At 35.1% G+C, this 72089-nt stretch overlaps 1 protein-coding gene and 2 long non-coding RNA genes across 4 annotated transcripts; 2 read left to right on the top strand and 1 right to left on the bottom strand.

The window, feature by feature from the left end:
- Positions 1-5396: 5396 nt before the first annotated feature.
- On the top strand, positions 5397-6909 carry LOC125653559 (uncharacterized). The gene is made up of 2 exons (XR_007361956.2): positions 5397-5731; positions 6389-6909. It is a non-coding gene; the product is annotated as an uncharacterized LOC125653559 (long non-coding RNA).
- Positions 6910-26015: 19106 nt separating this feature from the next.
- LOC125653570 (uncharacterized) lies at positions 26016-46092 on the bottom strand. Of its 2 annotated transcripts, none has more exons than XR_008797042.1 (3): positions 46027-46092; positions 27527-27636; positions 26016-27369 (listed from the first exon to the last, which is right to left on the bottom strand). It is a non-coding gene; the product is annotated as an uncharacterized LOC125653570 (long non-coding RNA). The 2 variants fall into 2 exon arrangements; XR_007361974.2 differs by lacking the exon at positions 46027-46092 and adding an exon at positions 43254-43452.
- A 7887-nt stretch (positions 46093-53979) lies between these two features.
- Positions 53980-66633, top strand: LOC125653554 (uncharacterized). Its single transcript, XM_056144586.1, has 5 exons — positions 53980-54143; positions 54287-54427; positions 61739-61850; positions 62980-63037; positions 65508-66633. Exons 1-5 carry the CDS (start codon positions 54033-54035, stop codon positions 65626-65628), a joined length of 543 nt encoding a protein of 180 aa, XP_056000561.1. The 5' UTR covers positions 53980-54032; the 3' UTR covers positions 65629-66633.
- Positions 66634-72089: the final 5456 nt, after the last annotated feature.

The raw sequence follows: 72089 nt of genomic DNA, 5'->3' as shown, positions 1-72089 counted from the left end.
TTCCGCAGGAGACGGAAGACCTTAATGAAGAAGAAGAACGCGAACAATAATAGTAAGGTCTTCCGCAGGAGACGGAAGACCTTAATAAGAAACAGTAGAATAACAGAAGGGTCTTCCGAAGGAAGCTTGGAAGACCCTAATAAGAAACGGAGCAAAAACAATATGTCTCCGACACTTTGTGTTCGGAGACATAATAATAAACAGTAGAATCACTATAAGGTCTTCCGTCTGGAACAGAAGACCTTAATAATAATAAGAAGAAGAAGAAGAAACAGTAGAATCACTATAAGGTCTTCCGTGAAAAACGGAAGACCTTAATAATAAGAAACAGAATAAAAACAATATGTCCCCAAACTTTGTTTGGGGAACATAATAAGAATAATCTTAACCAGCACAATCAGTAGAAGGTCTTCCGTTGTTACGGAAGACCTTAATAAAGAACTACATTGTGGTGGCTTATGAGCCAGGTAAACAGTGCAAGTGAAGTAAACAAATAGGCGTACGTACACACACAGAACTTACGTGTCGTCAAGAAGTGGTACGTTGTTTCACTTGACGTGTGTTGTAGGCGCACATGTGTAAACAAAGCAATATATGTAAATGGAAAATGCATGTATGCATGATTGCATGATGTATATTACTTCCAAAATACATTCATTTGCCGAAAATATCCGATATATTCAATTTTCAGTTTGATATTTTTATCACTTGAGATTTGATTTAAAAAGAAAAAAGAGATTATCAAACAAATATAACAAGTCAAGAAAATTTGTATTGGCTTTGAAAAGTGTTTTATATCAACTATAACTACAAATAAGATATCTAAAATCATTCCTGTGAAATTTATGTTCAACATGTTAAATTTTAAAATTCTTATGTACCACCATAATGTGAAACACCAGTATATAGCGTAACTTGACAAAATGAACTTTATAAAACCTGTCCTTGAAAGTTATGCAGGTGTACGCAATTTTTTGTTTAGTAGTGCAGTATACCTTAGATATTATCATTATGAATCAGTGTTGTGCTGGTGTGAGTGGGATCTGAATGTTTTATCTTTTGGCATATCCAAATATTTTTCTTTTTTTTTCTTTTGGTCAAACTGCAACATACCATCTAATAAACAGTCAATGGAATTAAAAAAATATATAGCCAATTAGTCTTGTTTTAAATACATTAGAATTCACATGCACTATTGTAAAAAAAAAAAAAAAAAAAAAACCCAGATAAATAAATAAAAACCTACATGTAGTATAATTATATTTTGACATGTACCTGTGCATTTGACTGTATTTTAGAGAATTCAGTTTTATGGTATAACAAAACAAATTATACAAACACAGTGTGATTGATCCCGGTGCCTCAGCGTACATGTTTACAGTCAAGCTATCTAAATATTTTTGTCAACACAGTGTGTGCTAGTTTGGTGGGTCTGAATGACAAAATTTTGTTCATGTGAAACATGTCATTTATTAATGTAAATGACAGATAATATGCAATGGTAAATACAACTAATACTAAACAAGATATACATGATGAAACATCACAATCAACATACGTTCAATATCCACAATTATATGGCCCACCAAAGATGAGGAACTTAACACCCCCTATATAAAATATTAACTAACTTCAACATCATCAAGTTTCATCGATCAACTGTCAACTAAACTATTCGCATATCTAACACCAACACCCCCCCCCCACCCCCCCATCCTTTTGCCCCCCCCCCCCCCCCCCCCTTATAATTCAACAAATTATGCATCAGGGTGGGAGGTGGGGAAATTTTGTTTACTCTGGACTTGTCCCGCCATTAATTTTAGAAATTTCTAGAATGCGCCAATATGTGCCCTCTATATGTAAAGTTGCGTAACACAACAATCAACATCACCCCCCTTGCGCTAAACATGAACGGTACAAGAGAGATAACTCTAATAAGATACACAAGCCTACAGTTTGCCAAAAATTAGTTTATTTCATAAACTCTATTTTTTGTCAACACAGTGTGTGCTAGTTTGGTTGGTCTGAATGACAAAATCTTGTTGGTGTAAAAATGTCATTTATTAATGTAAATGACAGATAATATGCAATGGTAAATACAACCAACACACATTAAAGATGGTGAACTTAACACCCCCTAAATTGTGACACTCCTTGGCACAATACCCCCATCCACACCTCACCTGTGTTAACATAGACTTGATTTTTTTTTTACCAAACTTGATCACATAGGCATATATACATGTATGTACATTCATTAACCATATTCTGTAACCCATCTGATGTGTAGTATATCTCTTGACTGTACCCATAACCGTACACTTTTTCAAAAATAAATTATTTTACTACAATATATTGGTAATACTTTTACAAACATGCTCAACACAATTCAAATTCTAGAATGGTATAAAGTATATACACATATCTTATTCATTAACCTCTGTCTCAACCAACATTCTTTAAACGATATACCTGGCACCATGCAGACATTCAACAATCCTGTCAAAACCGTACTTGACTAATTGAGGCAAAAGGGGCCCTTGTCCCCATGATGCCCCAAAATTCAAGCTTCACTTGTAACCCCTGATCACAAAGTTCTTAAGTACCTAACACAATACCCAGTGTTTGACTTATCGAGGCAACAGAAGCCCCTGTCTCCATGATGCCCCAGAAATCAAGCAGCACCTATGACCCATTATCACACGGTGTTAACTACATTTTTAATAGAGGGATCCTGATATATTTTTAAAAGAATCTGATTGCCACTTACCCATGATTTGGATTTTGTCATCTGAGATGCCCATGTTTGCTGCCGACCTAGCTGCACCTATCCTAAAGCTATGGGTTTTATATAAACTGATATCATATCTAGCCCATAACAAAGAAAGCTGCAACTGCTGTGTAAAATATTGTCTTGTAACAGGTCCCCCCCCCCCCCCCCAAGTTCACAATACCTAGTTAATGCTTGAACTGGACACATTTTCTCATCCTGATTACTTTCAATATACAATACTTTACATGACTTTCCTTTATAATGCTTAAAGTGTTCCATACTTATTTCAGCTGCATGAATTTTACTTTGAGCATTTACCACAAACTGAATGGACTGCCTGGAAATTGTAGTTAAACTAGTTCCTGTAATTTCCCCTACTCGCAAGAAGGCGTGAAATGCTAAGAGGTGCATCGCCTTGAGTAAAACTTGTACAAATTATGCAAAACCCAAAGGTCTCATCGACTGTACTAATTTTTTCAGTATTTATGGTGTTATTGGTAACCTTGTATCATCCCTAGACTTTTGCTTTCTATACTCCTCTAAAGATTTCTTAACAACAAAGTTCTGAGGGATATCTTGAAAACCAGCCATACAATGCACATAATTTAGCATGGACAAATATGAGGCTACAGTATTATAAGCCCTGTTCTTGTGCATGCAGAAGGCCGTGAAAAGTGTTATCTTATCTACCGCTAATGGTAAAACTGTACCTTGTGGAAAATAGATTGCTAAGAAATTCATATAGCACTGAACAGCCCGACCATAATTATCAAATGATTTTTTTGACAAAGAACTTCTAATAATAGCCGTGGACAGCTGAGTTAGTGAGGCTCGACCAATATTGATATATCTGCCGGATGCTGATCCATATCTAGAGCAAGCCTTTTGAACTCCTCTATCTGAAAATGAGAAAGCATATCACCTAACACATTATTCAACGCTGGGATATGCACTGCCTCAAACTGAATATTAAACCTTAATGCCTGCACAACTAGTCTTCTAATAAGTATCACTAATTCTGAGTTCTTAGCCGTCTTTTTGTTGATGCAATGTACTACAGCAGTATTATCACAATAGAATTGAACCCATTTATTAGATAACTGGGTAGCCCAAAGCTCTAATGCTATAATGCTATAACAATTGGATAAAGTTCCCTAACAGATATATGTTTTGTTAACCATTCTGATGACCATTTCCCTGCGAACCAATGGGTTCTAAATAAATCTCCAAACCCCGCATCACTTGCATCTGTATACATCTGAGACAGATTTTTTTAGCTTGGGCTCTTGAGTCAAGCCTTTTCCATTAAAACTATCCAAGAACAATTACCAGGCCCTTAAGTCTAGCTTTGCCTCCTTATTTAGCCCCCTATTTTCGTTTGGTTGTTGTATCCCTCATGAAAATTTTAGTCTGAAATTTTCCTGAAACATTTCTGAAATTTTCCTGAAACATTCCAGAATTGTCTATCTGAATCAAGTCTGAAACAAATGTCTGAAACATGCCTGTAATTGGAACATTCCAGGCATGTTTCAGATTTGGTGTTTCAGCCAATTGCGAGTGATGTTTCAGCCAAAATTTCAGCAATGTTTCATACAGTTTTCAAACTATAAGTAAGCAAGGTTTCAGAAATATTCAGCAATTATTCAGTGCCGTTTCAGCAATTATTCAACACTGTTTCAGAAATTATTCAGCACTGTTTCAGAAATTATTCAGCACTGTTTCAGCAAATATTAAGTACTGTTTCAGCAATTATTCAGCACTGTTTCAGCAATTATTCAGTGCTGTTTCAGCAAATATTAAGTACTGTTTCAGCAATTATTCAGTGCTGTTTCAGCAAATATTCAGTGCCGTTTCAGCAATAATACCCCACCTATTCAGCAATGTTACAGCACTTATTCAGCAAGGATATGCTAGCTTTTCATCCTGCAATATACTTTAAAAAATAATCGAGACAAATATATTTCAATTTTTATTTTTCATTCAAAATATCAAGTCTTAAATTGTCTTTTTCAGGCACTACCTTTTTTATAATTTAAATTTCCATTTACTGTTTACTTGGTATTACATCCTACCGGGTCTTCCCACCTCTCTGATTAGAAATAGCTAGCTGTTGTAGGCCTTATAGTCCACTATGAGGTAATCATTCGGATTGTCATATAGATCTATATGCCTTGTCTGTATCCAACGAATTTTTAGGATAATCCACTTCTTAATTTGCTTGAATCCATCTGAAATTATACTAGCATACATGTACATTGTAAACTTAACAATGTGTTTAATCTTATAAATAATGATCGAAGTTCATATAAATTCATGATCTTAATTAATTCAACATGGAATGCTTCAAATTTATGTGATCGAAAGTTCTGATTTTTACATAGTACAGGCACTTAATTAATAGGACTATTAGGTTAACATTAACACAAAAATTCATACCTCGAACTGCTAACAAAATGACGTCGAAGATTCAGGCCAGGGAAACCAAGATCTGGAGGTTTTCATGCTTATGCATTCTCCCTCAAGGTATTTACTAAAATCTTTTCTTGGATCCTTTATACAGGAGAGTGGAATCGCATTAAATTCACCTTCACCCACTCATACAACGATGGCGTTATGATTTCAATACATGGCTGTTGATCAAACGAAATTTTTCCCGCGTTCAATACTTCCGTCTGCGATGAATATTAAACTGGTACCCTTATCGACCTCGCCTATTTCGTATGTAGGTAGCATCGATCAGCGGGGAACCAGTTTACAAATATTTAAAAAAAAATATTGTCAAAAGTATTATAGCTCTTAAAATAAAGGATATATTCCAATATTTCTCCTATAAATTTTTTTTATCGATTATTTTAATACTTTGTAATTGATTGACAACTTCCGTCAACATCAGAAGAAAACACAGAAGATGGAGGCCGGAGGGGCAGTGCAGTGAGAAGATTCTGCCTTACTTAACATGTAAGTTTCAAAACCAAAATAATATAGGCTTAAATTATGATTGAAAATGACAGTCATATAAATAAATGGCACTGGGTTTCAATTTTGAAGTAGAGGTGACTGTTTAATGAAAGTCGCCGATTTTTTTTTGATTTATTTTTTTAAACTTACGATTTTTGTTAGACCTAGGACACCCATGTTTTCTTATGTAACAGTGTGTAAAGATTTCAAGCTAAATGCACAATTGAATTTCACTGCCCACAGTTATAACAAGTAGGGATTACACACGTTGTAATTGTAAAACGACAAAGTTACGACGACCCGAATTTTCTCAACACAATTTCGCAATCTCTTGCTAGTGCCATTCTTCCATACTTTCACAATGTCTCGTAGGTTGAAAAATTCAAAAAATGCTTAATGCAGTTTTGTATTTGATTCCAATTGCAAAAATATACTATGGTAAAGCAGTTTAAGTATATCTATGACACAAAATGCTCTTGAATTCATACATTGAAATATTACGTCATTAGACCTGAATTACGATTATAAATCAAATATACAGCATGAGTAATACAGCAATAGATACTCAAGAATTTGCTTGAAATGTAGGACTGTGTGATTGTATTGTTATGGAGCCTCTAATTAATATATTCATATATTGTTATTATATTTTTTCAGTAAGTCATTCTTAGGAGAACTTCTTAGTAGATAATAAGCAGGCTGACTCTTTATAAATTGGGAAGAGGAAGGAGTCGGAACTGTACATTCTGGAGGGAGTGGCTTGTGCTGAGTTTTATTTTTTAAGGAAACTTCCATTCAACATGTTCAACAACAGAAAATTTGTGAATTAACCCACTGTAGAGTGCCAAAATCTGTTGCAACAGAATTATAGTTGCAGATTAATCTAATAGATCTGCCTGTGATGACCATGATTGGAACTATATCTTGTTTAGTAAATGGACTTAAATAATGATCAACTCCAAAAAGTACCAAAAACTGTTACAACAGAATTGCTACAGTATAGATGCCTGTGATGACCATGATGATCGAGACTAATATTTTTGATGAAGTGTTAAAGTGTATACACAGACACAAACATGGGCATAGTTAATTTGTTTTGTATTATATAATGTCCATTATGGGTTGATTTCATTGTCATGTCATATATTATGATTATAGTTTAAATAATTTATCTCCAAGGAATTTGTCTTTTCTCAGCATGATAAGTTGTCGCAATATTGCAGAGTTTCAGACAGTTTCAGCAATTTGAATGTTTCAGATGGAACTCAGCAATTTTAATTGATGTTTCAGACTGTCTCAGCAACTTGTCTGAATGTTTCAGTAATTAAGAAATGTTTCAGCAATGCTCAAGGTGTTTCAGCATATGTACTGAAACATTTTCAGCATTGATTCAGCAAGAAACATTTTAGTAAGCAATGTTTCAGTAATTAAGAAATGTTTCAGCAATGCTCAAGGTGTTTCAGCATATATGCTGAAACATGTTCAGCATTGATTCAGCAAGAAAAATTTCAGTAAGCAACGTTTCAGATTTGTTTCAGATATCTTTCAGCAAATTTTCAGCAAAATATTTTCATGAGGGATGTCTCTTGTCAGATCAATTATCCTACGCAAAAATGTGAGACCTGGCAATACAACTGCACAAGCATAATTCAACAAACCTATCAGAGACTGTAATTCTCTAAGTGTCGCCCAATTTCTTACCATGAACTTTTTCACCATTTTCAGACATTTTTCTAGTGACAATCTAATTTCCATTGACACTGTATCCAACTCTAACCTCATACATACTAAGCAAGTTGTAGGTAAAACAGTCTTCTCCTGCTTAATTGGGAGACCTATCAGCTCTGCCATTGTCATAAACCCATCTAATCCAACCTGACACAGCCTAGCAGGGGCAGGGGAAACAAATAGAAAATCGTCAAGAATATATACACAACCTTGTATACCCAATTTATTCTTTGCTATCCAATGCAATGATGTGCTGAACACTTCAAACAACTGACTGGAGTAGCTCCAGCCCATAGGCAAACTTTTATCAAAATAAAAACCATCATCTAAAGCAAACCCGAACAATTTAAAATTGTCTGGGTGTACTGGAATTAACTTATAGGCATGCTCCAAATCAACTTTAGCTAGCTGACATCCTCTACCAAACTGCAAAATAAGATGACAAGCATCATCTATTGATTGATATGTTACAGATTTACAATCAGAGCAAATTCCATCATTCACTGAATTACCCTCAGGTGACGAAAAATCATGAATAATCCTGAATTCTCCTATCTGAGCTTTTGGAACGAATCAAAGGGAGGTTCCTGGAAAGGACCTTTAACTCGACCTGCCCCAGTTTCTTTCCCAATTTTTCTTTCAATACATCCATTCTAGCTACAGCTGATGGCAATTTTTTATTCAACCGAAACTTTTCTTTACCTTGAAAAGGAATATTAAAGCCCTCTGTAAAACATTAACCAAAAACTTCACCTTATGCTTAACATACCTTGCAAGTAAACACCGTCATTCATCTGACTCCATCGGGGTCACTATCTCATGTGTCTTATTTTGGAAAGGGTTATGAGGCACGAAAAGTGGACTGCTTAGTTTGGGGTTTACCCTTTTTCCCTTCTGTTGTGGATATGTTCCCTGTTTGTTTCTTTGGACAGTGTAATCTACTGCGAGTGCCCTTACAAACCTGACAGAAGTTACCATATTTGCACACTTTGTCTGAACAGCTCCCTTCATTGTTGAAGGTGAAACAATGTTTTGTTCGCACTGAGTTTCAGGGAAGACTTTTTGCTGGGGACGAAAAGGACCCTTGTTCTGAAAGTTCGACAACGACATAGCCATTGCTTCTGTGTGCAATTCCCCGTTTACCCCCTCCCATGACAAATGATATGGATCTTGTTCCCTCCACCTACGAAAAGTTTCATCATAACTTAATGCCCCCTCCATATTTCACTTCTGAGCCAACTGAGAAATAATCTGTCCATATTTCATTAAATTAGGGGCCTTGTGAGGATGTCTTTGACCATAAATACCAGCATATATATAGAAGGCATCCTGCCACTGTGTTAAATTATCTGTTTTCCTGTTTTCTTTCTAACAACTTGCAAATTGCCATCTTTCTCTTCTGCAAAGCAATTAGATTTCTCTTCAGATTTCTTGTGCTTTAACAATTCGCTAAAATTGACATACTTATTCGACACAATATCTGCACGCAACTTAGGATCTACTCCCAATGAATTTGGGCACGCTAGCCCATAATTTACTGTTAACGCCCTACTTTCTGTGGTTTGACTAGTGACAGGTGCAATATTACCAAACAGTTCTTGTGCAATACTAAGATTTGGGGACTCATTCGCTCTTTCATTGGCACCATTTCCAACACCCACATTCTGCGAGGCAGCCTCATCAGGGGTACTTCCAGTGGCAGGACTGCTCTCCAATAGGCTATGCTGGGTACTTGAGTTGTTCTGTTGTAGTATTCCACCAGACAACATACTACTGCTCTGTAGGACTGAAACAACAGTTTGTGTAATGACCGGGATGACTGCTGTTAACATCTGTGTCATCGACTCAGTAGTCAGGTTCTGGTTGCCCACAGAAATAGGAACAGGTGTGTCTCCGTGTTCATTGGCCACTTCTGTAGCTGTATTTATCGATTCAGGCCCTGTACCTTGCCCTACGCCTAGAGTCGGTCTACTGTGAGTGTCTGAGGCAACTCGCGTCCGACTTCTTGCTTTGCCACGTGGGGTTCTTCCTACGGACATTGACTGTGTTGCGCTCCTCCTAGGTGTTGCGCTTCTCTCACGAGACTCCCCCACCTTCCTCCGCTTTGGACGTGAAGTGGCCTGTTCCATAACCTGTGTTCAACTGAAAAATTCAATTCATTATTCCTTTGCCTCAGAGAGTTTATAATTGTTTACATAACAACAATTTGTTAACAGACTCTCATACATAGTTCTACTGATTTAATAAAATACATAAAATATGAAATATCAGCTGTTATCTGGTAATTATATTTCACTCTGACTTAATATATACCATGATAAACAGATACACGCGGTGTTCCTTATAAACACATCAGTTCCATTTGAACTGAGTATCGGTTACCCTATTCCAGTTCCATATCCACTGAAATATGTTGAATACTCAGTTCCATATGAACTGTTCAACTGTTCCATTTGAACATATACTTATCAAATTCAGGGTTCCAATAAACCACAAGTTTTATATGAACATCTTTCTAATATATGCATAAAACCAAATTCCATTTAAACTGGCAAATCAATTCCATTTGTAAATTGGCTAAATTGTCATACATTCTATAAGTAATTCCCATACAGCATTATAAGAGCAATTCCATATGAACTGGTTATTACAAAAATTACTGATTTAATGTAGTATTATCTATCCAGTAATGAGCCATTTGTGAAGTATAACATTGTGTTATCTAGTATATATATATATATTTTAAAAGCCCATCATTCTCAAAATCCCATCATGTTATACTTAACTTAATCGTGTCGTATAGCTGTCAGGATGGCCCCTCTAATGTTCCTTTAGTAACGTGTTTGCCTCTCTCACGTTCTCATTGTATTGCGAAGGTTGTACCACACGAGTTACTTTCCTTGGCAACAGTTTACACACAAACATTTGTTTGAAGTTATATCGTACTTTCCACACCTGTGCCATCGCAATGATTTTAAAAAGCACTTCCTGGGACATACATGTAATATCTAGGGAGTCCATACCATTCCTTCCAATCTGAATCATCAGTCATTTGGGTGACGCTCCCACGGTGTTGATGAATGAAGTCAATTTCTTCACATCCCTTGAATTTGTAGTGTTTCCCTCGCTTATCCCATACAAGTGTGTTTTAACATTTACATTATTCAGGTTAAAGTTTGTGAGATCAGGTTTCCTCTGCATATAGGATTGTAAACGTTCCACATGGGACCTTCCAATGACAACAACATCCATGCCGATTCCCTCGGTAATATCGAATTAATGATTACTTATATCAGGCTCAGGTTAACACTGGTTAGCATCCGATGGCACTCAAACAGGTACACTCCAATATATGCAACACAAATTGACTTACATGTGCTTTGGCTATAGGCCCTAATGATCTTCAGAAATTTTGTTTACTTTAGACATGTCCCGCCATTACTTTTAGAAATTTCTAGAATGCCCCAATATGCGCCCTTTATATGCAAAGTTGCGTAACTCAACAATCAAAATTACCCCCTCCCCCTTGCGTTAAACATGAATAGTACAAGAGAGATAACTCTAATAAGATATACAAACCTACAGTTTGCCAAAAATTAGTTTATTTCATAAACTCTATTTTAAATATTCAAAAAAAAAAAAAAAAAATACGAAGGCAGATATTAGTCATATTCTGATACTGAAAGTTACTTTAAATTGTCTATTTATATTTTCCTTCCAGATTAGAAACTTATGCCGGCAATAAAACCGTTGGTGCCTGTACCGATGATTTTACAGAGTACAATATGCAGATATCTGACCCACTGAAATACAAGGATTTAAACAGTGATTACGAGACCGTGTCAGTGGAGCTTAAACATGTGCATTCTTATTGATCTGGCTTTCACAAAGTGTTCGACAAGGTTCCCATTGAACTGTACAATGGACAATATCTATGCTACATTATAATGCTTTTAGATGAGGAAATGGAGTGTTTTACTTTCGGTCGGCGTGTAGGGCTGCAATGAAGAAGAGTGTGATCTACAATATAGATGTATGCATATCACGTGAAAGTGATATTTTCGAATGCCACTGTGAGTGTGGTGCCGGAATGGGACATCGGGCGTATTGCAAGCATGTGTGTCCGGTACTGTATGCACTTGTTATGTTTTCTAAAAACAAATTTGTCAATTATGAAAACACATGCACAGAAAAACTTCAGTCATTTCACAAAGTAAAGAAACACACAGGTTCGTCAGTAAAAATGGAAATTGTCAGCATGAGATCCTTCCATAGGAATTCTGTTCACTTTGATCCACGCCCAGTTTGAGCTCCAGGAGCTGACTCTGATGAATATCAGCAATATTCCATCGTCATCGAAAGCAAGTTTTAGTGACTTGCCTAGATGGTCAAGCGGTCTACCGCGCTGGTTACATGCTGCTAGGAGATTTGGTTCCGCGGGTCGTGAGTTCAACCCCAGGTAAAGGCAAAAATGGGTATCCAAAAAGAGTGAAATTTTCTGTGCTTTATATTAAAATATTTCTTCACTTAGGGCAGTTATGTTCATTTAAGAGTTCATTGCTATGTCCGTGCTTTATATAAAATATTTCGAATGCAATGTGTATCATGTATGCTCCTATTAAATGTACGTTAAATAACTGTATCCCATTTCCATTCTCAATGATCATGTAGCGTGTGACAGCGTGGCGAGAATTCCATCGTCATCGAAATCAAGTTTTAGTGAGTTGCCTAGATGGTCGAACAGTCTAGCGCTCTGGTTACATGCTGCTAGGATATTTGGTTCTGCAGGTTGTGAGTTCAAACCCGGGTAGGGGTGGGAGTGGGTATCCAAACAGAGTGAAATTTTCTGTGCTTATATATATATGAGCGCATCATGTAGATAACAATGTCATACATATACAAAAATATATAACTACAGGTATTTTGAATAATACAACCTATCCTCTGCATGTGGGAAAACTTGAGATATACAAGTACCTTTACAAGTATGTGCCTCTTGGATGAAATTGACAGGCATAACCAAATATTGGTCCAACTGAAATTTGAAAGACAATGATGTACATTACGTCATATTTCTACTAAAGAAGTAAACATGAGCTCTAAAACAATCTAGGTCTCAGGTGAAAGGTGAAGATAACGAACAGTCTCATAACTCCCACAAGCAACACAAAACAGAAAGCTGGGGAAACATGGACCCCTGGACACACCAGAGGTGGTACCAGGTGCCTAGGAGGAGCAAGCATCCCTCGTCGTCCGGTCACACCCGCCATGAGCCCTATATCGAGATCAGGCAAACGGAGGCATCCGCAGCCAAAACCATCGCGCCAAGAACGGCCCAACAATTGACACGAAATACGCCAGACAGCACCTGATCCAATGATCGGTTGTATGGACGAACCAGACCGCTACAACGATCACAGAATCCGCGAAACGTCAACTTCAATCGAATCCGCCGAAACCCCCGAACCACCAACCTACCTGCCAGCAGCCCGCCCCGATCCATAAATCGACCATACGCAGAACAAGCTCTTGCGTATCGAATCAGTTGAGCGATATAAACACCATATGTATGTGATAATGGAATATTGCTACATACATATGGGAAGTTGACGATCGAGAGACTGATATCATCCCGGTTGTCTTACAATTGAGTTGTCAGTTTGTCGATGTCAGTCGAATGCAAGTAATACACAACAAGAAGTAAACATTCAACTCTAGAACAATATAGGTCAGAGGTGTCAATTTCATGCAAGTAGTGCACAGCAATAGTTTGAAAATCAACCACAAGGAAGTGTGAACTCTTCATTGTTTTTACCAAGCAGTGTGTCAAAAACCGGATCATTGTCATGATCAACGTAATTTGTTAAAATAATCACGATAAGAATCGTTTGTCCTAGACCTTCAATTCACTTTAAAGAAGATACTTATACTCTAGAACCTTACATTTGACAAAATGATTTCTATAGATCATACAGTAAGTCATGATTCTGAAGGTCATTCAATCAAGATCAAGTTAACTGATAAACAATGCTGCGTATGCTTCCACGGTCCAATGATTATGATATATTATTCATCAGTGAAGTCCTTTGATCATTATCAAATTATCATGGTTCAGTGGCATCACATTGTTTGGATATTTGCAGTCTTCGAGTTCAAATTGTTCTATTGTTTCTCTTAGGGTCTCAAAGTAATATTTCTAGCCTTATTTTACTATGGTGAATAGTCCAAATTTAGACAAATGGTCTTGATATAGTTGATATTTGTGTTGGGTATAAACTTTGACTACATTGTAGCTCTTCGAAAATAAAATGAATGACCCATAGAAACATTTGGAATATTCGACCACTATTCCTTACAAATATGTCCTTAAGAACATTTTTGCAGAGGCATCAAACAATACATTTTGACAGACTAGCAGAAATATACATTCCTATATAGCAATCAAACTTTGTGTTCGGGGATTATGACTATCACCGCTTTTAGTCAAGTGCAAAACGTATTAACATATTTTCACTATGTGATCGGTATAGCTCCGTCATGATATCTGAAGGTTTAAAAAAGAAGTTATGAAATTCAAATACTTCATACAGACATTCTTGTTCATGACTATTCATTCATATTGTGTTGTGGAAAATAGATCTTTTGTGGGTCATCCGCCCGTTTCTCAAATACCAGGGTAAACAGGAAACACAAAATACACACCGCTGTACCCAACATGATGCTAGAAGCACATCTGGGTGAAAATCGTTCTTGCATTTATACAAGAAGCTCAATATGTCCAACGATTGAACAAACGTCGTTCAACGATGGTAAAACAGATCGTTATGGTCGACTGACTGATATAAGTGACCAAAATATGATAATGTTGTAATTGAAAAGAAATTACAATGCCAATAATGATTATTCATTGGTCAAGTTGAAAGTACACAACATGTGACAAAACATGTAATGGTAACACATCTTATTTGGTTTCTATTGTATGACACTCAGGTGGCAGTTAAAATCTTTGGGTTTCTTCTTTAGCAATTGATGACATTTTAACGGAGTATGTTCATTGTGTTTTGAATGGAGGGTGAAGATAACGAACAGTGATGAATCTCATAACTCTTGTAAGCAATACAGAATAAAGAGCTGGACACACACAGACCCCTGGACACACCCGCGGTGGGATTAGGTGTCTAGGAGGAGAATCGTCAATTGAATATCTTCAATTATCATACCACAGTGCATTTTTCTCTATTTTAAAAGATGACGATAAGTTGGTTATTTCCATCAAAACAGTTCTACTATAGGGTAGTTTCTGTGCTATCTGACCTAGGAATGATATTCTGCATTGTATAAGCCGACAGTATATGATTTCACGCATAAGTCGGCATGGTGATGTTATGAAATAAAAATATGTATTCTGCTGTGGTATAATAAACACCTATACAATGGCCAGCGTTGCTATAGCGTCATAATATCTATTGTATAAGAGATGGTATAATTATGTTGGAATGAATGGTGTCAGGTGGCGTCGGTGGCCGAGTGATTAGGCCGTCAGACTCTCGACCGAAAGGTCGTGGGTTCGAGTCTTGGTCGCGGCAGGGCCGACGTTATGTCCATGGGAAAGGCACTTTACATGAATTTCCTCACTCCACCCAAGTGTAAAAGGGGTACCTGGCTATAGACAGTGAAATATATTGTTAGAATGTTATGCTCTAGCGCTTGTAATGACAGCTTGCACTGTATGCTTCCTAGGAGGCTGAGAAAGTTCCAGATTGATATAAGGTCTGCCGGGGTAATAATGCATTGTAAAGCGCTTTGAGCAGAATACGTTGGAAAATCGCTATATAAAACCTATTATTATTATTATTATTATACCAAATAAAACAATATCATCAGTCTTCAATAGGCGCAATTATGATGTCCGGATAAGGCCATTTGCAAAAGCGTGACTGCGCGTTAGTCACAACACGCAGTCACGCCAACAAGCAACGCGCCTTCGCGCTCTCACGCCAACAAGCAACGCGCCTTCGCGCTCTCACGCCAATAATCAACGCGCCTTCGCGCAGACAAGCAACACGCCATCGCGCTCTCACGACAACAATCAACGCGCCTTCGCGCTCTCATGACAACAACCAACGCGCCTTCGCACTCTCACGCCAACAAGAAACACACCTTCGCGCCGTCACCCCAACAAGCAATACGCCTTCGCGCCGCGTTGCTTGTCTGCGCGAAGGCGCGTTGCTTATTGTCGTGAGATCGCGAAGACGCGTTGCTTGTTATCGTGAGAGCGCGAAGGCGTGTTGCTTGTTGTCATGAGAGGGCGAAGGCGTGTTGCTTGTCTGCGAGTTGTTTGTTGTCGTGAGAGCGCGAAGGCGCGTTGCTTGTCTGCGCGAAGGTGCGTTGCTTGTTAGCGTGAAGGTGTGTTGCTTGTTGGCGTGACGCCATGTTGTGACTAACGCGCAGTCACGCTTTTGCAAATGACCCTATCCGGACACCATACGTAATAGTTACAAACTACTTTCAAAGTTTTACTCAAATACACATAGCATAATATATATTTCATATCTTAAACAATGATTTCCCATGAATAACATCGTGACATTTTTTTAATCATTGTAGTGCACAAAATCGAGATATTTCACCTCGATGCAACCCAGGAAGGTAAGACTTAATTAATAAAATTTAGATAGATACGAGATGACCACAGGTGATAACTTTTATGAATGAGTATCTTCCGACAAAGTGAAGAAAACATACACTGATCGATCTCGTGAATCTCATAAATAAAGAAACTAAGAGTAGTGAAAATACGGATCGCGGGACATACCAGAGTTAGGAAGAGATATCTAGGATTACAGGTGAGAAGTTCTTTATTCCAAAGTGCACTATACTAGACTATATTTTGTTTAGCAAATGCTTAATAGACAAGCTTCTGTTCTACAAAATATATGAAGAGGACTTATTGCCTATTACTTCAGATCACTTGCCGTACTAGCAGATTTAAATGTTCACAACATTCTTTGCATTTGTGTAATACACAATTACCAGCATGGTATAAGGCAACTTCTGATGTTATTGCGAATTACAAGGTTCGCCTGGACCAAGTCACCGAAAACTTAATATAGCGTTATCTTCAGTCTCTGTCTGATAGCAATGTATTCTCCAATGATTAAGTATGTATTCTTCTAGACTTTGCCAAAAATGCAATACCATATTCAGGCTTCAATCCTCATACACGTCCAGTCTTGACCAAAGAGGTAAACCTCTTCACTACAATAAGTGCAGATTACGCCGAATATAGATTGCAGAAAGGAGACCAAGGGAGGGGGTTGATCCACGAGTTGCAGCGTAATTATAAGCGAACAAAACGACAATTCCTTGATGTCCTTAATATGGAATATGAGTGACACATGAAAGACGTCTACCATGATCTTGATTATGCAGCTGAATGTGACATTTGTCCATTCTGGAAGCTCATAAAAAAGCAGAAAAAAGAAGCTTATCCCGAAATCCACGAGAAGAACGGCAATGTCCATAACGATCTAGAGGGTGTAGCAGAAGCTTTTGCAAGGTACTACGAACATATCCATACTCCTTCGTAAGACGATGTATTTGATAAGAAATGTCATCAGTATATTGAAAACAGCTACCAGCGCATACAAGAAGAATATTCACACATGTCTGGGATTTTCCTGTAGGCCCTATAACATTCCAAGAAATATCACTATGTGTCAACAAATTCGAAAGAAGAAAAGCTGCAAACTGGATAAGATAAGTTACGAATATATCATTTTTGGCTATTTAATGGAGTTATACTACATGGAAAAACACAATGACTTAGCCCTCCCCCCCCCCCCCCCCCCCCTGTACAAAGGAAGAGATAAACAAAAATATCTACCAATACCTACAGACCAGTTGCCATCCTGCGATGCTTTCTTAAGAATTTTATACGCCCGTCATTAGACGGGACATATTATGGTATGGCACTGTCCGTGCGTCTGACTGGCTGACTGACTGGCCGTCCGTCCGGGTTGATGATATCCGGATTTTTTCCCATAACGAATGCATGTACAACTTTAAAATTTGGTCACAATTTCTCCCTCAAAAATTTTAAAAGTGATTTTGCATTTCAAATTAATTGGTCCATCCTTGACCTACTTTATGGCTATAAGTAGGTCAAACAGTTTTCCGGACTTTTTTTCGTTACGGATACAGATATTGCCCTGCAATTTTCACAACAGCTTCCTTTCAGAGTAATACAAGTTCAGTTTGTATTTCAGCTGGATTGGTCCGTCCGTGACCTACATTAGGACTAATTGTAGGTCAAATAGTTTTCATGGCTTTTTCTCATTATGGGTACAGATATTGCCCTGAAATCTAGTCACTGGTTTTCTCCTGGAGGAAGTTTGCATTTCAGCTTGATTTGCCCATCATTGACGTACTTTTCGGCAAAATATATGTCAAAATATTTCCGTGCTTTTTTCATTATGGATACAGATATTGCCCTGAAATTTAATCACAGGCTTCCTCTTGGAAGATTACGAGTTAAGTTTGCATATTAGCTGAATTGGTTTGTCCTTCTGTGACCTACATTAGGACTAAAAGATGGTCAAACAGTTTTCATGGCTTTTTCTCATTATCGGTACAGATATTGCCCTGAAATCTAGTCACAGGCTTTGTCTTGAAGAATTACAAGTTCAGGTTGCATTTCAGCTTGATTTTCGCATCATTTCAGTTAGATTGGTCCATCTTTGATCTACTTTTTGGAAAAAATAGGTCAAACAGTTTTCCATGCTTTTTTTTATCATGAATACAGATATTGTGCTGAAATTTAGTAACTGGCTTCCTCTTGGTGGAATATAAGTTCAGTTTGTATTTCAGCTGGATTGGTCCATCCTTGACCTATTTTTGGCTTTAAATAGGTCAAACAGTTTTCCGGGCTTTTTCCATTACGGACACCGATATTGCCCTGATATTTAGTCAAAGGCTTCCTCTCGGGAAATACGAGTTCAATTTGCATTTCAGCTTGATTGGTCCATCCTTGACCTACTTTTGGGCTAAAAATACGTCAAACAGTTTTCTGGACTTTTTCCATTACGATGCAGAAATCGCCATGATATTTAGTCAAAGGGTTCCTATCAGAGGTAGACAAGTGCATTTAGCATTTCAGATGTATTGGCACTGTGTGACCGACAGTACTTTAGGGGTAGAAGTAGGTCAAACACTTTTCAATTTTATTTGGTATGGTCACAGGTATTGTTCTGAAATTAAGTCACAACCTCTTTGTCAGAGAAATACAAAATAAGTTCACATTTCAAACATTTCAACTTAATTGGTGCACCATGACTTACTTTAGGGCTAAATGTAGATCAGTTGGTTTCCTGAACGTTTATCATCATAGATAGATATTACACCAACATTTTGTCAGAATCTCACTCTCAGAGAAATAATCAGTTCACATGTCAAATAGATTGGTGCAACATGACACACCTTAAGGCTTTCCCATTCAGAATGTGTATTGTATCAATTAAGAGTGCACAATATGCCTCCAGATTGAATTTCACTTATACGTATACCGTACCGTTGTTGAAGGTGTTTTAAATAATAGAATGAATAAATATATTCTTCATGAACATTTTTTTCCAAACAAACAACAACAGGGGTTTCAAGAAAAATTAGGTTGTTTACTCGTAACTGCATTATCTAACCTACAAGAAACAAGTATGCTATTATTTATAACTTAGATAGTTTCAAAGCCTTTTGGAAGCATGATATGTTATACAAATTGTACAATTTGGGTGTAACAAGCAAAATCTGGCCTTTTATCAAAGATTGTCATGATACAACTTCTAGTATTATTGTTTTTAACCAAACACAGTCAAGATGGTTTTCTGTTCATCATGATGTAAGACAAGGTGGTTTATTGTCTACGTTTTTATTTCTAGTATTTACTCATGAATTAATTAATGCGTTAGAGCAATCTTCTACTGTACTACCCGTAGATTATTCAATGTTGCAAGTAATTGTCCCTAACTGGTAGATGGCATCTATTGTATACGATTAATGCCAAAATCTCTACAAAATATGTTAAATATTGCATATGAATATTCGAGAAAATGGCGGTTTAAATTCAACGAAAACAAATCTTGTACACTTAGTTTTCGAACAAAGGCAATACATTTAATCAGGACCAAAGTTGGTATTTAAATGACGACCCAGTTCCCTCTAAGGACTCCTGCGATCACCTAGGTATTATTGTCAACAAAAATTGTTATTTATCAGACCAAACTGCAGAAAAGGAAGAAATTCCTTTTATGTTCTTAAAGATATTGTATCCCACTACCTTATGCCATTAACCTTAGTTCATTTTCATAAACCCGTCGTCTGCCGTATTGTACGACAGTGAACTCTGGAATATGTCGTATGGTGAATGACACATATTTCTCACAATTTTGAGTGAGTGCGATCCATCTTCCTTCTACAGAATCCCTAAGAACGGTAATGAGATCCGATTATACAAGTTCATATGCAAACTTCTATCTGATCGCCTTCAAGACGTCATGGATATCTGTCGTTTCTGTGCCGCAACATTTAGTGACCTTTTTTCATCATGTTGTCTGTTCTTGTGTGATCACTATTAGCATCCGTAACAAATGGTGGGATGACATAGTCAATAGTTTCTGCATCGAACTGTCTGCTGAACAATGTGCTCTCACACGAAAACTTTATGTTATCATGTTAGGTCGCTCTCCAAGAACAAACATAGATGCGTATGCTGTTGAAGTTCTCAAATTTAGAAACTATCAACTTTTACGGGATGCTTCTGCCCATTACTACCGCATCATGTATCAACAAATGTCAGTGGGGCAAGTAATTGTCTTGTGTCCTTCTTATTGAGTGTATGGACTCCCTACTTAGTTATATATTTTTTTCTCTCTCTTTATGTATTCATTTTTAATCCTGCATAATTTTGGATAATTTGTTCACATGCACTGGTTATGGGATGAAGCTAATTTTGACCTATGATATACGATATATTGTAACTTGGTGCATTTTACGCTTTATAATCTACAAAGCGTACATTAAAAAGTTAATGTTTTGTGTAATTATAATTTTAAGAAATATGTGTGTCTTGGTTAACATCGATAATATTCTATTCTATACGGTTTGTTCAGTTGATTTTCTCTTTCATAGAAGGCCTACAACTTAACTGTGCTACAATGTGAAATAAAAAAAAAGGTAGTTCCGTTTTGGGCTGTCAAAGAGGCGTGTTCCATACAAAGTTGTTACCTTATACAATATAAACTAAACTTTCTCAGTGTGTTTACCAATCAAATTGCGTGTTACAAGTAAAATTAAATAATTGTCTTTCTCCTCCAAGGCAAATGATCCCACCTCTGGTATACATGTATCTGTGTTTTCCCAACTTTTAATTTGTATTCTTTATAGGAGTTATGAAATTGATCACTGTTCGTTATCTTTAACTTTTCAATACAGTTACACGTATTCAAAGGAAAATATGATGGTTCTTTCCATGACAAAACAGAATGTTATGTATTATTACAAATTTCTAATTTTCTAATTATAAGCGTACAAAATGGTTTCTATTTTCAAATTATATACGTTTATTGTTTACGATTAGACTTGATGTATCTTGTTTCGTTGTGAACATGTAAGAAAATTGAAACTATTCCACTTATAAAGATTCTAACCGCATCTAACATACATTGCAAATATTTTGAATTGAAATTTTCTTTTACCATAGTATTGTGATTTGTATGCATTTTACAGTGCCCCAACAAGCAGCGCAGGGATTCCACGTATATCAAAAGAAACATTGGTTCCGTTTGCCATAGTAATCATAGTCCGAATCTTGAATTAAACAGCAGTGACTCACTAGAGAAACTGAGAAGAATGTATACATCCATGTATAATATTCTGTCTAGATTATTTTGGATGAACCCTCATACTTTTTTTCTATCCAGTATGTTCGCTACATCACCAAATGTGTTGATATGTGTCTTCCTGCTGTATATACACCATGGCTTACTATATGTTTTAAATGTCAAATAGGCAGATATTGCTGATATACAGTAACACCTTGTTAATTCCTTCTTTTAATCTTATTTTATCATCACCTATTTATATTGCTGGTTAGTATCTATCTGTTTGTTTCTACTGAAACTGTTAATGAGGGGGAATTTAACAGCTTTTGTTTCAACCTTTGATAAAACTTTTAAGTACATGTATGACAAACCTATTTTTGTTACTTCTAAGTCTTCACAATTCGATCTGCAAGTGTTGTGCTAGAATATAGCATAGTGCATCAATGCTGAAATTAGAGATGGACGCTGACCACGCGTACATCCATTTCATTAAAACAAGAAAAATTTAATAAATTATTTGATTCCATAAAATTTTTGATTGGCGTGTTTTCTTAATTTAAAACTTTAAACGCGTAACTAAGTATGTAAGTTAAAATTCCAACTAGCAGCCAATAATATTGATGACCCAACTCTTTAAAGAAGTAGAAACATTTTCTATAGTCATCTGGCCCACAAAATAGATGATTTCAGCAGGAGTCCCAAAATCTGGCATTCAAATAAGGAATATATAAGCAAATCAAAACTACATTTAATTTAATCCAAAATTGCTTTGTGTCGTATGACAGGAGCGTGAAGTTGGCATAAAATTGTCAAAAAATGCAAAAATCAATGAAAATTTTCATAAATTCAGGGGGTTTTCCTTTCAGAAAACATACAGCCCATGCGTCGAGCAAATTTATATTCAAACACATTTTTCATCTTCTCTTAATACACAATATATATTAATTTCATTTTGCTCGACGGATGGGCACACCTTTTCCTAAGCAATAATCTAGATGAAATTTAACAGTTATCAAGCTCTTTTTGAAAAAAGGCTGGAAGAACTCTTATTCATGACGTAATAATGCTATAAAATAAGAAATAACTTTGATTTAAGTTGAGATAGTATACTTGGCATGTATTTAACTTATTCAAAACACATATCAAGCTTGATTCAAGACACATTTAAATCGGAGAATTTTTTTGGGGCCTTTTTATGTACACAATCGTACCTTGTTCTTCAATTTCGAAAACATTGGGGCTTTTATCAATCATGTCATATATTATTTATTCCATCGACACTTTTATAAGTATCTTCTCTTCATATTACGGTATGAACACAACATGTTTCTTGGTGTTGGAGTAAGTTTCCATTATCGCATCTCAACATTGCCCCCTAATTCATTTGTAAAGCCTAAAACATGCTATTGATTAACATAATGTTCAAACTGTAAAATACACATACAAAATATTATCTCGAGAAATACTCATCTGTTATAGATCAAGACTTCCTTTATTATCTGTGTCAGTACATGTTTCTTATTACGATATCAGCGTCTAAACGTCCACAGGATAACTGTAGAATATAGATGATTGGATAGCATAGAAAGAAATGAAAATTCTCTAGATAATGATAATTAATTAGTAGTCAGTATCACCCACTTCATGTTCTTCTTTTCCAATTCTACATATACTATATTACATATACTGGAAGAAAGTATATTCAAAAGTAAATTTCTAGGCACGTTAATCTCTTTTTTACTTTTTAAGAATTCATTACCAGTAATTAGCCACCAACCAGTGATAAATTTGATGTGTTTTCTTAGGAAATTATAATTTACCCCCCCCCCCCCTTTGAACAAATGATTCATTTTATATTATTTACTCGCTAATGCATGTGCCAACACAATGTTGTAGACCAATTTTTGTTATGTTCTGCACCTGTCACATTTTTGTTTATATTGTGTTTTACCATTCATACTACTATATTATGTACGTGCACATCAATAAACTTGAAATATATTTCACTCTGGTATCTAATTGTAATGTATAGCGAAACAAGTCTCTCTGTTTTGTTCTCATATTTCATACTCCTTCTGGGGATTTGCGTATTAGTAAAATTGACATTTTTATCATATCGGCATTCCTTTTATGGACAAGTGAAGGCAGCAAATACTAATCAATATCACAAATCCTATACAGAATACGAAGTTAAGAAAAGCACAAACACAGCGAAACTTAACGCAACGGCCTATCACAGCGAACATCAAAGCAGACCATTACTAAACAGAACAGTGACCGGGCTGATACCCGCAATCATATTAGTTGAGCTGAAATATACCTCAGGCCGCTCCCAGCAGGCAACATAGCAGACAGAACCATGCTCGGGGCCGACCCCATCAAAGATAAAGTGCAACGTGTATATCATACCTATTTTTGTAAAAAGAGTTTTGATTTCATCCTTCGTTTGTTAAGCATATACGGACCCTTGGGTATATCAATATTGGAGCAGGTGCCTAGGAAAAGTAAGTATCCCCTGTCAACTGGTGACACCCTCCGTGAACCCTATATCTTGATCAGGTAAACAGAGTTATCCGTAGTCAAAATCAGTATGCCAAGAACGGCCTAATATTCGCATTTGACCCAACTATAGGTTGTATTGGCAAACTACATTTTTAAAACGGCAATAGAATTTGCGAAATGCTGGCTTTAAACGAGACTGTTTAAACCCCTGCACCATCAACTTGTTTGTCGGTAGCCTACCTCGGCCATACGCAGAACAAGCTCTTGCGTATCGAATCAGTTGAGAGATATAAACATCATATACAGGTAATACAGGTAATAATGGAATATTGCTACAGAAATATAGGAAGTTGACGATGGAGAAGCTGAAATCATCCCGTTTGTCTCGATTTCAGTCAGCATTTCGCAAATTCTACGGTCGTTATAACGATCTAGTTCGTCAATACAACTTATCATTGGGTCAAATGCTGTCTGATGTGTTTCATACCGATTGCTAAGCCGTTCTTGACACATTGATTTTGATTACGCATAACTCCGTTTACCTGATCAGGATATAGGGCTCAAGGCGGGTGTAAACGGTCGACAGGGGATGCTTACTCCTCCTAGGCACATGATCCCACCTCTGGTGTGTCCAGGGGTCCGTGTTTGTCCAACTATCTATTTTGTATTGCTTGTAGCAGTTATGAGATTGATCACTGTTCGTTATCTTCGCCTTTCATAAGGTTGAGTTGTTAGTTTGCCGTTAGTATCTTCTTTCAATAAAATATCTAAATATGAACAGAAGTGGACGTTCTGTGGTGTCATTAATTTCGAGTTCACAGGGATATATTGAATCGAGATACGAATGGAAGTTATTGTTAATTGATCAAACGTCGTCGATATATCTAAATATCGAATTTAAGGGCATAGCAAGATATTTCTTTCTTCTCGCGTATAAGTTTTTGAATAAATTCTGCATCAAGGGAATATAAAAACAAGTCAGCTAACAAAGGAGCACAATTCGTGCCCGTGTGAATTACAACAGACTGTTGGAAGACCTGATCACCAAATACTTCAGAGTACTTGTGCATTGAAGCAGAGTGATGCTTAACAAAGTGCTTTTGCGGTGACTGATCACTAGATATGAATATTTGCCTTTCCCAATTTGTTGAGGAAGCAACTGTCTATAATGTCAAAAATATTTTTAACTTTCAGTCTGAGACAGGACTGTCAAATCCCTCAGTGTCTCATAAAATTATTATATAGATATCAATGCCATACATATGCAAACAATATATAACTACAGGTATTTTGAGGTAAGCTTGAAAATATCCAATACAATCCATCCTCTGCACGTGGAAAACTTGAGATATACAAGTACCTTTACAACTATATACCCCCTTGGACGAAATTGACAGAGATTACCAAATCTTTGTCCAACTTAGTGTTGAAAGACTGAAAGACTGAAGAAGATAATAGTATCAATGACCTTTAGTGAGAATAAAACAGAGCTCAATAGCACTTCTCCAATTCCTCAAGGATCCCATAAGAGATGCATGGGTAAATAGGATTCTATGAGCCTGATGTTCAGTTGCAACACTTATGGGCACCGCCATGGTACATGATTTGCACCTCGGGTTTCTCCAGCAGTACGTGGATTCTGTATTATCTATAGGAATTAGGAGATTAATCACGTAATTGTGACATGATGACGCGAGATGATGTATACAAAATGTCGTTGAGTTATTGCACACAAGGAGGCGGATCCTCCCGAGCATGCAATGACGAAACGATATTTTGAAATACATCATGGAGCTATCAATCATGTCATTAATCTATCCCTTGACCTTGTCACTGACCCCTTCCCATATTTGGTATGCTTTTTACATCAACAGATAGCAAAATTCAGTTTACAACATGTGATTTACTCCACGCTATTGTTATCGTGATTATATTTTATCTATGTATTTGTTTTGTGAAAGAATTTTGCAGATTATATCTTGACTAAATGTTGAATCTTGTCTTTGTCTGATTGGCATATCTCCTCCTACCTCCTATGTGAAACAGTGGGACATTAATAGTTGGATATCACATGTATCGATATCACATGTGTGATATTATATGAATATCGTCACACTTTTGGTAATATGCAATATCCACCTTCCTAAAGATCAAAGAAAAAAACCAGCCGGTCATGGGACAATCTTCTTTATCTTCATTTTTTTCATGTTTATCTATTACAGATGAATATACAGAAGATAAATTTACTTCAACCTAAGTGCAACACTTCACATGTCAAGATATTTCTTGAACTCTTCAAATAACTACAGAAATGATATTTTGAAAACATATTTCAATTTGATATAGGCATTTAGATCATTTCTTCACATACTATGAATTGCTTGATAAGTTTGGACTGTACTAAGATATATCCTATGATTCAAGGAGTGAAAAATCATTTCCAAAACCATTTCCAAAGCCTTCTTAGATTTTACTCATTGCTTTATTTTTAATTTGGCAGATAAAGTTTGTTTTTATCAAAATGATCTTAACATGTCCAACTTAGCTCTTTGAAGCAACATAGCTCTCTTAGAAAAAATGGAATCTTTAAATGGACAGATGCAATTTGGCCCTTATCAAAATGATTTTTACATCTTATACCACAAAAATGGATATATCATTATTGTTTAAACAAAATCATTATCTATATCAATTGTAATATAGCTAGATTTTATTATGAAAAAAAATGCGAATTACCTCCCTTCAAGCATAGTTTTTCTTTAAATAATTGATCATTTTATTTAAGTTTTGATGCGGCATGGCCTAATGATTTTTTGAACATGTTATTCAGGATTACTTTCCTCAGCAAGAGACAGAATGAAATGATTCATTGAATAATACGAAGTTGAAAATTTGTTTAAGGTTAAAAGCGACATAAGTCGTAATGGTTTTCAAATTCCCATGCATAATCCAGCAAACACACTGTATAATACAAAATCGTGTAGGAAAATTGAAGAATTCATGTGTGTTTAATTCATCAATTTTGTATGTCCAAGTCATCTTTATTCTTTGTATATAGACAAACTTTCCAGCACATTTTACAGCGGTTATACTGATAACAATTATATTGAGCATAGTGCATTTCACATAATGATCTCAATAAAAGAATATCAATTGAAATGAGAGAGAATGGAATCTCTATATCACTTTTAATTATTTAATTATCCAACTATCTGCATAAAAGGTGTTGACTTTTCACTCACATTGTCCATCCGGTTTACTGTCAGAAGTCCATTTTGGCATTATAAATACCCTAATGAATGCCTAGGGAATATGGCTCTTCTCCATACCAAAATAATTATGCAAATGGTAAGTCTTATCACACAGTCTCGTTTTGAAATGTAGTCAAGATTATTGATCATCATTGCAGCATGTTGTAGAGCAGTGCGGTTGTTATGTGGCCCCTTTTACGTAATTGCTTGCATGATAGTCAAGTTCTCTCAAATGACCTCAAATATCTCGATGAGAACGTCACCACGACTCGGGCTCCTAAAACTTAGAAGACTTTGAAGCTATATTTTGAAACCATTGATAAATGTTGATCATTAAAAACTAGAAAATACAACTTAAATTTCCCCTTTGTTAGATATAATCAGCAGAATATATATCTTTTGTCAAAGGATTGTCAAAGGGTTAACTAAACTGTTTTTACCTATTAAAGGTTTCTGAACTTTAATGTCATTTTCTTCTATTTTCTTGAAGACCTGGTTAAATTCTTCCAACATTTCACGTATTGTCTTGTACTCCAGTTCAATGTTTTCTCTGTCAATTAAGATTCAGTCATGAATAATGAAAACAATGAGGAATATTGCTTAACGTACAATAATAATGCAGATCTCCAATCATTATTTTTATGATTTTGTCAAGAACTGAATATTTCTCTCACAATGCTTCATCTAAAATATATAGAGCAAATAGTGATATGTTGTAGGTTCATAAAACTTATAGGATGCAATTCTTTTATTTCATATCATAGTTTTATGTCACCTGCAAAACAAAGCATGAAGATTAATCAAGCTACATCCAGAGGCCCACGGGCCTTAACGATCACCTGAGTAACATAACTCATAGAGGGAATCTCATATTTGCATTTAAGTCTCAATAGGAAGACATTTGTGCACATGCTTATGATCTTTCAAAATATACACATAATTCCTATTCATTTACATATGAAGGAAAAATGGAAGTTTGAAACATATAAATAATTTGACACCCCAACATCCCCCAAAAAACCCTGACCAATGAATTTCACAATTTAAGAAAAATAAATCTAGGACATCATGATCATGCATTTAATTTATCTCACATGACTGTGAAACTAGAGAAGAAAAAATAAGTTTTTATACATATTGACCCTGCCAAAGGGCTTGAACATTGAACCAGGAGCTATTAATTTCACAATTTTACATAGAGATTCATGAACATAATAATCATGCATTTAGCTTTTCGCAAATTTATATGGCAGTAAAGAAGAATATTTTTCATGATATAATGCATTTTCACTATATGGCCGAATTGGCTCTGCCCTAAGGGCTGAACCCCTGAACCAGGAGACATGAATTTCACAATTCAGGTAGATGGCTTCATGGAAATTATAACCATGCATTTGGTTTTTCTCAAATATATATGGCAGTAGAGAAGAAGATATTCTAAGATTTAGTACATTTTCACAACAGGCCATATTGGACCTGTCCTATGTCCTGAATCCCTGACCCAGGAGCCATGAATTTCACTGTTCAGGTAGTGAGAGTAATGGACATCGTAATAATGTTTTTATCATATATTGTAGTAGAGAAGATTTTCTATTACCGCCCCCTAAAGCCTGAACTAATGTTTCACAGTTGACAGTTCAGGTAGAGAGCGTTGGGGATATCATAATTCTGCATTTACTTTTTCTCAAATCTATATGACAGTAGAGAAGAAGATTACTTTAAGATTTTATACATTTTCACCATATGACCATATTGGTCCGCCCTAGGGCCTGAACCCTGACCCATGGATTTCACAATTCAGGTACACAGCTTTACGTATATCATAACCATGCATTTATTTTCTTTTGAAATATGTATGGCAGTAGAGAAGAAGATTTTTTAAGTTTTGATGCATTTTCACCATATTACCATATTGACCCGCACCTTAGGGCCTGAACCCCTGACTCAGGAGCCATGCATTTCACAATTCATGTAGATAGCTTCATGGACATCATAATAATGCATATTGGTTTTGTCAAATGTATATGACAGTAGAGAAGATATTCTCAGAATTACTACATCTTCACCATATGACCATATTGACCCTACCCTGAGGCCTGAACTCCTGACCCAAGAGCCATAAATTTCACAATTCAGGTAATAAACGCCATGCACATCATAATCATGCATTTGGTTTTTGTCCAATGTATATGGCAGTAGAGAAGATTTTATGCATGTTCGACATATGACCATATTAGCCCCGCCTTAGGGCCCAAATCTCTGACCCGGGAGCCATAAATGTCACAATTCAGGCGGATAGCTTCGCGGATATTATAATCATCCATTTGGATTTTCTGAAATATAAATGGAAGTAGAGAATACAATTTCCTAGGATCTTATACATTTTCAGTATATGGCCATATTGGTCCCGCCTTGAGGCTTGAACCCCTTACCCAAGGGTCATGAATTTCACATTTAAGGCAAAGAGCTTCATGACCATCATAAACATGCATTTAAATTTTTTGAAATATGTATGGGCGTAGAGAGGAAGATTTTCCAAGATTTGATGCAGGTTCACTATATGGTTCACATATTTGTCCCACCTTAGGACTTGAAGCACTCATTCAAGGACCATGACTTTCACAATTCTAGTAGAGGGTTTCATGGACATTACAGCCCTGCATTTAGTTTTTTCCCACATCTGTTGGAATAGAGAAAATTTTTGAAAATTAGACTATTTTGAATATTTTGCCCTACCTATGAGACCCTGGGGGAAGATATTGACATACCTTTAAGAATTTACATTCCTCTTATCTCAGAGATGCTTCACACCATCAATGATATGGCCTTGTAGTTTTCAAGAAGCTAAAATGTAAATTTTTCACTGGACGACGCACCACGACATACTATGACGGATGAAGACAGATGACAATAGGTCACCTGAGTTTACTGCAGTGACCTAGTGAAAATTGGATGAAAGTGAAAGCCATGTTCAAGTTCATTCTCTTTTTAAATCCTCATTCAAGTTTAGATACATTAATGATGCAATGTCCTTACTATTTGTCATGGATACATAGACTATACAGGATCCATGCAATCATTATCTACATGTATGCAACATAATGAGAGTCAATTTCAAGATCAAAGATATGTTTGACATGTTTAAGTTTAAGTTTTGATTGCTATAACAGTTCTTATCACAGAATTATGTTGTTGAAAGGAAAAGTTTATCACGAATAGATAGAACCTAATGAATGTCAAAGTCATGTTCAAGGTCGTATTTCAAGTCAAATAGATAGATTGTACAATAACATGCAAATACTCATAATTGAGGATGTCCACTGTTGTGGATAATTATCGTATTCTGAAATCTTACGTATATCAATAACCTTTTAACTACCAGATATTTTCGCCTTTTTCTTCGGTGCTGATGAAATTTTTTAAATTGCAATTAAATATTATATATCAAATTATATATTCGCATGGAAATCTTTGATGCCCTATTGTGGCCCCATACTATCCCGGGGAAGGGTGGGGTGGCTTGGTTTTAGCAAACTTGAATCCGCACAATGTGCAGAGAGCTTTCGTGTAAATATATTTTTTCATGGTTCATTGATTCTTGAGACAAAGATTTTTAAAGATGTTTCCTATGTATTTCTATGCAAAATTTTGATCCCCCATCTTGGTCCTATCCTAACCCCGGAGGCCATGATTTTAACATCTTGAATTTGCAATTTGCCATGAAGTTTTCATGTAAATTGATACTTTCCTGGCGCAATGGTTCTTGAGGATATTTTGAAAGAGTTTCGTTACATATCTGTATATAAATCGTTGATGTTCAATAATTTCCCCATATATTTGTATGTAACACTTTCATCCCCTATTCTGATTCGATACTACCTCCGGGGCCATGGTTTTAACAAACTGTTATCTGCACTATGTCAAAAAGTTTTCCTGTAAATTTGTACTTTTCTGGTCCAGTGGTTCTTGAGAAGAGTTTTAAAGATTGTCCCTATATACTTGTATGTAAAACAATGATCTCCTAATGTGGGCCCCATCCAACCCGGATGACATGATTTGAATAATTTTGAATCTGCACAATGTCAGGACGTTTTCATGTACATTTCTACTTCCCTGGTCCAGTCGTTCTTGAGAGAGGGATTTTTAATAATTTTCCCTATATATTTGTATGTAAAACTTCCATCCTCTATTTTAGTCCCATCTTACCCCTAGGGACAATGATTTTAACAAACTTGAATCTGCACTAATGTTAAAAAGCTTTTAACTAAATTTGTGTTTTCCTACTCCAGTGGTTCTTAATAAGAAGATTTTTAAACATTGCCCCTTTTTAGTCCCATGCACAAGTTTGGTTCCCTATTTTGGCTCCATCCTTAACCCGGGGGCATCATTTTAACAAACCTGAATCTGGACTATGTTAGGAAGCTTTCAAGTAAATTTCAGCTCTTCTGAAAAAGTAGTTCTTGAGAATATTTTTTAAAGATTTCTCCTGTTTATTCTAATGCAAAACTTTGATCGCCTATTGTGGCCCCATCCTTACCCCTGGGGTATGATTTTACTAAACCTGAATCTGGACTATGTTAGGACGTTTTCATGTAAATATCAGCTGTTTTGAAATAGTAGTTCTTGAGAAGAAGATTTTTAAAAAAATCCTTATTTATTCCCATCCAAACGTTTGATCCCCTATTGTGGCCCCATCACTAACCCGGGTGCATGATTTTAACAAACCGACTTCTGCTTTATGTCAGGAAACTGTCATGTAGATATCAGCTCTTCTGGCTCAGTGGTTCTTGATATTATTTTAATAAGTTTCCCTATGTAATTTGCATGTGGAACTTTTAACCCCTATTGTGGCCATATCCTACCCCGGAGTCCCTGCTTTTAATAAACTTGAATCTGCACTATGTCAGAAAGCTTTCACGTAAATTTGTACTTTCCTAGTCCAGTGGTTCTTTCGAAGAAGAATTTTAAAGATTGCCCCTATGTATTGGCATGTAAAAATTTGATCACCTATTCTGACCACATCATACCCCCGGGGGTCAGGATTTGAAAAAAAATTGAATCTACACATCGTTATGACGTTTTCCTGTTAATTTCTATTTTCCTGGTGCAGTGGTTCTTTCGAAGAAAATTGTAATGATTTTCCCCATATACTTTACGTTAAACTTTTATCCCCTATTGTGGCCCACCCTACCTTGGGGGGAGGGGGCATGATTTTAACAAAATGGAATCTGCGTTATTTCAAAAAGCTGTTATGTAAATGTGTGCTTTCCTAGAGCAGTGGTTCTAGAAAAGAAGATTTGTAAAGAATGCTTTACATATTTGTATGCACAACTTTAATCCCTAATGTGGGCTCTATTCTATCACTGGGGGTCATGGTTTCAACAATTTTGAATCTACACAATGTCTGGAGGCTTTCTACTTGCCTGGTCCAGTTGTTCTTGAGAGGAAGATTTTTGATACATTGTCCCTATATATTTGTATGTAAAACTTCCATCTCCTATTGGGGCCCAATCCTACCCCCAGGGACCAATACTTTAGCAAACTGAAATCAGCACTATGTTAAAAAGCCTCCATGTAAACTTGTTCTTTCCTAGCCCAGTGATTTTTGAGATGATTTTTTAAGATTGTCCCTATATATTTGCTTGTAAAACTTTGATCCCCTATTGTGACCCCATCCTACCCCCGGGACCATCATTTTAACAAACCTGAATCTTGACTATGTCAAGAAACTGTCACGTAAATATCATCTCTTCTGAAATCTTGGTTCTTGAGAAGGTTTTTAAAGAGTTCCCCTATTTATTTCCATGCAAAACTTTGATCACCTATTGTGGTTCCATCCTACCCCCCCCCCCGGGGGGGGGGGGCATGGTTTTAACAAACTTGCTTCTCCACTACATGTGTATGTCAGGAAACTTTTGTGTAAATACTACCTCTTCTGGCACAGTGCTTCTTGAGAATTTTTAAAATAGTTTTCCCTCTATGTTTTAATGTAAAGTTCCCATCCCCTATTGTGGCCCAACCCTACCCCTAGAGACTAATATTTTAGCAAACTGAAATCAGCATAATGTTAAAAAGTTTTCATGTAAATTTGTTCTCTCCTAGTCCAGTGGTTTTTGAGATGATTTTTTAAGATTGTCCCTACATATTTGCATGTAAAACTTTGATCAACTATCGTGTCCCCATCCTACCCCCGAGACCATCATCTTCACAAACCTGAATATTGAGTATGTCAAGAAGCTGTCACATAAATCTCATCTCTTCTGAAATATTGGTTCTTCAGAAGGAGATTTGTAAAGAGTTCCCCTATTTATTCCCATGCAAAACTTTGATCGCCTATTGTTGTCCATCCTATCAAGGGGGGGGGGGGGGGGGTATGGTTTTAACAAACTTGCTTCTCCACTATGTCAGGAAGATTTCATGGAAATGCTAGCTCTTCTGGCGCAGTGATTCTTGAGAATTTTTAAAAATAGTTTTCCCTATATGTTTCAATGTAAAACTTCCATCCCCTATTGTGGCCCAACCCTACCCCCAGGGACCAATATTTTAGCAAACTGAAACGAACACTATATTAAAAGCTTTCATGTAAAGTTGTACTTTCCTAACCCAATGGTTCCTGAGTAGATTTTAAAGATTTACTCTCTATATTTGCATGTGTAACTTTGATCCACTATTGTGACCCCATCCAAATCCCCGGGGGCCAATATTTTAATAAACCTGAATCTGGACTATGTTAGGAAGCTTTCATGTAAATTTCAGCTTTTCTATGGTCGTTATAACGATCTAGTTCGTCAGTACAACCTCGCATTGCGTCAAATGATATCTGACGTGTTTCATACCGATTGTGAAGCCGTTCTTGGCACACTGATTTTGACTGCGGATGACTCCGTTTAATTGATCAGGATATAGGGCTACGGCGGGTGTGACCGGTCAACAGGGGATGCTTACTCCTCCTAGGCACCTGATCCCACCTCTGGTGTGTCCAGGGGTACGTGTATGCCCAAATATCTATTTTGTATTGCTTATAGGAGTTACGAGATTGCTCACTGTTCGTTATCTTCACCTTACAGTAATTCTTAAGAAGATTTTGGAGATTTCCCCTATTTATTCCCATGCAAACGATTGATCCCCTAATTTATCCTTACCACGGTGGCATGATTTTAACAAAGTGGCTTATGCACTATGTCAGGAAGCTTTCATGTAAATATCAGCTCTTCTGGCTCAGCAGTTCTTGAGAAGATTTCTTTCATAAGTTTCCCTATGTATATTGCATATAAAACTTTTAACCCCTATCGTGGCCCTATCCCACCCCGGAGGTCCATGCTTTTAAAGAACTTGAATATGCATTATGTTAGAAAGTTTTAACGCAAATTTGTACTTTCCTACTCCAGTGGTTCTTTCAAAGAAGATTTTTAATGATTTCCCCAAAATAAATTATGCAAAACTTTCATCCTCTATTGTGGTCCCATCTTACCTGGGGGGGGGGGGGGGGGGGGTATGCTTTTAAAAAGCTGTCGTGTAAATTTGTGCTTTCCTAGTTCAGTGGTTCTTGAGAAGAATATTTGTAAATAATGCCTTACATTTTGTATGTAAAACTTTAATCCCTAATGTGAGCCCCATCCTATCCCCGGGGGCCATTATTTCAACAATTTTAAATCTGCAGAATGTCAGGACGCTTTCATGTAAATGTCTACTTCCAAGGTCCAGTGGTTCTTGAGAGGAATTTTTAAAATAATTTTCCCTATTTATTTGTACAATTTCAATCCCTTATTGTGGCCCCATCCTACCCCTGTGGGTCATAATTTCAACAAACTGGAATCTGGATTATATCAAAAAGCTTCAGTGGTTCTTGCGAAGAAGATTTCTAAAGAATGCCTTATATATTTGTATGTAAAACTTTGATCCCTAATGTGGATCTCATCCTACCCCCAGTGGTCATGATTTTAACAAACTGGTTTCTGCACTATGTCAGGAAGCTTTCATGTAAATATCAGTTCTTCTGTCTCAGTGGTTCTTGAGAAGAAAATTTCTTTAATAAGTTTCCCTATGTACATTGCATGTAAAACTTTTAACCCCTATTGTGGCCCTATCCTACCCTGGGGGTCCGTACTTTTAATAAACTTAAATCTGCATTATATTAGAAAGCTTTAACGTAAATTTCTACTTTCCTAGTCCAATGGTTCTTTCAAAGAAGATTTGTAATGATTTTCCACATATATTTTTATGTACAACTTTCATCCTCTATTGTGGTCCCATCCTACCTTCGGGGAGGTATGATTTTAACAAACGGGAATCTGCACTATGTTAAAAAGCTTTTATGTAAATCTCTGCTGACCCAGTGGTTCTTGAGAAGAAGATTTTAGAGATATCCCTTATATATTTTCTTACAAAACTTTGATTCCCTATTGTGGCCCCATCCTACCCCCGGGGTATGATTTTAACTTGCTTCTGTCCTATATCAAGAAGCCATGATTGGGACAGACTTGAATCTGCATTATGTGAGAAAGCTTTCATGTTAATTTTAGCTCCTCTGCCCAAGTGGTTCTTGAGAAGAAGATTTCTAATTTTTTTTTGCATATTCTGATTTTCTCCCCTTCAATGAGGACATGAATTTTTATTTGAACAAACCTGAAATACCACTACCCAAGGATGTGTTGTGTCAAGTTTGGTTGAAAATGACCCAGTGCTTCTGGAGACGAAGAGAAAATGTGAAAAGTGTACGACGACGACCAACAACGGATAACTTTTGATCAGAAAAGCTCAGGTGAGCTAAAAAGGTTTAGTGAGATTGTTCGTCTATTCATGACGTCATATGATAAATGTAACAGTGATGCACACATATTCTGTAAGGTGGAAACAATCTAAAAACAACTCCATAGAAAAATAGTTTACGTTTAAAATCATGTCTGTGTTTGCCTTACTCTCATATCTTTATCATATATCTCCCCTTTCAGGGGGAGACATATTGTTTTTGTACCATCTGTCCATCTGTCAACCTGTTCATCTGTCCGTCTGTCCGTCTCTTTTTCTTGTGAACGTTTCTCCTCCTATATGGCTTATCGGATAGTCCTAAAACTTTGTACAATGCTTTATTTCTATGAAATTGATTTCTGTTCGTTATCTTTACTTTTTCATCAATGCATATTAAATTATTGTCATCTTCGGACACGTATCTGACATTATATTCTTTATCAGTTTTATGTACATGTTTTATGCATTTATTACAATGTCATATGACTCTGTAAATATCTAATACAATTCAAATACGTATTATAGTCGATCAAAGTGAGGGCCCTGAATTTCTGCAGTGTTGACCTTCACCATGAGTAAATATCTAGAAAAGATCTAAAAATATCTAGTCATTCCCACCATTTTGTTTACAAAATGAATTTCGTGCCCGATCGTTATTTTGAGGTGTTACTAATTACATTGCGAATAGAGCACACTAACCCTAAATGAAAAAGCAATAATGTATTGAACACCTGAATAAAATTAGAGAAATCGAATAAAACCAAGCTGTGTTACATCATTTATTGACACAATTATTTGGAATATATTAATGTTGTCTGTTTATAGTAAGATAAGAATCAGAATATGGTTAAGTGTTAGTAACCAAATCTTAATTGTTCCGTTCTGTTATTATCACACTGAAGTATACACATATATGTATATCTATTAATAAAGCAATTCATTTGATTTTTATAACAACCATTTTTCACATGGGGAACGAGAAATACATATTAAATGCATGTTATGTACAAAACTGAAAACAGAAACCAGCCATGCATGTACATGTATTAGATAAAACATATGTTTGTGTTATTGATACAATTCATTAGAATGATGTTTATTCCAAGGAGCCCATCTTAAGAAACTTTGCAATTCTTAAAATTACATCTATATCGAGTAGGCATGAAAATTGTGCAATTCTGCAATTTTTTGTTCTCTGTGAGGTTTATATTTTAGGTTACATAAGTTAATGTGTGTGTACAATTTGTGATCTATCATACATGACATCATTTGCAGATCCTAGAATTGGTATTGACATTAATTGTGAAAATGTTACTAACATAAAAAATAGTACGACACAATTGACCAAGACTGTGCCTTCAATGTTGAATGTAGAATTTTAAGGTAGGTCTTCACTATTTCACATACATGTAATAGAAAGATATATTATTTCATAATGTTTATGATTTAACAATTGCTATATTTGCTTTGGTAATTTCGCACAACAAAATTGGCTTCCATATGAAATAATTTTGGATGTTATATGTCAAGTAAAGCTTCTTCTAATATACATTGTATCAGTCTGAATATTATAAATGTGATGTGTTTCTTTTGAACATTTTGACATATTCTTAAAATATGATAAATAATGAGGTAATAAGTCTAATCAATGTCTTATGCTATCCTTTTTATTTTCAACATGCAAGGGAACTTCTTCTACCAGTTCCAATCTCAACATTCTCGTTCAAAGTTCGAAAATTATGTGATATTTGTTATAATGCTTTTTGAAATACAGTCTGTCATTAGGCCAAATGGTGGCTAACTTCTCTCATACCAATTATTAGACCGTTATTTACATACAGATCATCAATAAAAGTGGCTCATAATGGGTGTGACTTGTCAACAGGAGATGTTTACTAGTCCCACTCACCTGATCCCACCTTTTCTATTTCAAAGGGTCCGTGTTTGCCCTACTAACAATTTCATATTCTTTTTAGGATTTATGAGATTGATTAATGTTCGTTATGGTAATCTTATTCACGTTACGTACTTGCACACTGTCTCCCCATACACTGGATGGTGACAAATTCAAACATATATCTTTATTCTGAGTTAGAAATAAATCTTTTCAGATGTAAAGAAAATTCAGTAATTTCAATTTATATCGAATCGTGAATTCCTTCTTCATTTACAAGTCGTATTTTTCACTTTTTGATATTCATTTATCTATTTCAGTATTGATAAATAGTATCTCAAATACGTAACTGTCTTGTTTTTGGTTGTTGTTTTTTTTTATTTTCTTATCTCAAAATCCTATTTTTCGTTCTAAACATTCTCTTAGATATAGATTTTGTGCTCATTAGTCGCACCTTTAGCTTTACGGTTTCAAAATGGCCCCGCTTCGTCTTTGTGTTTTTATCTATGTATATGGAGGTAAGTAACTGCATTTAACTTGATATCTCCTGTGATATATATATATATATATATATATATATATATATATATATATATATATATTACTGAATAGACTATGAGATCAAACAACACTACAGTTTCCTCTCTGAAACAATGTAGAAACATGGAGATTGAAAGCAAAGTTTGACCTTGACTGCCAAGGTTATTTTATCGTTCTTGGAAAATCACACAAATAACTATTATTTGGAGTAACATCAGAGAATACTTAGTCATGTACATGGTCAATGAGGCCCTATTTCGAAATTTATTTGTCTTTTTTCTGTGTCGTAAATCTTCCTTATACAAGACGTGTATGGAGGACAGAAAGTGCAAAAATACGATATAACGAAATAAACATTTAATATAGTTTCAATGATCATAAAATCTTAATTTATGACAGTAAATGTTTAATCAATGGCGTTTGTGCAAAACAAATATACAGAAACGCAAAATTAATGATGTGGAATGTAACAAACAGATGGAACAGCTATCTTTCCAAAACGAACAATACATGTAACAAGACAAAGCATTCAATGCACAGCAATTAAATGATTTTATATGCAAACAAACAGTGTTGCTTTGCAAATGAATGACAATAAGATTAAGATAAACAGTTTCTCTATATATACATGTATTGAAGTCAAGACACATAAACGCGCAATGAACAGTTATAAAAACCTAACGAATGGGCTCGTAAACAGTAGTCGGGTGGCGCCCCATAGATTTCTACGTCACATATTTTTGTGATGCACGTAAACCTATACAAGAGTCTGTGTGTCCAGGAGTTCATGTTTTCCATACTCAAAATTTTTATGGGATTTATGAGATTGATCACTGTTCGTTGTCTTCACGTTTTAATTCCAGGACAAAAAGGTTATTTTTAGCAGAATAATATTACGATAAGCCATATTTTACTATCTGTAACTATTACTTGCTATAATAATCACTTTGAAGCTTAAAGAATATCGTACTTTCCAATGTAAAAACAAAACTTTTATGTTGGTTGATGGTACTAAACGTTTAATATTATGACTTACTATCGGGAAACTGTTGATGATTAAACTTACTAGAGTAAAACATCTTTGATCTTTTGAATCTGAATAAGTAAGGGGATATCTTTGATATGTTAAAAAGGATAGCACGGATGATGTTTTTGATATTAGAACAAGAATAAGATTGGTGATGTCTTTGATATTTTGAACAAGACTACGATTGATGATATCTTCATCTTTGATATATTACACCAGAATAAAATTGGTTTTGTCGTTTAATATTTTGAACAAGAATGAAATGGTAATAACTTTGATATTTTGAACAAAATTGGTGATGTCTTTCATATGTAGAAAAAGAACAAGATTGGTGATGTCTTTAACATTTTGAAGAAGATTAAGTTTGGTTATCTCTTTGATATTTTGAACAAGAACAACATTGGTGATGTCTTTTATCGCTTAAACAAAATTGGTGATGTCTTTGATATTTAGATCAGGATTGATGATATCTTTGATATTTTTGACAATAATGACATTTGTGATTTTGTTATATTTTGAACGTGAATACGACTAGTAATGTCTTTGATATTTTGGAATTTTATAAAATTGGTGATGTCTTAAATATTCTAGACAAGAATAAGATTGGGGATATCTTTCATATTTTTCGAAGAAATTGATGATGTCTTGCATGTTTTGAACACGCACAAATTGAATTTGACTCCACTTTTTTGCACTATGTTTATCCCTAAAATAGCTCTTACAAAGTTTAATGTTATTTCGGATTTCAAAAATTTCGGTTCAGCATCACTGAAGAGACATTATTTGTCGAAATACGCATCTGGTGTATCAAAATTGGTAACGTATAAGTTTTGCATGATGCATTTAATATTTACAACAGGAAGAAGATTGCTGATATCTTTAGTTATTTTTAATAAAAACAAAATTGGTGATTTCTTTGACATTTTGAACAATTAATGCTGATGTCTTTTGTGTTTTGCACAAGAATAAGATTGATGAAGTCTTTTATATTTTGATGAAGAATAAGGTTGATGATGCCTTCAATATGTTGAGCAAGAACAAAATTGGTGACGTCTTTGATATTTCAAACAATGACAAAATGAGTGAAGACTTTTATATTTTGCACAAGAATAAGATTGGCTTTGGCTTTTGATACTAGGAACCACAATGAAATTATGATGTATTTGATATATAGAACAAAATTTGTGATGTCTTTGATATGTATAACAGGAGTAAGATTAGTAATGTCTTCAATATTTTGAAAAACAACACAATGTGATTTTTATCTATTTTCGACAACAACAAAATTGCTGATGTCTTTGATATCTTGAGCAAGACCAAAGTTGGTGATATGTTTGATATTTAAGAGAAGATTTGTTTATACTTTGAACAAAACTAAGATTGATGATGTCTTTCATATTTTGGAGAAGAACAAAATTGGTAATATTTTTCATAATTTGGACGAGAGCAAAATAAGTGATGTCTTTCATATTTCGAACAAAACGGGTGATGTTTTTGATATTTAAAACAGGAATAATACTGTTGTTCTCTTTTCTATTTTGAACAAAAACAGCAGTGGTAATGTCTTTCATATTTTGGACAAGAACAAAGTTGGTGATGTCTTTCATATTTAGAAGAGGAATAAGATTGGATAAATCATTAATATTTTGAACAAGAACATTATTGGTGAATTTTATATCTTTTGGACAGGAATAAGATTGGTGATTGTTTTGATAGAGGCCTTTCTACTCATCATCACTATGCATTTAGTTTTCTTACATATGTGTTCTTGTAGATAAGATTTTAGAAAATTTACAATTTTGGTAAAGGACTAGTTGCTCTTTCTAAATATCAATTTCGTTTCAATTTAGTATCAATACCACTACAAAATATGTTTAAGTTTTCCACATAAACACTATATAGCAAGTTTGGCCCCGCCCTCGGATCAGAACCCCTACCCCTGAGATCATATAAGTTACAATTTTCGTAGAGACTCATCTACTCTTTATTACTATGCATTTAGTTTTTCTTACATATGTGTTGTTGTAGATAAGAAGATTTTAGAAAATTTGTAATTTCCCTAGTTTTTCCTCCATCCCTACGGCCCTGAGGGTGCAGTAGTCCTGCAGTGTACAATTTGTGTACCCCTTGTCCTTAAGATGCTTAATACAAAATTTAAAGGCAATAAGTTAAAAATGTTCTATTCTTAACACATGTGATAACTGAGTATGTTGGCCCAACCCTGATACCGAATATTTTACCCTTGGAATCATGAAATGTACGATTTTGGTAAAGGACTGCCTGCTCTTTCTTAATATCTATTTAGTTTCAATTTAGTATCAATACCACAACAGAAGATGCTATTTAAATTTTACACATAAACACTATATATCATGTTTGGCCCCGCCCTGGGGTCAGAACCCCAACCCCGGGAATCATGAAAGTTACAATTTTTTAGAGGCCTCCCTTCTCTTCTTTACTATGCATTTAGTTTTTCTTACACATGTGTGGTTGTAGAGAAGATTTTGTTTTGAAAATTTGTGAATTATTGGCAGTATTGCCCTGCGCTTAAGGGTTGCAGAAGTCTTGAAATTTACAAGCCATGTCCCTCTTGTGCCAAATATACGTTAATTAAATAATAAAAGAATTGAAATAGTAGTTATCTAGAAGATGTTAAAAATTTTCAATTGCTCACACATTAAATAACTAGCCATTTTGGCCCCACCCTGATACCAAAAAACCCTACCAATGGGATCATCAAATTTATAATTTTGGTACAGGACTATATGCTCTTTCTAAATATTTATTTAGTTTCAATTTTGTATCAATAGCACTAAAGAATATGTTATTTAAGTGTTTACACATCAACACTGTATACCAAGTTTTACCCCATCCTTAATGGAAGTTATAATTTTGGTAGAGGTTTACCTGCTCTTCATCACTATTCAGTTTGTTTTTGTTACACACGGGTGGTTGTAGAGAAGAAGCTTTTTTGAAAATTGGTCGTTTTTGGCATTTCTTGCCCCACCCTTAAGACTCCAAGGGTACAGGAGTCCTTAAATTTACAATTTATGTCCCCCTTGTCCCAAAGATGCTTCGTGCCAAATTTGAAGGGGATTAGAATGGTAGTTATCAAGAAGTTTAAAATGTTTAATTGTTAACGAACGACGCACGACGATGGACGACAATAAATTGCAATAGGTCACCTGAGTATACCCAGGAAACCTTAAAATGACATAAGTTTTTATCTACATTTTACTGCTATTTTTCTGTTACAATTCACCGCAGTTAAAATACACGTACGATGTTTGTCAAAAGTATTGTTTACATCACGTAGCGTGTTTATGAGAAACTAGCTTTCATTACATTTTGTAAAGATATAAAAGGCAAAAACATTGGCAATGTGAATATTAAATCAAACCTGAAAGGTTAAAGTAAGGCTACAGTAGAGATGCAAACTTTGTCATTTTACACATAAATGATAGCATTTGTTAATATCTTATCAAGAACAACAGGGAGATATATTTTCAGAATCAAAAATGAAATTCAGATATTTATTATAGTTTGCTAATCGTTTGATATGCCATTCATTTTTTAAACATTCACACCACTTTTCATGTAACACTTTATCTTTCTGGAACTTTCAATTGATGTCATGGCATGCTGCACTTGTAGAGACGGGAACTTTAGAATATACATGTATAAATATTAAATCACGTGACATATACGACCATGTGATATCAAAACATTAAATCCCTTCTGGGATATTAGATACTGTACCTTCTAACACTCTAACATTTGAATTTGATTATGGTGTCATGATGACAGCTATTTAAAGCGCCATTTTACTACCTTTACAGTATTTGAGTACCCTTGATATAACATGAAAAACATGTTAGGAAAACAGTTCCTATTGTTTCGACGTTTTCTTTAATCTGCAATCGGATAACGTTGATATTTTTTAAAACACTAAACATACCTTCTGATTTGGGCAAGTTATTTAAAAATGATTCTTGTGGAAAATGATTAAATCCTCCTTCACAATTTGCAGGTCAGTATATCATAACCCTTTGAATAGGGATCTCTATGCAATTCCAAAATTGGCCTATAGCAGCGATCTCTTGAAATATTTCCAGTAGTGTCCAATAGTGTCACGTTTTAAAAAAAAAAACCCTGAATCATGGATGTCATTATTCACTTGGTATGAATATTGACAAGCGCGTGAAAATGATATACATGTAGTAGTCATAAGTAGCGTATACTTGATTAGTACAGGATAGTGCAAGCTACTCATTTTTACAAGTTCTCATTTGATATAATTCATCAACAAATGCATACAACCTCCGTAAACACAGTTTGAATTACAATTTGTACATATATTGGGCTTATCTATTTATATCCTAACAAACATGAATACAGTGCCTGATTCAGTTCATCTACCATCATGGTCCTATCACTGCTTCTCAAGTAAATATTAACTGCTGTGAAGGAGAAACTTCAAACGTATTGTGTCATAACATTAGTCATATGCCAGAAGTGGTGTAAATCAAATGTAGATTCTAAATACTACTAAATAACTTTTAGTAAATTTGAAATAACAAAACTTTTCCCAAATCACCAACATCAAAACCTATGACTTTTCAACACTTTAAACAACCATTCCTCACGATAAATGAAAAATTAGGTTTTTTAACATTACAAACAGCAGCTTCTTCTATAAAAAATATGGCACACGAAAATATTCATATTGTTTGATCAATCAATCCAAAAAATACTTTGCTAAGCACCACTCTGATTCTACACGGCAAACTAACAACTCAACATTATGACATACTGGATGACTTCAACTTTCCCATCGTCAACTTCCCATGTATGTGTAGCAATAACCCATTATCACCTGCATACAGTGTTATTTTCTCTCAACTGACTCGATACGCTTGTTCTGCGTATGATAAGTTTTTTTAAATCAAGGAAAGCTGCTGACAAACAAATTGATGTTACAGAGATTTCAACAATCTCGTTTAAAATCAGCATTTTGCAAATTCTATGACGTTATAGCGATCTAATTTATAGTACAATCTGTCATTAGGTCGATTTTTTTATTTCAACCTTCTATATATCTTTTGAAATATGAGAATAGGGCTTTCATATTGAAACAGAGATGCATCTTGACCAGGCGTTTCATTTGGTACCAAGACCTTTGGCCTAATAGCCATTCCCCTGGACATACTTTTCAAAAACTTGATTTAACTTAATTTAAATGATATCTCAAGGGGTCTGTGTTTGCCTAGTTATTCATTTTGCATTCCTTGCCGGAGCTATGAGATTCATCAATGTTCGTAATCTTCGTCTTTCATATACACATGCCTCATGTCCAGGTCAGTCATATGATACCAAACTTTTGACCTAATAATACTGGAATATGACCTACTTTTTAAAAACTTTAACCTTTTGAACCAAAAGGATAAGTTAACCATAGTCATTTTTCCCGATCAGCTATGTTGTCTTCTGTCAACTTTTGTTTACATTACAATTTTACATAGGAATGCATTGGAGAATTCTTTAATAATCGTCTTCTGGATAACAAACAGGATTCTATATATCATTTTTATATATGCATGCATCTTGACATAGATGGGGTCCATAGATATATATACGGTATATATAAAAATTCTTTATAAATCACTTTAAAAAACACGGAATATGCAATGTTCCCGTAAAGTGTAGCTTCAAAAATTATATGAGAGCACCGTTCTCCAACTGGGAAATGCACAGTTGAGTGGATTTATTTGCAATCGGTGTGTTAACTACGGAAAAGTTTTTGTCATTGCCGAACATACATACGTAACGTAAACTTTCATTCGTTGATTTGCCATCGCGATTCTGTGCAACGGCCAATCAAATGACCCTCGCATATTATTTACATACGAGGATTTTTCGGGGACTTTGCCTACGGGTGATGAGTAAAAGACGAGATCACCCGTGGGTATCCGACGATGTTAGGTACTTTGATACCCGGTTTCGATTCTCTATTCCGACGCCGCGACAAATCTTTGATGTTGGAGATAGATTGTGATTGTTCCTTTGACACGCGCCCTGAATTAGAAGTGAAAGTTACGGGTCTTTTGAACATTATTTCAAATTTGGAGGTCACTTGTCACGGTAGAAGTTGGCACGATAACGAATTTTAAGTGCATTGAGCGCCAAGCAAATGTTCGACATTGTGACACTTCACCTAAAGCTGGTGACATCACTACATGAGTGAAAAATTCACGAATGGGACGTAAAACAAAATTGTACACACAGCATATTTTCGCAAATCATTGAATTGTTTGTGTCGTTCTAAATGACAGTCAGATATGGAGACAGATGTGGCTTTTCGTAAACACAGTTCTTTTGTATTACATTCTGTTCCATCGGAATCTCAAATGTTACTCCCTAAAATGTCTCTCACTACAGGATACTCGTTTTTATAGCAGACAGTAATTCAGGAACACTTGAAATGTTACAGCATAATACTTGTATATCATCAGGATGTGTTGTACCGAACTCTTAGAAGTTTTCATAAGTATAACTTGCTTTCAATCTTAAAATTAACAATACACGCAATTTATGAGAAACTGTGTTTTACATGTATTCCTTAGCTTCTTTTTTAATTGAAATGAATGCAAACTAATTCGAATAGTATTACAATTATAAGTTAGTACCAAATGCAAAAGTTAATAAAATATTAAATAATTTGTAAACGTTACCGCCTATGAACTTTCTAAACAACGCTATTTAATCCGATTTTATCACAGCAGCCGCTCCTCATATCAAACATACAGTGTATGGAGGTAATCAAATATAATGAAATTTAATTACAGAAATGACGCATGAAAATTGCATGCAGGTGTGCTATATTTACATGTCTTTTATTATACTTATTTGAATACAATCTACACCAGATTACACTTATTTCAATACACTAATTTCAAAACAAATGGAAAGAATTACACAACAGAATTTAATTCATAATGGAATCAAATTCATTTTGTAAAACAGTCATACACTGTATATCTTACCCTTTTATGGCTTTGTTAAATTTCTTCCTTGTCATCATATCCATTACAACATTGAATAGCTTGTTTTGATAAAACTTCTATTCAAAGATTTCTTATCTTTAATAGTATTCTGTAAGACGATAAAAGGACACGATCACATTTCAAGCACCACTATCTATATTCAAATTTGTTTTAAATGGCGAAATTCTGTCCGAGTTAAAGTACACTCTACACATCCCTGTCTATTAATTGTTGAAACACCTCTCTAATCAAATATAATTGACTCAAATATTCATAAATCATCAAATATCTGGAAAACGCATTCAACACAATTAAAATCCTCTCACATATCTCTATCTATTAATTCATTCAGACGAATTGTATCGTAGATATATGATCATATTTGTCTAGATAGCATTCATACATGTATTTCAGTCTAATCATTCTCATAATGTACGAAGAACTTAAAAACTCAACTTGCCATTTTTAAGTTTTTTAATTATGAAAAACTATGAGGCGCCTTACATATTAAGCCATTATGGGATATATATTGATTGGATGGTAAAATTGCAGTATAATTTACACTGTATTGATTAAATATTAATGTCATCATGATTGTATTTCAAGAATATGCCTGATCTCAGTGAATTCAATCATTAGATAACGTTTCTGATAGTTCATACCATCCATAGTACATTTATGCATGCATATCAGTCTAATCAATCTCGTAATGAACTAAAAACTTATAAACTCAACTTGCCATTTTTGAATTTTTAATCACGAAAAAGTATGAGGCGTCTTACATATCAAGCCATTATGGGATTTATATTAATTTGATAGTAAAATGGCATTAAAATGTACACTGTATTGATTAAATTAAACGTTTCTGAGTCAAATTTATGTCTTTTGTTATGTTAGTGGTAAATTACACACATATAACCTAGTGATCCTTATCAAATTTTGAGTAGTATATTAATATCATAATGATTGTATTTCAAGAATATGCCTTATCTCAGTGAAATCAATCATTAGTTCACGTTTGTAGCAGTTCATGCCATCGATACTACAAGAGCAATTCTAAAAATTTCGAGACGAATCAGAAATAATATATCATGAAAATAGGGTCAGTTTCTGCAATATTCCATTTTCATCTTTAAACGGTCTTTTTTTTTTATCTCAGCTGTAGAGCGTTTGCTTTGTTGATTGATTGAATATTGTTTAACGTCCCTCTCGAGAACATTTCTCTCATATGAAGACGTCACCACTGCCGGTGAAGGGCTGCAAAATTTAGGCCTATCCTCGGCGCTTATGGCCATTGGGCAGGGAGGTATCTTTATCGTGCCACACCTGCTGTGACACGGGACTTCGGTTTTTGCGGTCTCATCCGAAGGACCGCCCCAATCTAGTCACATTTTACGACAAGCAAGGTGTACTGAGGACCTATCTAACCCGGATCCCCATTGGACTATTTCTCCATGTTAAAGATATGATACTGACAACAAATCCAAGTGACCTTGATATTATCCAAGCTTCATTGAGATCCCTACGGGCGTTTGCTTTGTAACTGTGAGCCAACAAAGGTAGGGATTACTCCGACATTCACGTTTCTTTTAGATACGAATTTACAACGGAGGTCTCGTGCCGCGGCAGACGATGGTGCGTTACAGACACCTCACTGTTACGGCCCTGAGCGCTAAGCATAGGTTTGAGTTTGTGGTACTTCAGTTACAGCTGGTTACGTCTTAATGTGAGTGAACAATTGTCAACGGAACATAAAATAACCAAATTCATTGATTCTACATGAAAGCATGTTCGTATGATGAAAAGGCGAAGATAACAGTGATCAATTTCAGAATTCCTATAAAGAACATAAAATTAAGAGAAGAGCAAAAACGAATCCCTGTATATTTAAGATGGGATGAAGTGCCTAGGAGGAGTAAACATCCCCATCGACCGGTCACATCCGCCATGACCCTATATCTTGATCTGTAGTCAAAATTAGCATATAAATAACGTTATGAAACACGTCAGACAACATTTGACCTACTGAACGGTTGTATCTGTAAATTAGATTTATATTTTAATCGAGGCAAGTTACTGACATGTACATGTACTCTTTGCACTACTAGTCAAACATTATCCATGTATTTAATCATATTGCATGATGCTGTGTATTGGGATTACTGCTAGTCTAATTTGATCTTATTTATATCCACTGTCCCAATTTCTATTTGTGATATACCATTGTTATTTGGATTATTACTTTGTCATTTATCTATTGAATAAATGACTTTTTTTATTTCTTATTATCACTTTCAAATTTCAATCCATTTCATTGTGAAATATTTCAGTTTTTGACGTTTAAGTATCACCCAATCAAATTCAGCGCACGTGCTTCACGGGTGCTGGTAAGTGATTTTGAGCATTCGAATCGGTAGAGTGTTCTTAAATACATCTACAGCATAACTTTCAACAAATTTCATTGAAAACTAAAAACCTTTGCGGATAAATACTTAAGTTTAGACATTAAAAGATACAACGCACGTACATTCTTGCACACGACAATTTGATTGGGCAATTTCACATCTCATGTTTTCAGAGTATACAAAATTGTATGCATTTTGTTTTCTTTATGCTTATAATAATCAATTCTTCAATCTAAGCCCCGATTTTAAAAAGTATAGTTATTTAGTTGGGTAGTCACGTGGTACAGTGACATCACATGCGACGCTCGTCGATCAAACTCATTATGAAAGTAATGTTAAATATCTTTTTAAAACTTGGGTTTTAAGGACCTAATTCATTCACCATGGACAACATTGATACGATGAATCCTGCTGTCATAGATTTAAAAAAAATATATCTAAAATAAAAATGATCAAATGTATAGTGGAAATGACAATACTTGATTTTAATCAAGCAATTTTATTAATCACTATTTTTTAATCTGCACGTTGTTACTAAGTGGTAGCACGGCATTTATAACTTATGCTAAATATGTACTGCACGTTTTGTTGTTACGCGTACATTAAAAAAAATGAAAGCATTATAATTCAATTCAAAGTTAGGAAATACAATATGTCATTATTCATAATTGAAATTTCAAATTTTGTTTATCTTTAATTTTTTTGTAAATCTACCAGTTGGAAGAAACTGGGAGCACATAAAGTTTAGAAACATGCGATGTGTCCTTTAATTAGGCATTCATACCATACGCCTATAGTATAACTTTCACTTAATTGCAGTAAAATATTCTGCATTTGCAACAGGCATTCGAATGAAATACCAATATTATGAATTTCATAATGTGTGCATCATATATATATAAAAAAATATGGTAATTTCAAAATCTTCCAATCAGAATTTATAACACGTGTATGACCATAGGAAATTGTAAAGAATACCAAGATATATCTATAACATTAATATCAAAAGATTATTATGAAAGATAAAAATATAATACATGTTGTTTTTCAAACAAATTATACATTCAAAAGGTTATGCATATGCATGCACGTGCGCGTTAGCAATTAGTATTTGATTTAGTGGTAGATGTTTATATCATCTAACTATGCTGTAATTATCTTCCCATTTCCTTTATTAATGATATTAAGAGAGTTACAGACGTTTTTGTATTATCCAATCAAAATGAAGCACACGTGCAGATTGGTGATCTTTATCATGCCAATCAGCTTCGAGTTTCAAGATATACCTACAATATAACTTCAAACGACTTCTTTGAAGAATAAAACTGATTCTAAATTTAATATACCAAAAATCCAAATCACGTACGCCCCTACATACACATGCATGCACGTTCAAAGAAAATGCCATTTGTTCCCACATGTACAAATAACATACTATCATCCTATAAAGGCTTCATGTTAATCTATTTTGTTGTTTCTGAGAATATTTGGGGACAAAAAGGTACAGGAGAAAAATAAAAAGAAGAAATAGAGTAAAAAAAATATGTTCACAAACTTCGTTTGGGGGCCATCCTCATAAAAATAATAAACAAATAAATGACAGGCGGCTGTAATTGTCTTAGCTGAGATTAAACTAAATATTATTTTGAATAACTACATTTGTATTCTAGTAGTACTAATGTTCAGGGGCCCCTCACCTGAGCATTAGTTCACCTATCCTTAAAGTGGCCATAATTTAATTTCTAAAAATCAGACAAAATCAAATTCAATGGTGAAAGAGATATGGTAGATTATTTATTTACATAAAATACAGGCAAAAGAGCTTTAAGTGTAAAAATAATCAAAACTGAATTGATTTCTTAAGACTCACCTGTATATCGATGGTATAAATTTTGTATAATTCTTGTATCACATTCATATTACGAATTCAAGTAGCAGTGGTTTTATAAATAAAAATAATTATTAAATGTTGATACTTCGTAATTTTTTCTTGAAGATCATTAAATTACTAAGTTTCCTTTATATAAAATATATATTGCTATTATAATACGTAGACTTTCATGTACAGTACACCGTTATGACCCACGCTTCTCTGAGAGCAATAAAGAGATCGGTGTAACAAAAAGCGACGTTCGTTCACATGGCTGATTACATTGTCTTTATTTCTACGTATATCATACCACAACTTATCTCTCTCTTCCAAAACAGAATATTCATCAAAATCATGCTTCGTTTAAAACATTTGTTATCCCTACCAATGAGATAACTGAATATGAGTTGCCGTACCTATACTGAATTCATACACTTCATAAAAACCCTTACAAAGATACATTGATGTATCCAGTAAGTGTTTTACAGAGTCCCTATCTTTGAAAATAATAACTGGTGTAAATGAAAAACTTTAAAATGTATTGTACCACAATATATGCCAGAAGTGGTGTAAATCAAATGTGGATTCGAAAACAAAATTCTAAAAATCTTTCAGTCAATTTGAAATTACAGTGTACAAATGTACATAGCTTTTTTTTTCAAATTAAAAACCGTTAAAACGTAGGATTGTTCACCATTTTACACGACCATTCCACACGATGAATTAAAGACGAGGATTTTTAACATCATAGACAGCTTCTTCTTCTATAGAATTGATTAAAGGAAATATCATCTTGTGATCAGTCATCTGAAATATGTTTTGTTAAACAACACTCTAATCTACGCGCAAGTACTCTGAAGTTGATATCAAAAAGATGCTGGAGTTCCTCATTGACAATATTAACGTGATCAGGTCTTCCAACAGTCTCATGAGTAAGAATTGTGTTCCTTTCATAGAATATCTGTTTTGATATCATTACGAGCCAAAATTTATTGAAAAGCTTCTGCAGGAGAAAAACATTTAGATATATGACATTTAGATATTAACGGCAAACTAACAACTCAACTGTATGACAAACGGGATGACTTCAACTTCTCCATCATCAACTTCCCATATTTTTTATTAGCAATTTTTTATTATCACCTGCATAAGTTATTTATGTCTCTCAACTGATTCGATACACAAGAGTGTCTTCTGCGTTTGATCAGTCTTTATATATCGAGACAGGCTACTGGCAAACAGGATGGTGACAAAAGCCTTAGTAATGCATGTATCTATGTTCTTAACATTGCCTTTACGTAACAACAACAATTCTGTTCGTATATCATGTTTTTATACACTGTGTCAAAGAACATACCTCGCTCGTGCCATAAGGCGCAAACATACTGATAGTAATTGTTCCTTCCCTAAACATTCGGCATTTAGAAATGAGAATTATTGGTAGCAATCTGATCATGTGTTCTTGGATCACATTCCTATTTGTTAGTGCAAGTACCAGGTGTCTTATTCGGGAGAACTGTAACCAGTACTTTACTTCAATTCTTTGGTCTCCTTCCATTTGTACTTAAGTTACTTCTGTCCTATCATTTACATTTACTCTCAGTTATTCCTTCTTCTTGACCTATCCATTCATCTGCATAAAAATCCTGCAGCTACCTGAGAATGATCAAGATATAGGACTTGTGGTAGTTGTTACCAATTAATAGGATTACTTACTCATCCCAGGCATCTGATCCAACGCTAATGTCTCCATGGGTCAGTATTTGTCCTAGCCCTTTACAGGATTTGTGAGATTGACCAATATTCGTTATCTTCACTTTTCTAATGAATAAGTACGCAATTATTGCGATATGTGATCTCGAACGTACATTATCCCAACGTGATGTATCATGTAGTAATGCCTGTGTGTGTGGAGATGCTGAGGAACATAGATAGTATGAACAATTGTAAAGGCATGTATAAACATTGGAGAAAATCGGTGTTTCGGCAGTTACGCGTGATCAAAATTTTGCTATTGCAAGTTTTATACATAGAAACTCAATTCAGCTAAACTAGGGCCAAAATGTATACCGGTAGAAGCAGTGTATTGATAAACAAATCTAAATGTAGGTACATATAAGTGCCGTTTTCCGAACATTTAAGTTTTGTAAATTTAACGAAGATATTTCTCTGTAATTCTTAGATTTCAAAAATTCCCTTTCTTCAAAAATCACTAGGTAAGGGTGATGATCATCGATTGTTATTGTTACGAATAGAAAAAACACCGCGGATCGCAATTCTTGGCTGGCGAAGGTGCAGGAAACGAAGCTCACGTCTTTGTAACTGTTGCATCACTTCTTCCTTTCCTTCCGGTGCCTATGGTTAGGTATATATCACAACGTTAGGCAACATATATTTTGCTCAAACACGGTGTCTTTGGTTATCTTTTACAAATTTGGTGGAAATGAATAAGTTCACTTTGCATTTTCATATATTCGTTTTATTTTTCTAGAGAAGTATGGCTATTTTAAGATTTATATTTCACGATTTTTCTGTGAATTGTTCCCGTTTTAATTCATTTTTGCAACAGAGAAAACTATGGTGCTTGCGTCTTAGAACCTTTAGTAGTAATAAAGTATCGATTACAGATGAAATCATTAATTTTGGTTGTAATGTGCAAATCGATTGGTTGAGCAACATCCTTTGTATTTGAATAACATGATTTGCTTCGGAGAGTATATCATAAATAAAATAACGGTTTACACATCATCATACATTATACTTACAACACTATTCATTAAGTATGAAATTCAACTTTAATGGATTTATTTAATAGCAAAGTGCCTTATCTTGTATTGTATTTTATAGCAAAAACATGTATATATTTTACTGTCATTATGGATTGTTTATCATGATTTCAAAATAGATAAAATCATTATTGTAATCCCGTCGTATAGAATTCATTTTAAGCCTCACTCACTTCATTGATTTAATGTATTCCTGATTACGTCTATATATTTTTTCTTTACAGTGCTAGCCTCAGCTACGTTGGTAAGGCATTCTGTTTTCATTAATTGCAATATATTCGAGGTAAACTTTCATTTACATAGTCTCTGTACATCTACTGCGAGGAATGCATTTGTAATTAATGTTTTTAGTAGTTTTGAAGCAATCATTAGTATGATGACATGAATTAACTTCGTTAAGATTTTCTTAAGAAATGTCAAACTCCAAGGTAAAGAAAGCATCTACTAGTACTTCAATCAATAAAGAGTTTAATTATCTGTCATTTCATAATGCGTTAAGACAGTTACTGCATATTCTAACTGGTATAAAGTATACATGTATAATGAATACGTTGAATTAACTATTAGGTGTTCAGCCAAAAGTATAAAATCGTAGCAGAAATTAGAACAGATTCATGCAAGAACAAGGTACACATGACGTGCGTTCCTCCAGCGAAGCGCACCTGTTCGCGGTCTTGTGTTAAGAAGAATGATGGACCTTTTTGTATCAGATGTGAAATCGAAATTGAATCAAAATTGACAAAGGTATCTTCACTTGAATGATCATTTCTCCTTTTCTACTTAGAATTGAGCATAAAATATCACACTCATAGACATACAAAATATTAATTTACTTTTTTTTATCACGAATTGCCTAAAAATAACATTTTCAGTTCTTAATATTCCAGATTGGGGGAGAGATAGCTGCCATACACCCAAATGGTAGCAACATTGGATGCTACAATGGATATGAATTGCACGTCAACATCTCGAACTGGGAAGGAGACAAACTGCTAGATATATGTGCCAATCCGTTATCCATAGATAAGGTGATTGATTTATTGCTTAACTTTATATAAGTCTCGATCAAATCAATTTTCATTTAAGAGGTAAATAGACAATTTCTAAACAGGCCCATGAGCCACATCGCTCACCCAAGTCAACTTGGCCCATATTTTAAGATATCATCTATGTATTCGCATGTATAACTTTGATCGCTATTGTGGCCCCAACCTACTCCCGGGGGCCATGATTTTTACAAACTTGAATCTGCACTATGTCAGGATGATTTCATGTAAATGTAAACTTCTATTGCCTAATGGTTCTTAACAAGATTTCCCCCATTATGGCCCATCCTACCCCCGGTGACCATGATTTTAAAAAACTTGAATCTGCACTTTGACAGGAGCTTTCATATAAATCTGTACTTTCCTGGCACAGTGGTTTTTGAGAAGAGGATCATCTACACATTCGCATGTAAAACTGTTATCCCCTTTTGTGGTCACAACCTTCCCTCGGGGTCATGGTTTTAACTCTGAATTTGTACAATGTCAGAAAGTTTTCGAGTAAACGCCAGCTCTTCTGGCCCAGTGGTTCTTGAGAAGAAGATTTTCCAATGACCCCCACCTTATTTTTGCATTTTCGTGATTATCTCCCCTTTGAGGGACCATGACCCTTCATTCGAACAAATCTAAAAACCCTTCACCCAAGAATGTTTTGCCAAGTGTGGTTGAAATTAGTTCAGTGGTTCTGGAGAAGAAGTCGAAAATGGAAAAGGTTTACAGACTGACAGACGGAAAGAAAACGGACAACAGGAGATCAGAAAAGCTCACTTAAACTCTCAGTTCAGGTGAGCTAAACACCGTAAGATATGATAATATCTCATTTCATTGTCTCTTTGGAGTCAATACAGACAATAGAGAGAAATGGGACTCTGTAACGCGTGACTTTCTTTTAAATTTCATTATCCTTATGATGGTCTTATACATATTCAACCTTGTTTATTAGTTGGAAATCAAGTCTTTGTCTCATCTAAAATACAATGACAGGTATTACCAGGTAACAATGAAAACAAATAGGAACATACGAATGCATGAATGAATATATACTATATAATTATATACGTTGCAATTGCACCTCCGTTATATGGGAAAAAAGTGGATTTGAATATTTCGTCATACTTTTGTATGACATATTTACCGCGTATAGTCCTTTGATGATCCTAGATCATGACGGTGCCGTAGTACAGACTTTATTCTCCTATAGAAACACCCCACCCATCCCGGAAAATGGGTCCGGGTTGGTTTTCACCATCAGAGGAAAAAGCGCTTCAATATCTTATTTTCCTCATTGAAAAAAGTCAATGAAGAGTTTCCCTCTTAGTGGAAACCCACCTTCGAATAGAATTTTCCCTCTCTTGTTTCCGAATTGCACGTATTTTAGCCCATTTAGTGCATCAACCAGATTGAAGCTAGCAGCCACTAACCAGCAGCCAATAAGCACGTTAGCTAACAGCCACTAAGGAAAACCATCAAAGGACTGAGAGTACTCATATAAAAATATTTAATCTGAAACCTATTTTAAAGGAAATTTTAATTTGATTCATGTTTGGAATTAATAATGTCAATCGCAACATTCATGAGCAACTTAGCTCACATGAGAGGTTGTACATCAATGGTGAATTGAATGTATATCAGTAATTCGTAATGAAAGGATGGAAAGAAATAAAATTGACCACACTTATCATTTTCTGATCTTTTTGAACAATTAATTTTGCCACCTTACATGAACATGCACGAAAGTAAATTCACATTGATAATATAGCTCACCAGAATATATTGATATGATAGGGAACACTATATCATGTGGGGTGCTTTATTATCTCAAAAATGATCCCATTTTCATGTGCCAATCCATTTGAAATCATATTACATTCAAAAACCTTTTCTGTAAATTAGTTCACCTGAACAGTGATAATCATTGCTTTCTTACAAACGAAATGAACAAAAGAAATTTTTTGAGCAAGTGGTGCAAGGAAACATGATTAAATAATGAAACAAACACTTCCTCTGTAATATCTGGTGAATAATACCTCCATCCGGCCACTGTTATCAAGAACTGTGAATTAACTCAACTGACTTTGACATTGTGAAGGAATTTTATAACTGCTTTTAGAACTGTGATCTTTGACGACAAGGCGGAAGGAACATCAAGGCAAGGTAGAGGACCCCTAAAACTATCATATACCGCTTTCAGCTTGGGGCTATAGTGGTACCACCCGGTGACTCCCGGGGGTCAGGAGATATTTGGAGTCCCTATTTCTGCTCTATGATTGGAGACAGGGACAATGCATCCATTGATTGAGGTAGAGAATGATAAGGGGTACTCAATGCCATGTAATGAAGAGCTCTGTGATACCTGGAAGTATTTGTTAGCTCATCTGAACTTTGACATTTCTGGTATCTCGTAGAAAATGAAGGGGTTTGGTGCCTGCTTTTAGAACATTAATCTTTGAAGACAAGGCGGGAAGATGATCAAGGGAAGGTAGAAGACACTTAGAGCTATCATTTACTGCTTTCAGTTTGGGGCTGTAGCGGTACCAACCGGTGGCTCCTAGGGTTCGGGAGATATTTTGAGTTCTATTTTTCTACTCTACTAAGGGCGAATGTTACAATTGGTTGGAATACCGCAGGGGATCCTATTCATTACTCGATCCCAGACAGACAAAAGGTCCGTTATACCTGAAAATGTTGCTTACCTCGCCTGAACTATGCCGTTTCTTGTGTCTCATAGAGAAGATAATGATTTAATATGGTTGGTATGCAACATATTCTGTTAGAATATTTCGCGTAGTTCTAACTACACTATGTATTTTGTACGAAAGGCGCTAAGTGAAAGGGTAGATAATTAATATTGATTTATATGGTGGTCACCACTTTATTTAACTTGCGACCGCTACTTAATACCTGGTGGCCTCCGCTTAATTTAACTAGCAGGTGTCACTAATTAAACCAAATATGTACACCTGTAGCTTTGTTATAAAGCGTATTGCTTTTGGGGTCAAAAGGTCGAAGGTCAATGTCACTTTGAAACTTGTTGAGAAAAATTTGTAGACATTCTACGGGCTACATATGTTTCCTTGGCTGATACGTCCGGGAATGGCAGCTGGAGAAGTTGTCTTTAATATTGTTTAAACTTTTCGTCAGACGTAACATAATACTATCTAAGCATTTCTCTTTTGTCCAAACTTCAAATTCCTATATCATTGATTAGGCTAGGTTCGTTTTTCATGGCATGCATTCAGTTCTTAAGTTCAAGCTTACATTCCTACCATTCGCTACTACTATAAAAGAAGAGGTCCATGGGCCACATCGCTCATCTGAGTCACCTTGGCCTCTGTTGATTTTCACATTATGACCATATCCTCGGCTCAAATGATCACGTCATAACCGCACTTGAATTCTCAGAACAGGCCTCAACACCATTATAGCTAACATAACCTTGCTTTTTCTGGAGAAGGTGAAGGTCAACCTTCAAGTTCCTCCTACTTTTAAGAAAGCCTAAACCATTAAATATCTTATGAAATATTTAAAGTAGAGCTTCCAAATTGTGTATATAAATTATGGCAATAACTTTTCATGCCATACCATGATATATGACATTTCTACCTTCACTTTTTCCTGTGGTTAGCCCTTAACATTTTTTGCATGATCTATGACCTTGTAAACCTTTTATGCATGGAATGTTAAGGGCTTACCACAAAGAACATAATTATGAAAACATTACTTGCAATAGTCCAGGATGTATTGAATAGGTTTTCTTAGATGTACTCGTGGGTTAAACACCAAGTTCACCTGGTTAAAAAACTTGGTACCAAAATAAGGAATTTGCATATGAAATATGAGTTATGAGCAAGATTAAAATTTTTGACAGAGCGACAGGAAAAACAATATATATACCCGGATTATAGTCGCGGGGATACAAAAAACTTGAATCTATACAACGTGGAAACATTTGCAAAGGGTGTGAGGTTTGGGGTCTGCTTTGTAAAACCACAAGTTTGACAGACAACAATGATCTTGATTGTAAAACTCGCGCACAATTACTACATGTAATCATTGATTTACATACAATTGTTCTTGATATCAACTATCGACAAATAAATGTGTTTTGTTTGCCACGTCTTCTTTGCGTCAAATTTTTCACAATTTCATATTCTCTAGCACCATTGTTTCAATTTCAACGAAACATAGCACACACTATCCCTATGTGTAGAAAATTCAAGTTTGTACAAACGAAGGAGCGCCTTCACTTCCAAAGGGGGATATTCAAGAATAGGGAAAAACGGGGAAGGTAATGAAAGGTGAAGATGACAGTGATCACTCTCATTACTCCTAAAAGAAATGCAAAATAGAGAGTTGGGCAAACACGGACCCATGGGTATACCATAGGTGGAATCAGGTGCCTAGGAGGACGGAACATCCCTTGTTGACCGGTCACACCCTCAGTGACCCCTATCTCTTGATCTGGTAAACGATGTAATTCGTAGTCAAATCAGTGTGTCAAGAGTCAAGAACTGCCTAACAATTGGTCAATAAAACACGTCAGACAGCATTTGACCCAATGATAGGTTGTTTTGGCAAAATCATTATAACAACCATAGAATTTCGAAATGCTGAATTTACACGAGATTGTTTAAACCCCTGTAACATCAATTTGTTTGCCAGTAGCGTGCATCGGTTTAAAATATGATCATATGCAGAACAAGTTCTTGCGTATCGAATCAGTTGAGATATATAAACACCATATGCAGGTGATAATGGAATATTGCTACATAAATATGGAAAGTTGAAGATGGGAATGCTTAATATATAAAACGTCGTCGATTTATCTAAATGTTCAGTTGAAGGCCACATCAAGATATTTTATCTTCTCATGTAGAAGCTTTTGAATAAACCCTGCTTCATAAGAATATAAAAACAGCCAGTAAAAGAGCACTATTCGTGCTCATGGGAATTCCAACAGACTGTTGGAAGACCTGATCTCCAATCTGAAGAACCACTGAACCAGAAAATACAAAACTTATGTGAAGGGTTCCTTAATGAATGTAGATGCAAAAATAACAATCCCGATGGTGTGGTGGAACCACAATAAGGGATTTGGATATATTGGACATTTGTTTGCTCAAATTATTGCCCCAGGTTGGGTTGGACCACGGTATGGAACAAAGGGAATATACAAGGAAAACTTTTTTCTCAAGACAGACAGTGTTGTGCTTAATCATAAATGTATCAATATGCAAGCATCAAAAGATAGCGTAGGTTGAAGCAATAAATCCACTATATTGATACATGCATTACTTCAATTGATGAGAGCAATGATTGATTTGATGCGTGCATCAGTTCAGTTTATTGCTAACGCAATTTGTTAAGGAAGACCATTGCAGTTTTATTAATAATTTGCTTGTTCCCCAAAGATTCACACAGCACAACAACATAAATGTCTACAAGGTAAAAAAGCAAATCTCAAGTCTCGTTCTTAACTAGTGTGACATTTCTATATACAAGTAGGGTTCCTGGTATCCTTTAAGGGTAGTTTTACCTCTGGTATAGGCGTTGAAAGTTTGTCGTACCCATATCGTACTTTTATTGCACAGCACTAGAGCACAATGCAGATTCTAATAGTCACGTTATAGCCAAGGATTGTCGAAACTTTCCAAATATCTAAGACACAATTGGCAATAAAAACAACGCATATTATCACCGGAACCCAGTTAGGTAATAATATATTAAGCTGTCAGGTGTCTTTTGAAAAGACGCTAGCCGATTCGATAATCGGGCATAAGTGGGAATAGACGGATTTCATTCTGCAAACTGGCGTTTCTAAAGACGCAATTTCAATAACCATCAGGAAGAATGTCATAATAATGAACCCTTTGTCGTATATCATACACCAAGGGGACAGTGCGAACACCATGTTAACATTTTTCCAAGGTATGGAGCGATACAATTCTTGAGGTACAGGAACTCAGAGTCAAACCTTTGACTTTGCACACAGATTACCCACCTTTGGTCTCCAACGCTTAATTTTTAGGACATCTATTTTACGATACGGTCCCCGCTCAATACATCAGTCCATCCTCCAAAACTATTCGCGATGGTCGGATTAAGTTGACGTTTCCGAAAGGACAGTCTTCCAGAAATTCTTCTTTCTCTTGATAAATGATTGAGAATTTTTCTAAGAGTTCAGGCCCTTTTACTTCTGAAGTCGCGTATTGTAATTTTTGCTGCTATTCTTCTTCTGTGAGGTAATCCGTGGTTTTTTTTTTTTTTTTTGTTTTTTGTTTTTTTTTGTTTTATTTTTGTTTTTTGTTTTGTTTTTTTTGTTTTGTTTGGGTTTTTTGTGGGGGTTTTTTTTTTCTTCTTTTTTTGCTGACTGTAACCTTTAAGCAAATTTTCCCCACAGACAATTCAGAAAGAGTTTAACAATGGTTCTTCAGACGGGATTTTCCTCAATGTCTAAAAGATACATAAAGATACCTTTCGATTGTCGGATCTCAGCAGTGTAATCTTATTTCTGTTCGCTCATTTGACAATGATCTGGGAATCCAAGGATTCTTGTTTAATTTTCAAAATGTGTCAATGCACGATCGAAACAAATCCTGAATGCTCTGTAGAAAATGACAGAGTTCATAGTTGCGGTTTAGACGATACCATAAGTCTAACGCTGTGTCAAGTTCTGTAGTTATCCAGGTCCCGGTCAGACTCCGTTTTTAACGATCCGTGTTGACATGGATCGTCGTGTCCCAGATTGAGATGATAGAGGGAAAAGTAATTTCCTTCTCATCTTATACAGTAACATCAAATGATATTCGTTTATGCATTTGTCAAGCAAATCGATCATTTAGATCGAAAATTTATTTTCGAAATTATATATCTGCTTATGTTTAATTTAATATATTACATGTGATTTATACCTAATTGTATCAAATGAATTTTAACATAAGATTTCACGTTTTCAATTGATATTGTTTTATACATTCTAGTAATCGAACCGGAAAAGGATAGATATCTAAGGGGGACGTGCTGTCATTTGGGGGAAATTCTATATTGTGTCGATGGGCCTGTGTTAATTCTTCTTGGGGGGATTCTATGCAGGGTCCATTTTTCCGGGGAGGGAGGGGTTCCTAACCTGCCGGTTCTTCGGGATAATATTTACACGGGGAAAAGTCTATAGTACAACATTTACAAAGCTTTTGGTAAATCTGTTATTTTGCTGCATGTCTTTGTTGGTAAAGTGTGTCTGTATCATTTGTATCATTAAGTCATAAAGAATAAACATATGCATGGTTATTTGTGTAGGGTTACCGTCCTATCATCGATGCAAGCGGAACAAGAATTACATTTTCCGAAGATACCAGTTGTAAAGGGCTACCATGTTGTCCTAAGAAGCGGTACCTATCCAACACAATAAGTATGCAGGCTATATTCTGATTTTTAGAGTTTTTTATCCTGCATGTAGGTTTAAACTTTTGTAATGAATAAAAACATATTGCTAGAATAAATTAAACATCATTCATTCAAAATCGGATTGCAATACAAAATGATGTTCAATTTTAAAACATGAGATAGTATTCTTTTATCATTATCGTATCTTTCAGAAAAAGGTGTATTGAGGTTAGTATAGACTTGCTCAAGTCTCAATGTTTAATATTCAGTGCTCTTTTTAATATTTTTTGATAATGCCAAACATAGTTTGTTTTGTGATATATAATATGGTAGAGAGCAGGTATTTAGATTTCTGAAACTACAATACAATTTGTACGAAATGATAAAGTAAAAAAAACAACATAGAGACTTGAGCAAATCTAAGGTTAGTAATACAATCGGAGAATCTAAAAACATGGAGTCGGTTTGTGATTTTAAGGTCGATTCATATCGTCTAGGTTTATGTGTGCTTATTCCAGTTTCTTTACCACTTGATATACAATACATTCTATTTGATCAATATGACTAACTCAAACGGATGTTCAACAAGCCAAAATGAGTATATATTACTATTTTGAGAAAACATCAATGAAGACAAACAAGAGTTAGTGAACGTTGTAACATTTTTTTTTCTAATCTACACCCAAATGATAAATTTACTTGGTTGATGAATAACGAGAATAAAATGGTGTTACTGCAATTGTCAAAATTTATTTACCTTTTGTGATTAATATACCATGGGTTACACTGTTTAATCCCCAATATCTTTCACACATTAAACCTGTTTGGATAAATTATTCATAATACAAGTAGTCATCTAACTTACATAGTGCATATATTTCTTGGGATGACAACGTTTGGTATAAGGTGGAACAATTAATATGATTTTGGTATTATAAGGTAATAAATAATTACAATATATTAACATGGTGTAATATACATGTAATGTTTCTGAAGCATCGTCCCTTGGTACCTTCCGTTGTTTTCTATGCTATGCATAATTTGACATGTTTTACTATTTCTAATAAGCCTCTCTGGGCCCTTGAATGGCAATAAATACACATGCATGTGAAAGTGTGCTTGAAATTTTAAGAAACATCGATGCTTATTTACAGGTCAAGGATATGGAAGATACGAAAACGGAACAAATGACTGCAACAGTTATGAGCATAGGTATTTCTTGTGTTTTAAATTACTTCAACCTTATAGAAAAATAACATTAGTTGCTATGGTTATTGATACTATCGTTTACTATAATTATGATAAAAGCTTTGATACTATACTTAGAAATTTTCATTTATGATGGAAATAACTTCGATACTTAACTTCGTTGGGGAATAAATGCTACTTTGGATGGATATGGCTATATTTAGGCCATTATAACTTTCGGTTTATCATCATTATCAGTATTTTCCTTCTCTTTCCCGCAAAAAATATTTTGGCACCTTTACAATTAGAAGTATGGAAAAGTTATATTAACCATCGTATTCGATATCTCGAAATACAATTAATTTAGTTTAGTTCGTAAACATGTATGTAAATTTTATCTTTGTTAGAAAGGATCCAATTTTCTTAGTTTTTACATGATAACTATAATGAACATGCAATTTCATTGTACGTGCGATTTCTTTCTTTATACCCAAATTTGTAAAATAAAAGGTGATGACACTTAATCTACCACTGATTTCACAAATGATACATCGTGTGAAACCCACGAGAATTATATCTTACAAGTATGGTACGATCTAACCTCGTAGGTTTCCCCCAATGAAAAAATGAGGGTGAATGGCTACCTAAGTACAAGAAGTTTACTTTGTCTCATAAAATTGTGAAATCTTTCTCTGCATTACTCTATACCAATTGTTGTAGTGTGTTTTTTTTCTGTTGAAAATAAAGTGTCTAAGAATATGGTTGAACTTTGCGAACAATAAGCCTATTCATAAATGGGCACCGGTCGCGAATCGGGAGTTTAAAATCTGCATTGATGGTACCCGTATTTACAAAAGATAGAATACCGTACTAAAATGCTATCCAAACTATTTAGAATTCAAAACAAATATATAGATCATACTTCTAAGAAGAAAATTTTACCAAACTCATCATCAGAATTACTTTCACAGGTAGCATAATGTATATCATACATTAAGCGGTTTTTATCACACACACATACCGGTAATTACAATTATGCCCGGAGTACTTATGGTACCAAATGACAATGCATATATATGCGCGTAACGTTCAACAGTAAGTGCTCCGCATTTCCGTTGACATGTTAACTAATGTGAATGAGAAACCTCGGATGTTTTGTAGTGTAAATCAAATGTGGAATAGCTTCTTCTGTATGGTGCAGTATTAATGCTTTGATTTGGATTCAGTTTTTGCCCAACAAATGTTTTGAACAGCATTTACAATTCAACCTACTGGTACTAATATACCGAATATGATAAAGGCATCAGTTTTCGCTTCTTTTGGTACAACTCTGAGGTCGGTTTTACCGTAACAGAACGTACATTTGCTGTTAAGACTTCCCAGCAAATACAACTGGGAGAGAAACAGACACTTGATTTGCTTTTGTTTTTGTACTGAACTGCGAGTTCATTGTGCCTTTTAAACAGTCTGCACTGGTTACATATTTGGCTTTTGTCATGGTCTCTTCAAGTAACTTTATCAAGCATTGTTAAAATTGTTCTCTTTTAACTTTTAACGTGTCGTTTACATAAATAACATCCATACTTCACAGGAGGTCCCATACTTGTTTACATTTATGCAATAGCTGCATGTTGGAAACTATTACTTGTGATCGCCATTAAGACTGCAAGCTATGAGTAATACTTCGCATAAAATGCCAGAGACAAATAATTATGGGAAGTCAAATAATTCATACAAAAAAATAGGTAGGACAAATTGGTATTCGAATCACAGATATGAAATATTGGCCTATCCAAAAACGTTAACGAGTCTGTCGCTATACCACCCCGGCTTTCCATCCCATGAACAATTTCCGAATTTCAAGTTATATAAATTCACTCGACGTGGACATAGAAGTTTTCTTGATACTACGACAAAAGTTAGATGACAAGAAATACGTTTTTTCACAGAGTGGATCAAGTCTACATACTTTTATTTACAAAACAATTTACACCTGAACATATAGTAACATATTTTACTCAGTTCACAATGGAGACTTGGCCCACTCCATATGAACACCTGCTTGGAAAAGTTAAATTACTGTTATTTTGTGCGTTTTTTGCTTATACGTGATTTTAAATACGCAACGTAGTATTTTTTTCAATCTTCCTTATAAATGAGCACATCGAAAACCCATTTTTGGAATTTATGGATTGATTGTTTTAACTAGAATGCAATTTTTTTCTCTTTCTGGAGAGTTTCAATTTTAACTTTGATATTTGTCCTTCTGTGGGTTCTCAGCGTGATAGAGTCACTCATTTTCTTTTTTATGCTTTCATTTTGGTGTATCTTGCATCATATTTTTTATCATTTACGAAGTCGAGTACGAGAAATTGTAAATCTTCCAGAAACTACAACCAACAAACATTAGGAATTCGATTTCAAATGAAAAGATAATCAAGCATTTAGGTGTCTGATTAAAATATTGATATAATTAATTTGTTGTCTTTTGCAGATCAACAACAACCAGTATGCAAAGTTCAGATGCATCACTGGTAACAATTAGTTATTCAATGATCATCCTTGCCCTAGTCCTGGGTATCACTAGCCGTGAACTAATGAACATGTATTGGTGAACAACGATATCCCAAGACGAAATATTACGCAGGTCACGAACCTAGCTCTTTGAAAAACACCGAGGAATATATGTTGTACATGAATTTCTATACACTATTGTCATTTGTATAATATGATAACCTGAATTCCCTTCAAGAGCCTTATCTACATGTATTGTTATAGAATTAACTGTATATATTTTGCTGTGCAACGATAATAGAATGCAAGAACTGAATGGCAAACTTCATGAAAGCCTTCCATAAAAAGGGTTTGTGATTCAGTTCTCGTTCAACGCAAAAAATGCACGTCGTAGTTGTTTGTTAAATGAATGAGTTCCGATGTCGTCCCCTTTTATACACATTATTTTGCATTTTGAAATCTGAACGATTATTGTCATATCCTAGCTAGCTGAAGATCTGTAGCTCCCTGGTCTGTCCCAATATTTCTCCAGGTAGGTTTCAAGTGTTCTGTCCCATAAGTGGGGTATGTTAGCTAACATCCAAGGCTGTACTCGTCAATACTGTTACCGGACATCCATTTCCTGCACACTAATGTCAAAGTCGGAATGTCTGAGTAAGATTTTCCGGATCGTTCAACGTTGACAGTGATGTATTTTCGGTACCAGGATTGACGAGTACAGCCTTGGATGTTAGCTGACAGACACTGATGCCATGTTTCGCCAAATACGTCTGTATAGATACGTTTAAAATGTTCTTTTCGAGAGAGACTCTCAATATACACGTGCATGTACTTCAGTGCGAAATCCCGACTTTTTAAGGCTTTGTGGTATGAAACGCAAAATTTACATTAACTCAAATAATTGAAGATATCTTTAATTATTTGAATATATCAATACCGAAAGGACAGAGTGGAGCACTTTGTTTGAAGAAAGCAATTTATAATATAAAGGGGGAAATATTGATTATAACATTTTCATGTTTTAAAGCTTTTCATCAATATTGTCAGTATGAAAGATGGTATGAATAGGGGAGAGAGTTGTATTAGATATTTATATCTGCACAGAAATAAAGCAAAAAAAATGATACCATTTCTATTGCACAAAATGAAATTATATATATATATATATATATATATATATATATATATATATGCTCTGTTTTAATCCACAGGATATCGGTATTCTAAATCTACGAACTTTCACATAAATTCATCCCAAATCAGGCAAACCTTCTATACACACCGGACTCGTTCGCTTTAAAATTTGATGTGATACATAAATACATTCATGTATTATACCAGGTGTAAAACTAAATTACGAAGAAAAGTAAATTCAATTTAAGAAGGCTATATGTTTGTCAAAATTGTTGGAAAAATTAATTTATATTTGACAATGTTGTATGTTGTATTCGGGGGGGGGGAGGGGGGGGGGGGGGCTTTTATTCATTGGATATAAAATTTGAAAATTCAAGTCTTTCAGTATGATAATTATTTTTCTATTAATTTTTCTTTATTAATATTTTCCATGGTAAGTTAATGATTTAAAATGACTTAGTTCCTTCCCTCCTCCTGGAGAATAGGGCCTCTAACACACATTTTCCAGTTTTTCCTGTCTTGTGCAGCTCTTGTTGTTTCACTCTAGTTTGTAAACCCTAGCTGCTCTCTTTCTCCCTCCACCGTTCTTCTCCACGTTTCCTTTGTCCGACCTCTTTTCCTTCTACTTTCAGGTGTGTTATGTGCATTTTTTCTCAAAACATGTCCAATCCAGGTCCATCTTTTTACTCTCATTAAGACACTGATCTTATCCATCTCTGTTCTTTTCCTCAAATTGATGGTGTGGATCTTCTCCGGCCAATATATTTTCAATATCCTTCTCAGGCATGAATGGAGGAATAAGTCTAATCTTTTTCATCTCCCTTTGTAACCGTCCATGTCTCTGACCTGTATAACTAGACTGATACAACATTTGATCTCAATATTTTCAATTTGGTCTTTCTTCCAAGGTGGCTGTCTTTCAAGAATTCGCTAAGCTTGTTAAACACAATCCTGGCAAGGCCTATTCTCCTTTTCATGTCTTCTGTAACCCCACCAATTTTGCTGACTGTTGCACCGAGATATATGAATCTATCAACCAGATATTTCCCATTCATAGTTACTGGTGCACTTGATGTTGGAATTATCCTCATCATTTGCGTTTTACGGGTGTTGATCTTAAGCCCAGTAGTTCCTGCTATTTCATTAACGTTGTCAGTATTTGTTTGTATCTGATGTCTGCTGCTTGATAGAAGAACAATTTCATCAGCAAAGTCAAGGTCTTCTAACTTGCTGGTAAATTTCCATCTTATATCCGTGTTGTTTTCTGCTGTAGCTTTTCTCATAGTCCAGGATAAATGGGAATCCCGACATGTTACACCCTTGTTTCACTCCTGACCTCACTTGAAACCACTCTGTTTGTCCATTCCCGGTTTGCACAATACATTCGATCTGACTAAACATGATGGGATTCCGTAACTTTTCATGATCTTCCATAGCGTATCCCTATGCACCAAGATTTGATACTCGATATTGACGGTTATATAGTCAGCAGCTCCCGCCGATCTGTAAGATATGTTGCGTCATCATTTTCTAAACTTCAAAACGCCAAGATTATGAGGCTAATGGCTGAGCAAAAACTGAGAAAACTGAAAGAAAAACAAGAAGTTGAAAGAGCACTCAATGATTTAGATATGAAACAAGAAATATTCGAACAACGTGCTCAATTTGAGGAGGCTAAAATAGCTGAGAACGTTTGGCAAAACATTGCTGAGCAAAAACTGAGAAAACTGAAAGAAAAACAAGAAGTTGAAAGAGCACTCAATGATCTAGAAATGAAACAAGAAATATTCGAACAAAGTGCTCAATTTGAGGAGGCTAAAATAGCTGAGAACGTTTGGAAAGAAACACTGAATAACGATGTGACATTGGCAACAATCGTCACTGATCCAGTGTTGCATGGTAGATTACCCAGGCAGTTCGAGGTACAAACACCTAATGCCCTTAAAGTCCTACATGTAAGTGATCTTTTTTATTGATTATAAGTGTTTCACATCATTGTTCTCTTGTCCTTTATCAGTTTTATTTTATTTTAACACCCTTTAGTCAATTATTAGAGAGGTCTGAAAAGTGGCCCCACCCTTGGAGGTCCCCGGTGGTAACCACACTGCCCCAAACTGAGCATGGAAAATGATAGCTTTAGGAGTCCCCTTTCTTGCCTGCATAATGTTTTAGCGGTCTCTCCGACGATTAGGTTATTATTAGCCTCCATTATGAACCTATAAAATCATGAACTTTCAGATGAGCTCAATTGTCCTTAGAGGCCTATGGGACCCATTTTAAGGGTTGTATGTGTTTGACCTTGTTGTTCTCTAGTTGTTTATCAGATTTGTTCAACTGCAAAAGCCTCTTTGTTTTAGTCAATAGTTATTACTAGAGAGGTCTGAAAAGTGGCCCCACCCTTGGGAGGCTCTAGGTAGTACCCCTAAAGCCCCAAACTGAGGATGAAAGATGATAGCTCTAGGGGTCCCCTTTTGCCTGAATACTCTTTTAACGGGCTCTTTAAAGATTAAGTTGTTATTAGCACATTATGACCCTACACGATGCCCTTCAAGGCCTTTTAAGGCTGTATGTTTTATACATAATCGTTTTCTAATCCTTTAGCAGTTTTACTTTATTCCAACACCATTACGCAATTGCTTAAAAAAGTCTAAAAGTGATCCCTCCCTTGCGAGACCCCAGGTCGTAACCCTAAAGCCCCAAACTGAGGGTGAAATATGCTAGCCCCAGGAGTCCCCTTTTTTGCCTCCGTACTCTTTTAGCGGACTCTTCATAGATAACTTGCATTCATATGTCGATTCCACCTATCCCTGTGAGCTCGAAATTAAAGACACCACAGAGTCGTCCACTTCTGCTTCATACTTAGATATTTTACTGAAAGTAGACATTATCGGCAAACTGACAACTCAACTGTATGACAAGCGGGATGATTTCAGCTTCTCCATCGTCAACTTCCCATATTTATTTAGCAATATTCCATTATCACCTGCATATGGTGTTTATATATCTCAACTGATTCAATACGCAAGAGCTTGTTCTGTGTATAGTCTGTTTTTAAATCGAGGCAAGCTACTGACAAACATGTTGATGGTACAGGGGTTTCAACTACATCTGTATAATGAATACATGAGTTAGTCTTCTCAAAACATCCATTATTGTTGAGAAAATATCACGCTTTTATTTCACAAAAACCAACAAATTTCCTTGCAGGACTTGATGCATCAATTTGGTACACATATCGTCTTTTCAGGAACTTTATTTCTGTAAAGAAAATTAGGTCTTGTTAATTTTGTGTACAATTTTCATTTTAAACAAATTCATAGTTAGTCATATTAAACAATGAAATTAATTCTGCAAATACTGTAAAGGAGAAGGTACGATTAGCATATAAATTTGGCCTAGTAAAATCAAGAAAAATAAAGTGGAAGATGACACACTTTTACCTATTGAAGTCATTTGGGGGCAACACCCTCTCTTCAAATATACAAACGAAATGGCGCCAAAACGTCACATAGTAGAATTATACGCTCCCAAATTTACTTGGATCGCTATTTCTTAGCCAAAACTTCAAAATTTTACTTACATTTTTTTAATATTTTGATATGAGCACATTCAAGGCGATGGATGATATTTGCGTATGTATGGTAGATCTAATCTTTATGAAATCTTCTTTGGCAATAATCAAGTTCATTACATTTTAATAAGGTATTTTAAATTCATTCGCCTTTCAAATGATTTAAATAGCTATCATTGACCTACAGAATCGACCAACTCTGTAATGTATACAAGTTATATGATGCAGATAAATCTTGTGGTTTTCTACAGCCTATCATATTTGAAAAGTAAGTCTGTATGAAAATCACAAGGTTATACGACCGTGCCATGTTTTGTGGTAAATGAATCTGATGACTATATATGTCGGTTTGTCTCCCGGGACTCATCAGTCAGAGAATATATCACACCAAGACAACAAAATTGTCCAGGATAATTTCTGATACCTTCCTGGTTTAAAATGTACATTCTAAATACATACATGTTTTTACAAGTTTTATTTTTACATATTCTCAATATTCACATGTTTAAACATTAAAACAAATTTTCCAAGCACGAGCCTGAGGTAAAATGGCGACAAAACGTAGCCAGAGAGAAAATGTATGTGGACATTTAATTATGCACTAGACAACATACCAGTGATATTTTTTGATACTTTGAACATAATTTGTATTGAAGAACGGCCAGAATTCGTATACCAAAAGGCTATCCCTCTGTACCTTTGAATTGTTTGTTTCTAAACACGTGCGTCTGGGAAATCAAAATGGCGTCCAGACTTTTTAACATGCCAAACACTGAGTACGAGGACATGAACGAAATGCAGAAACAGATCAACAAAGAAATAAATCATTACACAATTTCCTCAAAACCAAAGAACCCTACAGGCAAAGGAATAAATGCCAAGGTCGAATTGATATACACATAACTTTATAAACAGGGTGCAAGAATGGTAGGTTTTCGTGTCGAAAATAATGAGCGTGTTTTAAACTGGATCAAAGCGTTGTCCTATCGATACAACCATCAACTAGCTTCAGTCAATAATTTCACCTGAGAGTGGAGTGACAAATGTGGCAAAAATTAAAGCAATCCTAATGAAATATTCATCCACTTGTTTCAAAATGGCAAAGATATCAAACTGCTTACAATCCACGTTTTTCTTGCTACTTATTTCATCACCTTTCAAGGGGCAAACTAAATGATATAGGTAAAGAAAGAGTTTCCAAAGCTGAAGAAAACTGTTGACATTCTAGGATTAAAATCAGAGAATGGTACAGAAACACACACCGATTATCAGTCTTAAGCGATACCAACAGTCCGAGAAGCACCCTGACAACACAAAAACAGATGAAAGTACAATATGTACACACAAACAAGGTGAACTAGGTAATAAATCAACAGAATGTGATGAGAAATTTGTTGATGCACTAGATGATAGCAAATCAGACTTGAAAATAGTGTCAACACCCATAGCATCAACATTGATCCAGTCTCACATAAACTATCGCAACTTATTGAAGGATGAAATGCAGAAAACACTTGTCAGTATACAGGAAAGCATACAAACTCCAGGTACCAGTATTTGTAATTTGATGACACAATTAAGCGAAGCAGTTACAGTTTTTCTGCAGGATGAGAAATTAGAATGTAGAATGAACCAGAGGATATCTATGGTCCAGAAAATATTTCGAAGGTGACTGTGGAAAACTCTGAGAGAGAATAAGTGTAATGGAAGAAAAACTTAAACAATTTGAAGTAAAACACGGTGGAACCAATTAAAAACTTGTTGAAGAAAAAACAAAAGAAAATTTAGAAATGAAATCTCAAGTTCAAATGTTACAAGTTGAGCTCAGACAACAGGGAGTGAACCAAGAAAACAGCA

Source organism: Ostrea edulis, chromosome 7, assembly GCF_947568905.1.
Source record: "Ostrea edulis chromosome 7, xbOstEdul1.1, whole genome shotgun sequence".
Lineage (NCBI taxonomy): Eukaryota > Metazoa > Mollusca > Bivalvia > Ostreida > Ostreidae > Ostrea > Ostrea edulis.
This window is presented reverse-complemented; position numbering and strand designations above follow the sequence as displayed.

Coding starts and splice junctions, on each gene's coding strand:
- LOC125653554 (XM_056144586.1), top strand. CDS start 54,033: ATGACGTGCGTTCCTCCAGCGAAGCGCACCTGTTCGCGGTCTTGTGTT. Junction 54,144..54,286: donor TTGAATCAAAATTGACAAAG/GTATCTTCACTT, acceptor TTAATATTCCAG/ATTGGGGGAGAGATAGCTGC. Junction 63,038..65,507: donor TGCAACAGTTATGAGCATAG/GTATTTCTTGTG, acceptor TGTCTTTTGCAG/ATCAACAACAACCAGTATGC.